General features: G+C 39.3%; 1 protein-coding gene across 6 annotated transcripts; it reads right to left on the minus strand.

The window, feature by feature from the left end:
• Positions 1 to 15486: 15486 nt before the first annotated feature.
• On the minus strand, positions 15487 to 52926 carry LOC149169766 (uncharacterized). Of its 6 annotated transcripts, none has more exons than XM_089428805.1 (2): positions 52764 to 52926; positions 15487 to 16851 (listed from the first exon to the last, which is right to left on the minus strand). In XM_089428805.1, the coding sequence occupies exon 2, from the start codon at positions 16830 to 16832 to the stop codon at positions 15579 to 15581; it is 1254 nt and encodes a 417-aa protein (XP_089284931.1). In that variant the 5' UTR covers positions 16833 to 16851; positions 52764 to 52926; the 3' UTR covers positions 15487 to 15578. The 6 variants fall into 6 exon arrangements, with proteins under 6 accessions (XP_089284931.1, XP_089284937.1, XP_089284936.1 ...); XM_089428811.1 differs by lacking the exon at positions 52764 to 52926 and adding an exon at positions 50018 to 50246; XM_089428810.1 differs by lacking the exon at positions 52764 to 52926 and adding an exon at positions 49928 to 50246.
• Positions 52927 to 72089: the final 19163 nt, after the last annotated feature.

Consider the following 72089-nt stretch of genomic DNA (forward strand, 5'->3'; position numbering starts at 1 on the left):
GGAACCATTTGTCCAAGGTATTTGTGCTCGCGAGAAACTTCTCAAATTTGAAAGAATGTGGGATGATTGTATCCAGGAGGAGACTTGGATGGCATCAAAGGCCAATAAGAAGGGTGGTGACATGACCCTGAACGTATTTAGTTAGATGAGAAAGGGCAAAGGAAAATGTTCCAATAAGGGTAAGGGAAAGAATGAGGAGTCAATCTCACTATTAGGAAAGAAAGACTTGAATAAAACTAAATGCTTTATTTGTCATAAGTTTGGACATTATACGTCACAACATTTAACAAGGAAGAAGGGGAAAGGAAGCAACAACAGAAGCGAGTAGTAGCCTTAGCAAAAACTCAAATGAATGATTTTATTGCCAAGTTTGAAGAAGAATTCTCACTGGTATCTTGCCTTTATACCAACACAATTTCGAGTAATGCGTGGTATTTGGATAGTGGGGCATCTTGTCATATGACATCAACTTGACAATTGCTTTCCTATCTAACATAGTAGGACTCAAGACTACAAGTTGTGCTTGGTGATGATGCCAAGTAGTAAGTTGCAGGAGTTGGTACTACTTCCTTCCAGTGCAAATTAGGTAACTCATTAGACTTTAATGATGTGTTATTTGTTACAGGTCTAAAGAAATAATTGTTTTCAATTTTGGTTATGGAATATAAGGGCTTTGTAGTAGAATTCAAGAAAAGACAATTCTTTATCAAGAAGCAAGAATCTAGCCTAGTAGTAGCACAAGTGATTGGGATTAGAGAAGGAAATCTATTTAGGTTACGGGTTGATCCTATTCGAGACCTAGTTCATAGCAATAATAGCCTATGAGTTATGACACAAAATGATGGGGCTCATGTATATGATAGTGTTGCCTATTCTAAGAGAGATAGTCACATGACTTCCACATTAAGCGACAAGGCGTATGCAAAGGGTGCACGCTTGGCAAGCATCCCAAGGTTGTTTCCCAAGTAGGGAGTACATGACTACAAAGATTCTAGACCTAATTCATTCGAATGTTTATGCACCTATATCAATTTTGGTAGGTATGTACTATGTTTCCTTTATTGATGATTTCTCTGACATAACATGGATTTATTTCTTAAAGACGAAGGATTAAATCTTTAGTAGGTTTTGAAGAGTTAAAAGATCTTGTTGAGAACCAGATAGGAAAGAAGATCAAGGTTTTGAGATTAGATAATGGGGGTGAGTATAACTTTAACAATTTCAAGGATGCAAGTAGGCAGGAACCAAGAGAGCATTGACATTTTTGTACAACCCACAACAGAATAGGGTTGCAGAGCGAAATAATTGATCCATCATAGACACTGTGAGGGCCATGATCCATGACCAAGACTTGCCCGTGCTCTTTGGGCAGAGGAATGCAACCAAACAGTCTACATCCTAAATAAGTGCTTGCACAGGATCTTGAAGGACAAGATACCAGAGGAGGAATTCACTAGTGTGAAGCGAAACGTGAGTCATTTTTGCATCTTTGGTTGTTTGATTTACATTCACATGCCTGTAGAGAAAAGGACCAAGTTGGATCCCTCCAACATGAAGGGTTTATTTGTGGCTTATAGTGAGATTTCAAAGGCCCATAGAATCTTTATTCTAGCATAGAGGAAAATAGTAGTAAGCAGGGATGTAAAGTTCGAAGAAGACTTTGCATCTAGGAAGTCACATGAGCCCATTCTAGTGTGAGAATATGACGAGTAGGAAGCTTTGAAGGTTGAGCTAGGGTCACCCAAGACACAAGAAGTTTCCAGTTCAAGAAGTCAAACTTCAGGTGAGGAGGAGGAGGCATTAACCCCTTCCATTTTTGTCAGGAGGCCTCAATGGTTCACACAAACATTAAGGGATGCTCAGTGTTGATTTTTAGATAGTCTTTCATTAAGGGATGCTCAGTGTTGATTTTATTTTTTCACATTCTTATTACATTTCATCATTCAATAATTACATAGAAAGACATCAACCAGATAACATTTTAGTACAACAAGATCATATAGAGACAACCACACAAGAACACAAAGCCTCTTACCCTGGGAAAACCCACCATAGGGAAAACCCAGCCAACCTTTTCCTTAGAGAATCAATGCAACAAGAGATACATCAAAGTCAACTAACCCGACCAACCACCAAAGACCAAACCAACCCTTTCATAGTTCTATATACAAGGTTCTCTGCAACAAGGTTTCTAAGAGAGCCACAACCATCCAACAATTATGCCTTTGTCTCAGCCTTAGAGTTCGCACTGTACCTTTGTCTTAGCATTAGACCTCGTACTGTGCCTCTATCTCAGCCTCAGAGCTCACACTATACCCCTGTCTTAGCCTCGGAGCTTGCATTGTTTCACAAAATTTCGTGTCCCATAGCCGTAGGAGATGATCCTCAAAACTTCACTTTATTCCTTAGAAAAACCAGTTCCTCGAAAACCTTTGTATTATCCTTAGACCTTTTCATTAACCTTAGAGATGTATGTGATCTTAGGTGTCTTTTTGGAGGGTGAATAGGCTTTATTTCTACTTGTTCGTCCATGCAAAGGGTGTGTATTTAGATTAGACTGTCACTTTGACTTAAATTCAAAAATTTTCCTTTTCCCACTCTTTGATGAGCTTTATTAAATTTCCTTTTTTAATACAAAATAAATATTTTTCTTGCAAGCATGAAGAACATGCTTCATATTTTCTTTTTGTAACTATTACAATGTACAATTGATACATTATGAAGACTAACCATAGCTACACAAATAAAACACTCATGAGTATGTTCAGGCTCCCAAGAGCACATTCAGAGAGAGCATGCCTCCAAAGATGTTTCCCAACTATATGGCATTGATGAGTAGCATCATTGATTTCAAGTCCTCCAATTTTCAAGAGGAAACAAACAAGCAAGTATGACGGGATGCCACGGTAGAAGAGTACACCTCCATCATGGAGTTTGGGAAATAATGTCAAGACCAAAAGGGAAATCAATTATGAGTTCTATGTGGCTCTACAAGATCAAGCATGCTACAAATGGCAGCATTGAGAAGTCCAAATGAGATTTGTTGTGAGAGGGTTCTCCCAGAAAGAGGGAGGGAACTATGAAGAGACTTTTACTCCAATTGCCAAGTACACTTCCATTAGAGTTGTTATGTCTATTGTCTCAGTCATGGCATGGAGAATACATCAAATGGATTTGAATACGACTTTCCTTAATGGGATCATTGAGGAAGAAGTGACATAGAGGAAACCTTAAGGCTTTTAGGTACATGGGAAAAGAGTCCCATGTTTGCGGGCTTAAGAAGGCCTTATATGGACTCAAGCAAGAAACAAGAGGATTTTATATAGGGATTGATGGATATTTGGTATGGGCTTCATCAAAAGTGAAGCAAATCCAAACTTATACTTCATATTTGTTGGCACTGATCTGCTTGTTTTGGTGTTGTATGTAGATAGCTTATTTCTTACAAGTGTTGAGAAGCTCATTACAGGGTGCAAAGCAGATATGGAAGTTGAGTTTGAGATGGACATTGGCATGATGCATTACTTCTTGAATTTGTAGGTTTGGCAGAAACCAGGGGAGATATTCTTTGGGCAAGGCAAGTACATAGTTGAAATCCTGAAGATATTTTACATGGAGTACTGCAAAGCTACGACCACACCCATGATCACCAATTTGAAGCAGGTGACAGTTTTAGATTCAGAGTTGGTGAATACCACATTGTACAAGTAGCTAATAGGTTCTTTGATATATTTGGTCAATGCTAGACTACATATATGTTTTGCAGTGAACACTTTGAGTCAATTTATGGTGGAGTTGAGATATGAGCATTATGTAGCATCAAAATATCTATTTAGGAAGTTGAGGGCATAGTGGAGTATGGTTTGAGATATCTTAGAGATAGTGAGGTGAAGTTACAGGGGTATATTTTAGACTCAGATTGGGTAAACAGTGCAGTAGACAGAAAGAGCACCTCAAGGTATTGTTACGGTTTAGGATCAATGATAGTGTCCTAGTTCAGCAAGAAGCACACTTTCGTGGCACTTAGCTTAGCAGAGGCAGAGTATATGGCAACTAGTACAACAAGTTGTGAGGCCATTTGGCTTTGCAAGTTACTTGTAAGTTTATTTATAAGGAGTTGGACCTGTTAGCCCCTGAGGTGCAGCGCTGCTATTTTTAGCGAAAATGTCCCCTATTTTAGCTTCGACGGCCACGTCTCCCCTTGCTCCGCTTTGGCCATAAGCCAAACTTCAAAAATATCATTCTCGCATCTATAATTGCACCAGGTCCTGATCCAAATGGATCCAAATATGCTCTCTAAGCCTTTAAAAATCTCTTTAAAATCATGCCAAAGATCAAAACAAACGCATGAGAAAGGCCCTTAGAATGGCGGAGAAACACTATCGGGAGGCCAAAAACATGTAAAAATAATGAAAAATAGAGCAGCGGAGGCTTGAGGAATGAATGCACAACAGTTGTCAGATCTGGTCGATCAGCAGTCCAAATCACAATCGGCAACACAACAGAGCGCTCACCAAATGGCCCGGGGTTATCACGATATGCAATTGCGATTAATTGCATCGGAGCAACACCATGGAGCGGGGCCTATACACATGTATATGTGCGACCCGATGAACCGGACCCGATGTATTCTAAATATTATTTCATAAGATTTGAGATCCGCAGAAAAGCCATTTTCAATGCATTTTCGCAGTTTTAACGTATTTCTAAAATACAAAGGGGAACCTTGGAGCAGGACCGGAGCGACTTGCGATATGCGATAAGACCCGAACCCGAAAGGGTTCGGGAAGGGAAATATATAATATTTGAAGTCCATCATGAGCCATTTTTAATGTATTTCCAATGTTTTGATGTATTTCTAAAAAACAAAGGGAACAGGCCATTTGCGACTTGCGATAGCGATAAGGATGGACCCGATAGAGGAATAGACAGTGTTTAAGGACTTTTGAAGTCCGAAATAAACAGAGCTTGGCGGGATTTCACAGTGTTGCATCGTTTTTCTGTATAAAACAAAAAACAGTCATTGTTAGTATTTGAAAGGATTTCAAAGGCCCGAAGACCCATTCCATCACTGAATAGAGGCCGGCAGACAGATGGCCGGAAGGGGAAAAACAACAATGCAACACAGCCGAACCAACAAGAATGATCATGGAGCATCACTGGCATGAGCGAGCTACCTGACAGCAAGGAAAAATTACCAGAAATTGGTTACTGCTGTTAGAAAAAGAAACCTTCGAGCTCATGGGTGTCTAGTCATGGCATCAAACAGTTAAAAAGATAGAGGGGATAGATTAAGACAAATCGAGCCTTTGAGAGCTCAGAAGCATTGTAAAAAGCCTATAAATGGCTAAAAGTTAGAAGGATGAAGGGTTCAACTTTTGGAGACTGTGGATACTCTGCTACTCTAGCTTCTCATTTTCATTCCAGCAATACAAGATTCTTTTGTTGTTACATGTTCAATTCCCATTTTCTCTTCTGTTCTAAGCTTGCACTTGAATCCGTTATTCATGTTTTCTTTTGTGTCGAATGCCAGATAACTGTCATCTTATCTCTGCATTGATAAATTAGATTTGTAAGCCTCATTTGCTTTCTGTAGCTAGCCATTCATATGTGTTTATGTATGCATCTGCTAGTACAGTCAGTGTTCTCTATTTATCCATTGAATCTATAATCTATTGAGCATCAGTGGTTGAAAGCCTTGTCTAGTTGAGGGTGTTCATGCATGTTTTGAGTGAAATAGAGTTGAAACAGTCATTTGACTTGATCCAAACCATCATCCATTCCAATATTTCCGAGAACAATATTGAAGATATATGTTTCTAGGCATCTCCGAGCTACAACCTAAGAGAGCTTCCTGGAGTGATAACATAATTGGCACCGTTTCCGAGGAGAGGAGACTGAAGCTCAACTTCCCTGGGAGACGACACAGATCTAGCTTTGATGATAGATGAAGTCTGGGCACTTTTTCGGTTGTAATAATTTATCTGTTGACTCTATTGGAGGATGAACCTTTTGGCGACTCCACTTCATAGTTCTGGCTCAGTTTGTGAGGCATACTTAGAGAAACCCTCGGAAGCCACAAGCTGACCCAATATCTGACCCTAGAAAAATCATCAAAGAAATAAAGGCATTGCAGAAAGGAGCATCAGGTTCAGGTAGTTCTAAACAATATTCTATATCTCTTCAAGAAAGGCCTGTAATAGAACAAATACATGTTGAGAGTATAGCATCTAATCTTAACAGCGAAGAAAAAATCTCAGTGATCCATAGAGCTCCTTATTCTTTAGGTTCTCCTTTTGTTGCAAGCCCAAAGGAAACCTCTCCTCCTATCCCTCATACTCCTTTAGTCTTATCAGTCACTCCTCAACCGCCTATCATTTAGACTTCCAGTCCCCTCGTAGCCACCACAGCTATGGCAGGGCCACAAGCACCTACCAAAATGGAAAGAATCATAGCTGCTAGATATGGACCTCTAGTACTGCCCACTCCTTTGAATGCCATGCCTACTGGAGAATATCAAAAATATAGGCCTAAGTTCACTGGGACTGAAGGTGTTACAGCTGAGGAACATCTTGAATCATTCTATAGCTATGTTGATAACCTGGACATTAGTGAAGATGATGTATGGATGAGAGTCTTTGTCCAAAGTCTGGATGGAGAGGCTAGAAAATGGTTCAGAGAACTGACCCCAAGGTCTATAGTAGATATTGAGGCTTTAGATGATGCATTCCTAAAGCATTGGGGGGATAAGAAGGATCTACTCTACTACCACACCAAGTTTGGGAACTTAAAGAGGGAAAATGGTGAGTTGTTGTCTAATTTTAATAAGAGGTTTAACCGCATGTACAACAAGATACCAGCTGAAGTAAAGCCCACCACTACCTTTGCTAAACTCACCTATGCCAATGCCTATGACTCTGACCTCTGTCTACTGTTGAGGGAGAGACGATGTGCTACCTTGGCTAATATGTAGGACACAGCCTTGGAAATAGAATCAAACATCATCGCTACAGAGAAACTCAAGGGAAATGTTGATACAAGTAGACAAAGGGGCGAGTCTTCATCATCTTCAGATCCCAAGATAGATAAAATGATAAAGATGATAGAGTCATTAGCCTCTGAAATCTCCAAATTAAAGGTTGAGCAGCACCCTGGGAAAGGAAGAGTTCCTAATACCTTTGCTCCTAGAAATCCAAATCCATATAGAAGAGCTAATGAGCAGTTGCAAATTTTGCAAAGAAGCAAAGATGCCAATGAAGACCAAAGGGTAAAGACCCCTTTCCAGAATGTAGTCATGGAAGAAGAGCAGTTTGAAGAAGATGATGAGATCCATTTTCTTGAAGACAAAGGCAGTGCCTCCTTTTTTACCTCAGCTGCCTATGAAAAGTCATTATTCAATGACCAGACCAGCGAAGAATGGGATGGTGAAGCTGTTCTGCAAACTGAAGATCGGCACAAATATGATTTGAGGTCGAAGATGAATAATGCCAAGGAAACTCTTGTTCAAAGAGTTGTTGTCCTTGCAATACAGCAAGCTAAAAAGCAGAAACGACCGGCAGTTGATCCCATCATCCTCAAAGCTCCAGCTCACGAGGTAAGAGGCCTTGACAAGTCTCCTTCTCCTTTCAGTTTTCAATCAGAAATTCAGAAGCTAAGCATACCTATACCTCTGACTGAACTAGTGAAAAATGAGTCCTTCAAGAGATCTATCCTCGAGGCCCTTGAGCCTAAAGCCATCCAAGCCTCCACTGACTATGTAAATCTGCAAGACGACAAACCAACTATTGTTCTCAGCCCAATGATTGAAAATTGTGATGACAGCTCCCCATCATTCTATGTCTCTTTGACTATTCATGACAAAATCCTTCACAACTGCCTTCTGGACACGGAAGCCAACCATAATCTTATGCCCAAGGTTGTCATGGATGAGTTGGGTCTTGACATTACCAAGTCTTATCATGACCTGTTTTCTTTTGACTCTAGAAAAGTGAAATGTTTGGGATTAATCAAAGACCTAGCCATCACCTTGTCTCAGCTGCCCATGAAGAGCATGATGATGGATATTGTGGTAGCAGATGTACCCCCCAAGTTTGGCATGTTGTTTTCCAGAGGTTGGATCAAGAGATTAGGTGGAACATTGCAAAATGATCTGTCCTATGTTACTGTCCCAGTTTTTGGAGGTGAGAATAGGAGATTATACAGAGAAGCTCAGTTGGCTTATATCATCAGTGATGAAAGGAATCCCACTAATCATCCCATCTATGCTGTCGACACTGATTTTGGAGCCTGCATTCTTTAGATTGAAGAATCACAGTTGGCCTCCACGCAACTGAAGAAACATGTTTGCCAGACCACAGAGGAAGAAGGCCCACGAATTTGGTACATGTTCTTTGATGGAGCTTGCTCTAAGGAAGTCACAGGGGCAGGTGTAGTCCTTGTGTCCCCCACACAAGAATGCATCCATTTATCTTTCAAATTAACTTTTTAGGTCACAAATAAAATAGCAAAGTACGAAGCCTTGATATTGGGCTTAAACGTTGCTAAAGAAATGCGCATCAAAAGTCTGAAGGTGTTTGGAGATGTAGACCTTATCATTCAACAAGTCAACAAAACTTTCCAAGCAAAGCGTCCAAGGCTGAAAGCATACAGAGATGAGGTATGGAAGCTCAAAGATTCTTTTAACAGTTTCAGCATTTCTTACATCCCTAGAATGAAGAACCAGCTTGCTGATTCCCTTGTTGTGTCTGCTAGCACGTTTATTCCTCCTTTGCCTCCTAAATTGACTTATGAAGTTCAGGTGAAATATAACCCATATTTGTCTGACAATGTCAAATACTGGAAAGTTTTTGAAGATGATGATGAAATTAATAGGTTTTTACAAGTCGTTGATGAATTTTTTGAAATGCACATCGACCAAGAAAACGAAACCGTTGAAGAATGCAACCAGTCCAAGCTAAATGACGAGATTGGTCAAGACAACATTGTTCAACTGCCTAGTAACCATATACCCAAAGGATTGGTGCCCCTAGAGAAGTTGTTTGATCATAATGATGTACCTTATAAGCTTGCCAAAAAAGAAAATGAGTGTTGTTCATAAACATAATGTAGGGAGCCAGCGTATCCAAAGTACATAAATCTGTCCACTCACCTATCTTCTGCCCAAAGTTCCGAGTATTGCACCCTAATGAAACAATTTGCTGATTTTTGCTTGGGAATACAATGATCTTAAGACCTATGATACCAACATCATTCAGCATAAGATTCCGCTAGAGAAGAACACCATCCCTTTTAAGCAGAAATTAAACCTATCAGCCCTCTCTTATTGCCTTTGATTGAAAAGGAAATCAAGAAGTTGTTGGATGCCAAGATTTTAGTTCCCCTAAGGTATTCAAAGTGGATAGCTAACCTTGTGGTAGTAAGAAAGAAGAATGGAGAAATCAGGCTTTGTGTTGACTTCAGGAATCTGAACAAATGCTCTAAAAAAGACAACTAACCCTTGCCTAAGATGGAACACTTGCTGCAAAAAGTTTCAGGGGCTAAAGTCATGTCTTTCCTAGATGGATTTTCAGGTTACAATCAGATTGTTGTACATCCAGAGGATCAGGAAAAGACTGTCTTCACTACTCCTTGGGGCACTTTCATGTACTCTAAGATGCCTTTTGGACTGATGAATGTTGGGGCTACTTTTCAAAGGGCCATGGAGATAGCCTTTGTGGGAGAGAAGGACAAGTTTGTTCATATTTACCTTGATGACATAACAGTGTTTTCCAGCAGTCACAAGGACCATTTGTAGCATTTAAAAAAGGTTTTTCTAAAGTGTAGATGGTTTGGAATTTCTATAAACCCAAAGAAATCACAGTTTTCTTTAGAAGAAGGCAAACTACTAGGACATATTGTTTCCGCTGAAGGTGTGAAGATCGATCCAACAAGAGTTCAAGCCATTCAGACATTGTCCATCCCAAGGTCAAGAAGAGACATTCAATCTTTCCTGGGTAAGATTAACTTTGTCAGGAGGTTTATTCCAAACTTCACAGAGCTAGTGAAGCACATCACTTCCATGCTGAAGAAAGGATAAGAAATAAAATGGACAGATGGTGCAAAAAGCTCTTTTGAAGCCATCAAACAAGCTATCATGGAAGCTCCCACTTTAATCAACCCAGATTATAACAAGGAATTTTGTATCTTCTCTTTTACCTCTTAAGACACACTGGCAGCAGTTCTATTGCAGAAAAATGATGGTGTAGAGCACCCTGTGGCATTTTTCAGCAAAACTCTAAGGGATGTTGAACTGAGGTATGACCTGATTGAAAAACAAACTTATGCTCTCATAAAATCTCTAAAGGCATTCAGAATTTATATTCTGCATTCCAAAGTGACTGTGTGTGTACCTTCAGCCTCAGTAAAAGATGTCCTAACTCAGCCAGATATTGATAGAAAGAGAGCTAAATGGATTGCAAAATTCATAGAGTTCAACATAAAAGTGAAGCCTACCAAGCTTGTCAAAGGCTAGGGCTTGGCTGAGCTTATGGCTAAGGAAAATTGCAGTTTTCTAGACATCAATTACATAGGTTCAAATTCAGGTGGTGAGCGGACAAAGGAAGCAGCAGAAGAGCAAGAGCAAGAGCAGAATCAATCTTTGGCTGAAAATCTAGCCACTTGTGAATGGTATTCCAGCGTAGTTCATTTTTTGCAGAAGCTAGAAGTCCCTCCAGGGCAAAGCCCAAGTCAAGCCCAGACCATTAAGCTCAGATCAACCAAATTCTGCATTAATGAAAACCTGCTCTATTGGAAAGACCCATCAGGGATCCTCTTGAGATGTCTAGAAAAAGGACAATCTATGGAAATCACGCACCAGTTCCATTCTAGCATCTGCGGAGGGCATCACTATTGGAAAACCATGGCTCACAAGATCTTGAGAGCTGGGTATTATTAGCTTTCTTTGTTCTCTGATGTGTTTTCTTTTGTGAAGTCTTGTGACAAATGTCAGAGATTTGCAGGAAGACAACAGCTAAAATCTCTGCCCTTAAAGCCAATACATGTCAACGGTCCCTTCCAGCAGTGGGGCTTGGACTTCATAGGTGAGATCAATCCACACTCCAGCGGCTATCACAAATGGATCTTGGTAGCCACTGATTATTTCACCAAATGGATTGAGGCCATACCCACTAAAAATGCTAATCATCAGGGTATCATAAAGTTCTTGAATGAGAATATTTTCACTAGATTTGGTTGCCCAACCAAACTAGTCACTGATAATGCAGCAGCTTTCAAGGCAAAAGAATTGGTGGACATGTGTGAATCCATGGGCATTCAATTAGTGCATTCTACCTCATACTATCATCAAGGCAATGGCCTGGCAGAATCATCTAACAGAAGTCTTGTAAAATTAATGAAGAAACTACTGAAGGACAACAACAAGAACTGGGATTCCAAGTTGAAGCTTGCACTGTGGGCTGACAGAGTTACCAACAAGAAGTCCATAGGAAATTCTCCATTTAAATTGGTTTATGGCACTGATGTTGTTTTTCCTATCTAGTTGATTCTCCCTGTGGCCAAATTCTTGCAAAAAAAACAGGATGAAAATAATGACATAGCGAGGAAAATGAGTAACTTGGTTGAATTACAACATATCAAAGAACAACTGGTTGAGAAGTCAAGAATTCATCAGAAGAAGATCAAAGAAACCTTTTATAGAAAGGCAAAAATGGACAATTTTTAGGTTGGTGACTGGGTTCTCCAATGGGATGCATCGAAGGAAAAGAAGGGCAACCATGGTAAATTTGATGCCTTATGGATAGGACCGTTTGTCATTTCTCAAGTTCAGATGAACAATACTTTCATTTTGCACAATTTGGAGGGGGAAGGTGTTTTTGATGGCCTAATCAATGGGCGGTTTTTGAAACTTTACTTCATATGAGGTTTTAAGGCTTTAATATTGTAATAGGTTTTTTTTTAGTTTTTTTTCTATACAATTAAACTCCATGCCCAATGGAACACTAGGAAATAAGTTTGTTTTGATTGTTATTGGGAAGGCAGTGGTCTGCAGTTCTTGAAACCTCACAGGGAGGCTTTCATCCCCAAAAGGAGCCAGTGTTAGCCCCTGAGGTGCAGTGCTGCTATTTTTAGCAGAAATGTCCCCTATTTTAGCTTTGACGGCCACGTCTCCCCTTGCTCCACTTTGGCCATAAGCCGGACTTCAAAAATATCATTCTCGCATCTATAATTGCACGGGTCCTAATTCAAATGGATCCAAATATGCTCTCTAAGCCTTTAAAATCTCTTAAAAATCATGCCAAGATCAAAACAAACGCATGAGAAGGGCCCTTGGAATGGCGGAGAAACACTATCAGGAGGCCAAAAACACGTAAAAACAGTGAAAAACAGAGCAATGGAGGCTTGAGGAATGAATGCACAGCAGTCGTCAGATCTAACCGATCAACGATCCAGATCTGATCGGCAAATCGCAATCGGCAACACAACATAGCACTCACCAAACGGCCCGGGGTTATCGCGATATGCGATTGTGATTAATCGCATCACTATATCGCATCGGAGCAACACCATGGAGTGGGGCCTGTACACATGTATATGTGCGACCCGATGAACCGAACCCAACGGTATTCTAAATATTATTTTATAAAATTTGAGATCCGCAGAAAAGCCATTTTCAATGCATTTTCGCAATTTTAACATATTTCTAAAATACAAAGGGGAACCTTGGAGCAGAATCGGAGCAACTTGCGATATGCGATAAGACCCGGACTCGAAAGGGTTCGGGAAGGGAAATATATAATATTTGAAGTCTGTCATGAGCCATTTTTAATGTATTTCCAATGTTTTGATGCATCTCTAAAAAACAAAGGGAACATGCCATTTGCGACTTGCAATAGCGATAAGGACGAACCCGATAGAGAAATAGATAGTGTTTATGGACTTTTGAAGTCCAAAATAAACAGAGCTTGGCGGGATTTCACAGTGTTGCAGCATTTTTTCTGTATAAAACAGAAAACAGTCATTGTTAGTATTTGAAAGGATTTCAAAGGCTCGAAGACCCATTCCATCACTGAACAGAGGCCGGGAGACAAATGGCTGGAAGGGGAAAAGCAACAGTGCAACACAGCCGAACCAACAGCAATGATCATGGAGCATCACTGACACGAGCGAGCTACCTGACAGCAAGGCAAAATTACCAGAAATTGGTTACCGCTGTTAGAAAAAAAAACCTTCGAGCTCACGCGTGTTTAGTCATGGCATTAAACAATTAAAAAGACAGAGGGGATAGATTAAGACACCCCGAGCCTTTGAGAGCTTGGGGGCATTGTAAAAGCCTATAAATGGCTGAAAGTTAGAAGGATGAAGGGTTCAACTTTTGGAGACTGTGGATACTCTGCTACTCTAACTTCTCATTTTCATTCCAGCGAGATAAGCTTCTTTTGTTGTTACATGTTCAATTCCCATTTTCTTTTCTGTTCTAAGCTTGCACTTGAATGTGTTATTCATGTTTTCTTTTGTGTCGAATGCCAGATAACTGTCATCTTATCTCTGCATTGATAAATTAGATTTGTAAGCCTCATTTGCTTTCTGTAGCTAGCCATTCATATGTGTTTATGTATGGATCTGTTGGTACAGTCAGTATTCTCCATTTATCCATTGAATCTATAATCTATTGAGCATTAGTGGTTGAAAGCCTTGTCTAGCTGAGGGTGTTCATGCATGTTTTGAGTGAAATAGAGTTGAAATGGTCATCTGACTTGATCCAAACCATCATCCATTCCAATAGTTCCGAGAACAATATTGAAGATATATGTTTCCAGGCATCTCCGAGCTACAACCTAGGAGAGCTTCCTGGAGTGATAACAAGACCCCGCGATGCTCTACTATGATTATCAAAGTTGTATCAAACTCTCTCTGAATCTAGTGTCCCATTACAAGTCCAAGCACATAAAAATTAGAGACCACTTCATTCGAGGAAAGATTCAAAACGGCGCAGTGAAGCTTCAGTATGTACCCACAAATCAGAAAGTTGATATTCCGACCAAGCCCTTAGCAAAAGGAAAGTTTGAAGCATTCAGAGACAAATTTGGGTTGCTGAAGAATTTCTTCTTCACTAAGAGAGATTGTTGAGAACTATAGCTTGGATAGGAACTTCCACACATATTCAATGTGAACATGTGAGAAGTAATTTGAGATATTTTACAAGAAGATAATTTTGAAAAATAATTATACTTTTGGAAAAGTAATTTTATTTTGTAATTCACTTTACTTAATAGTGAAAATATCATTTTTAATAGTTGAGTCTAAAATTGTACTTCAACCAGAAGTAATCTTAAAAATAGGTTCTCCACTAAACTATAAAGACAAGGCAAGATAGAGGCTACTACACACACCTTAGCAATTGAGCGAGAGATAGAGAGAGCAGGCAGTCACGGAAAAGGTATTCTCAAACAACATGTAGTATGGGACAATGATTTGTACAATTCTATATATTCTTAAAAATAAGTCCATATGTGTCCATATAGACGTACGAACAGACCATACAAGCTGTCATGCAAGTTGTACAATAGTGTTCCTATTATTTATGGGTGTCTTAGCAGACTGTACAAGCTCAGTGGTGTGTTTTTTTGTATCCGAGCATACTGCTTTTCCTGGGCAGCGTGTGGAGGTTTCCTGGTAAGATTTTCTGACAGAATGAAAATCAGATTTGAAAGAGTAATTATCTGTGTGAGAAGTTTATTTTTTATGCTTCTGCTACATTTTCCAGCCATCTTTGTGATTGATGCATACTCAGATTTTTATTTCTGTAATCGAGTAAATTCAAGATTTGATTTATTTAATAAAGAAGCATATGACAATAGTCACATAGGGGTTGGAATTTACAAGCAATTGTCATCCTCTAAAACACTGCATTAAAATAATTGATCATGAAAACTCTTACAAGGCAACATGTTCCTCCAACATAATGCATTAGATGTTTTTCTACATTGATAACCACTTTCAAAAATTGCATTTACAGATTTTAAACTAGCGTAGATTCATTTTAACTGCAGATCTACTAAGCGGCAAGAGGGATCAAATCCCTTTTCACTCTAAAAGTGATTTGCATATCAAAAGATTTGATCCCTCTTGTTGTTTGGTAGATCCAGAGTTCCTATGGATCTAGGCTGGTTTAATTTCCCCTTTTAAATAGGCTATATTCCACACAAATAACATGGGTCAATATCAAGGTTCTCAATACCATGGGCCATTTTTATTTCTATTATTATTTTATTTTTATAGGGTTATTTTATTTTTACCAAGTTAAAACATTTACGTGACATTACATGAATCTTTTTATTTAATTTAATTTTTATTTTTATGTAATTTGACTTGGTCAAAATGTTAAACATCACATTACAACACAACATCTCTATCATACCGGGCTGGAGAGAGGACTGGAGAGCACCTCTCAGTAATTATAACTCAAACTGCATTTTTTTATGGACAATCTTTCCTCAACACCAACTTTCATTAGATTGAGAGCAAAAGGAATGCATGTTTCTCAAACCTTACAAATGGCTGCATTCATCCATTTGCAAACATCAATTACTTACAGTTGTAGACTCCCGGCAAATATCTTTTACAAGTCTGAATGAATCATCAAGGCAAATCTTCTTGATGATTCTTCCCAGAAGACTGTTCCATGTACCCATGCGAGGAACAAATCCCTGCTTCAGCATTTGTTCAAGAATTTGAACAGCATCATCCACTAGGCCTTCATTACAAAGACCAGCAATTAATGTTTTGTAAGAGGAGAAACTCGGAAAACAACGATTCAAAAGCATCCGATGCATAATGGCCTTTGCCTCAGTAAACATTTGATTATGCAAGATGCCATAAAGGACAGCATGGTAGGATCCTGAAGTTGGATTATGTCCCTTAGACTCCATACTGTCCAAGAGTTCGACAGCCTCCTTAATTTTTCCTTGCTTGCTAAGACAAGAAATCACGATGTTGAAAGTCACAGTATCTGGATGGCAACCATCTTTGGTCATGTTTTCAAAAAGATCTAAGGCCTCCTGCGCTTTTCCAGCTTTGCAAAGATGATCCATCAGCGTTCCATATGTGATTTCATTAGCAGAACATCCTTGTTTGTTCATTTCAAATAGCAGGGAATATGCAGCATCCACCTTGCCCAACCGACAAAGAGCTTTAATAAGAATGTTGAAAGAGCAGGCATCCGGAGATACAGCCATCTCAGGAGCCCTTAAGTACAACTTATGAACCATTTCAAATTGTTTAGCACAAACAAGAATGTTAAGGACGAAATTAAAAGTCCTCACTGTAGGCCAGCATTCGAAATCACGCATTCCAAAGAGTATTCTAAGCCCTTTATTATGATTGCCAGCTTTATGTGCAAATATTTTGATCAAGTTAAAGAAGAAATCATCAGTGCATTTGCAATGTTCCCTCTTCATTCGTTCAAGCAGCAATTCAATACTATCAAACTGACCTACATAAGCAAGCTTGTTAATGACTGCACTGTAGACAGCCTCACTAGGGACATAGTCTGACCGTTGTGCAGCTCTGTTGAAGATGCGAAGTGCCAATTGAGGATCCTTGATAGGTTGTAATAGCTTCACAATCTCAGTTGATGTAAGCCAGTCTCTGTGTTTTAGTTTCTTTGCATAAATGCCCAAATCTTCATCATCTTTGTCCACTGCTCTATTTGAAATTGTGGCAGTAGTGGTCAGATTGCAAGCAGACTTCAAGGATGCCCAAATATGGAATTCTGACCATTGAAGGGACTTCCTACACATCCATTCAACCGAAATAACAACTCTTCTTCCTTCCATCGTATTGTTTTACTCCTTCCTGTGTTCACATTGTTAGCACTGCCGCTACTCAGATACTCAAATATCACGGATACTCCTTTTCTCCCAAAATGACATTAAACAAAATAATGGGATCATAGAAACAAAAAGTCAAAAAAATCAGGAATGCGTTATTTAACAGGGAACACACTACCAGGAAGTTAGGCAGACAAACATATAGAGCAATCTACACATCACGAGTATCATGAATGCCAACTAGGTTAGTGCACCAACTATTACAAATAGAGATCACAGCAAAAATGGCCACATTCATAGCACACCTACCATATATGGCAGAAACATTGTGCATTAAGTGCAGGAACTTGCAAAAGAGGACTAAGTGAAGTTACATCCAATCTCTACAACAGTCACATGCATAGAGATAGGAAAATCAATTGTAGTAGATTTTGTGGAGAAGATCTATGTGCAAGTAAAGCCACAACCTTGGCAATTGATAAAGCCAAGGATGATCAGGCTATTCAGGTCATTATGATCATTAATGGTTGCAAAACCTCTTAGAGGAGTGGACCTGAATGAGACGTTCAACATTATGGCCCCCCATGTTTCAATTGAGAATGGTCAATCAAAGTACAGTGAACCCTAAGAACTAGCCAAGGAAGTTCACATAGCAAGGAAAATATATCTTTGTTGATTTTGTAGTAATTCCCATCTACCCAGGAGCTTCAGCTCATACAGCTTTAACAGGACATCCATGGTTAAGACAAGTTTGAGCTACACAAAATCAAGGGAAAAAAACTGCCTGAAAAACAAAATGGTATTATTAACTGACTAAAAAAAGCATGCAATGAGCAAGAAGTTGGCACAATCACGTTTGAACGTAGTTAATTCAGAAAGTCAGAAATAGAATCAACCAGTTCAGATGGTTGTCCGAAGATGATAGATGGAGTTCAACACTTGGAAGAATCTTTAAAAAATGAGGTGAAGCCGAATAGTTGGCTTCTACAGTGGCAGATGGTAGAATACAAATAGTTTGCTCCGTCATGTTTTACTGTAACTTTGTGAGAATGAATATACAAAGAGCAGGGAAAAGGATACTGAGGTGAAAACTAGCAAAAGTTTGATGCAAAAATGAAGGGAACATTGGCAGGAGAACATCTGGCCCAATGCAGGGCACTCTATGGAGTACACTTTTAAAGAGTTTGGGACTGAAAAGCAAAAGGTAGAACATGATTCCCCTTCCCCCTTTTCACAAATTGATGAAAGAGTGGAAAGAGAAATGGGTCTAGAAAAAGTGTTCGCACATAAACTTCCAAATATAAAGGAATTCTGAATTTCTTATCCAAAACTATTGTAGACTAAGGTAAACTTGGCAATAAAAGAGGAGCCACAAAAGATCCTTGTGAAGGCAGAAGTAGTTGGACTTCAGAAATGAAGGCAGTGATGAAGATCTTCATGAATTTGGACTTCAGAAATGAAGGCAGTGATGAAGATCTTCATAAATACAAGGATCCAAGGATGAATTTTCTTAGGCTTTTCAAGATTTGTAGAGTGGCATACAAGATTTGTGTGAATAAGATTGACCTTGACCCAGGGCACAAGCAGAAAAATTGCAACAATACAATTACAGAACTAATCCCATATTTGTTTATCAAGTAGAAAAGTAAACTTATAGGATGTTGGACATCGGCATCATTTGGTTGCTAAGAATAAAAACGGAAAATAAGAACTTGTGTAGAGTTTAGAAAGTTGAATGTAGTCAACAAAAACAGATCTTTTTTCCAAATCCTTTAACCGATACAATTTTTGAATTAGCAAGCCATGATATATACGAGTATTCAAGATACAACTAAATTAATTGCAAAAGATATTTGACATGAGAGAAACTTTTGTTATGGAATAAAACCTCAATAAATACCACTTGGACTTTGTAAGATACTGACAAGATTCTAGAGAGTCATCATACATGTATTTGGAAAGGTTGCCACCAGCAATCTGTGGATATATTTAGATGGTTGGTCAACCATTGGGTCCATGGAAGCATGCGTAGAGTGTTTGGATCTAAATCCAGAAAATGCATTTTCCTCACAACTAGTGTAAAACTACTAGGATATGTTGTGAGCTATAGGGGCTAACCACTGATCTTGACAAAAAAAGGTTATTGCAAATCCAAAACTACCTTGGGATGTAGATGGATTTGAAACCTTTCTCGGTAATGTTGGTTATCGTAGAATTCATTAAGAACTTTGTGAAAATCAATAATCCATTAGATAAACGAGTTACATTTTACTGGTGGGAGCTCAATAGAGACCCTTTGGAAACCTCAAATATAGATCAATAAATGCTTTGACATTAGCTTTTGAAATTGAGAATTCCACATTGATGTAGAGATGCATTTTAATCTTCCAAAGCTTATAGGATGCACTTTGGGACAGAAGAAGCTATGTAAGTTGGATTATCTAATATATCTTGTAAGCAGAAGGTTATGTTAAAATTGGCAACTAGGGCCAAATTCCACCTTGGGACAGCTCATTTGATGGAGATGATGATTGCATTAGATTACTCTTTTCGAGAGGTCCAAGATTGATATAAAGATCATCTCATTCGGTCAAGCAGAAGAGTGATTTTGAATTTATGCCCACACGTGCAAATTGTTCAGGTCGGCCACATCATCATGTAGGCTCAAGAAGCCCAATGGATGTGTCTCTTGACCCACAACAAATTGTATAAATATAAGAGACCTCACACCTCATTTGGCATCATCATCACTCACACAATCTTCTTTCTCTTCATCTGATTGGTTCATACAACATTAGGCAGCCTCTCTCTCTCACATGTGTGGCAAGGAGGGCGCGTTTTCTGGGTCAGATTGCAGACCAAAATTTCAGAGTTCTGTGACAAGTTTGACCAGTGTTGACCGAGGGCTTGTTGACCAAGTTTGACTGTGTTTTTGGGGTCAAAAGTTTGATCTTTTTAGGCCGCATTTTTGGGCACAGAAATCGAGGAATTCTGGACAGTTTGACCAGCGTTGACTTCAGGGTTGACAGCAGTTTGACCACAGAAAAATTACAGCAGTTTTCTTCTCTTTTGACCAAGTTTGACCGAGCTGTTTAGGGTTGACTTTGACCTCCTGATCAAGCCGAGTTTGACTGACGAAGACCAAGCTGCTTTGAGGATGATTTGTTGCTGTTTTGACCAGCATTGACTTTTTGGTTAGGGCTGAAGTTTGACTGCAGAAATTTACAGGGTTGTTTTGACTTTGAATTGGGCAAGTCAATTTGACTTTTGTACTCTCTCTCTGTTGAACTTTTGATATAATAATAAGAAGAATTGATCAAAGGGTTTTCCCCACATTGGGGTTTTTCCCTGGCATCCGCCAAATCTGGTGTCCTCTTGTCTTGGCTTATCTTCTGCATTTTGTTTCATGTTCTATCTGCTTTTACTGTCAATGTGATTATTGTGATTGCTATTGGAAATTGTTATTAGGCTACTAAGGAACATTGAAGTAAATTGTGCTAAGCATAGAACATACCATTGTTAACTAAAATTAACATGGTATCAGAGCCCAGGTGAAGACAAAGCCCAAGCAAGAGTGAGAAAAGCAATCACTAAGGAAAGTTGTTGGACAAGAATATTGGTCTATCTTCAATGACGACTACATCATACTTCAAATCCGAGGACAAGCTTAGGGACAAATCCGACTATCATGCATGGAAGATGACTTTGGATTTGACTTTGGAAGAAAATGATGCTATGAACTAAGTAAAGGGAAGAGTGGTGGAGCCTCCTTCAAATGCACCTGCTACTACAAAAACAAAGTACAAGAAAGGTGAGGTCAAAGCCAAGAAAATTATTGTAGACTCCATTCAAAAGCATTTGGTTGCCTATATTTCCAATTCGGAAACATCTAAGGAGATGTATGATAAGTTGGTTGGGATGTTCAAAGTAAACAAAGAAAATCAAATCCTCTTTCTTAAGAACAAGTTGAAAGACATCAAGATGGATAGAGGAGAGTCTATTCAATCCTACTTCATGAGGATTACCGAAATCAAGAATGACCTTCTATCTATTGGAGAAGTTGTTGGTGACAAGGATCTCACTCTCATTGCACTTGGAGGTCTTACAAGAGCATGGGATGTGTTTAACACGACCATCCTCAACAATGACAGGATTCTGGGTTTTGATGAATTATTGGCTAGATGCACTCAAGAAGAAATAAAGATAATGGAAAGAGATAAGCCTTAAAATGGAAATGATCCTACTGCTTTCTCCACTCATGCTAAGAGGAAGAACAATGCTGGTCCAAGGAAACAAGGTCAAGGATTTAAGTTGGGATTCAAAGAAGGAAGAAAAGGAAGATGTTACAATTGCAACAGGTTTGGCAAATATGCTAGAGAGTGTCCTCACAAGAAGGATACTCCAAGGGATTACGACAACAATAACCACAACAACTACAAAGAAAATGGCAATCAAAGGAACAACAAGTTCAACAATAAAGGAAAGAGGAATGCTCCCACTACTCAATATGGAAATGGTCGACCTCCCAAAAGATCAACAAATTCCAGGTATGAGGAAAGAAATGTTGTAGAAAAACAAAAGGAATTTTATCTTATTTTCGCTTTATCTACTGCCTCTCCTTTGGATACATTGGATCATTGGTTGATTGATAGTGGAGCCTCAAGGCACTTCACTGGGTACAAAGAGGCCCTCTCAAATTTGGTTGAAAAGAAGACTAACTTGGAAATCATACTTGGAGATAATGCCACGTATCCCATGAAAGGAATAGGTATTGTCACTCTTCACTTGAATCAAGGTCAAACCATTCATCTACAAGAAGTATTGTATGTGCCCGATTTGAAGAAGAACCTGGTATCTATTTCTGCGATGGAAGATAAAGGCTTCAAGGTAGCATTCATTGATGGAAAGGTACGTCTTTGGCAAAGAAACCCTAAAGATGCATTTACACTTGGATTTAGGGTTGATGGTCTTTATCAAGTTGGAGGAAGTCCTTTGGGAGCCATGTCTTGTGACACTTCTCTTCAATCCGAATTATGGCACCGAAGATTTTCCCACCTTCATTACAAAGCCTTACCTAGGGTAAGGAAGATGGTCACAGGTATGCCCGATTTCAACATGAATCATGAAGGTGTTTGTCAGGGTTGTGCAGCTGGGAAACTTACAAGGGGACCATTCCCTTCAAGTGAAAGTCAAACTTTTGATATTCTTCAACTGGTCCATTTTGACCTATCTAGTATGTTGCCCGTAACATCATTAGGAGGATACTTATATTATGCTATCTTTGTGGATGACTTCTCTCGCAAAACATGGATCTATTTCTTGAAGAAGAAGGATGAAGTGTTCAAATGGTTCCGTTCTTTCAAAGCCTTGGTGGAGAATCAAACAGGGAAGAAGATCAAAATATTGAGGACCGACAATGGAACCGAATATGAATAAAATGAATTCAATGAATTTTGCAGAGAGGTTGGCATTAAGAGGGAGACAACCGTTGCATACACTCTTGAGCAAAATGGAGTTGCTGAAAGAAAGAATCGAATGATCATGGAAGCCACCCATGCCATGCTTCATGATCTAGGTCTACCGAAGTTCTTATGGGGAGAAGCTACAAATACTGTCGTATATGTTCAAAATAGGTGTCCACATCAAGCATTGAATTTCAAGACACCCGAAGAAGTTTTCACTAGTAAGAAACCTGATGTTTCTCATTTTAGAATATTTGGTTGTCCTGTGTATTTTCATGTGCCTAAAGAAGAAAGAAACAAGTTGGGAGCATGCGGGAAGAAAGGAACATTTGTGGGCTACAATGAAAATTCAAAGGCATATAGAATCTATGTGCCTGGTCAACGAGATGTGGAAGTAAGTCATGATGTTACATTCGATGAAGACACTGCTCTTGGGAAAGCCAGAGACCTCCCCATTCTAGGAAAAGAGAATGATGATGCTACAAGAAAGCAAGATGAACCTCCGTCTGATGGATCCCACTGATCCACCTCTTGGTGATCCCTCTTCCTCAAGAAAAAGACCTTTGTGGCTCAAAGACACTCTCGAAGATGTTCAAAAGCATATTGCTCCAAGAGACACATTTCATGAAAGTAAGAAGCCCAACAGGTATCAAGGGTACCTTGTTGCTATGAGTACTATTGTTCAATCTGAGCCTTGTATGTTTGAAGAAGTCGTGAAACACCAAGTATGGAAGGATGCGATGAATGAGGAGTACGAATCCATCATGAAGAATGATGTCTGGGATGTGGTTCCTAGACCCAAGGACAAGTTTGTGGTCACTTCTAAATGGCTTTACAAAATCAAACATGGAGCTGATGGGAGTGCTGAAAAATACAAGGCCAAATTCGTTGCTCAAGGCTTCTCTCAAAAGGAAGGAGTGGACTATGATGAGATATTTGCACTAGTTGCCCGATATACCACTATCCATTCGATTATTGCTCTTGCTGCCTCTCAAGGATGGAGCCTACACCAAATGGATGTGAAGACTACTTTCTTGCATGGCTCGCTTAAGGAGGAAGTCTACTTGGAACAAACTGAGGGGTTCAAAGTACAGGATCGAACGTGTATGCAAATTGAAGAAATCCCTCTACGAATTGAAGCAAGTCCCCAGGGCTTGGTATGAGAGGATTGATAGCTATCTTATGAAGCTAGGATTTACAAGGAGCGACGTTGACCCTAACCTATATTTCAAAGTTAAAAATGGCATGCCTCTCATTCAGGTCCTTTATGTGAATGATCTCTTTCTGACAGGTGTAGACCCTCTCATTTATCAATGCCAGAGGAAGTTGGCTTCCGAGTTCAAGATGAAGGACCTAGCACTGATGCACTACTTCCTAGGCCTGGAGGTATGGCAAAAGCCAGGTGAGATTTTCTTTTCTCAAGGAAAATACATTGTGACGCTGCGCGAAAGATGTGGGATGGTGGATTGCAAGTTTGTGTCTAATCCGATGGAACTCAACTTCAAGAAGCTATGTGCCCAAATTGACAAATCCTTCCGAATATAGACAACTTGTGAGAGCCCGGATGTTCTTGGTGTACTCTCATCCTGACATATGCTTCGTTGTGAATACGTTGAGTCAATTTATGGTCGAGCCTCATCACATACACTGGATTGCTGCTAAGAATCTCTTGAGATATCTCAGGGCACAATCTATTATGGACTGAGATACACTGTCGGGAATTCGAGGGTGCATGGATATACAGATGCTGACTGGGCTAGCAGTGTGGTGGACTATAAGAGCACATCTGGATGTTGCTTCTCATTAGGGTTTGCTTCAATTTCTTGGATGAGCAGGAAGCAGAAATCAGTTGCACTAAGCACCACCGAGGTTGAATTCATTGCAGTTAGTAGGACTTGTTGTGAAGTTGTTTGGTTGAGGAAGCTCTTCAGTGAGCGATTTGAGCACATGTTGAATACCATTGTAATCTTCTGCGACAACCAGAGTGGGATTCGCCTTTCAAAGAATCCCATGTTCCACGACCGCTCCAAGCACATTGATATCAAGTACCACTTTATCCGGGATATGGTACAACGAGGAGCAATAAGGCTCCAACACATTAGCACTGATGAGCAGGTCACAAATGTCCTCACGAAGCCTTTGGGGAAGGTCAAATTCTTAGCCTTCCGAGAGAGACTTGGAGTCACAAAAAGACACTCCCGTGAGGGTCTCGCTTGAGTTGAACACTGAGCTCTGAGAGCTCCTAGGGGCTTGCGGTACTTCTTGGAGCTATGAGTGATCATAGGGTGAGTGGTTCACCTTCCCCTATGTGGTGCACTGTGTACAGGGTGAATGGTTCACCATCCCCTATGATACTCCATGGTGACATGTGTGTAGGGTGAGTGGTTCACCTTCCCCTACGAGCCACGTGTGTAGGGTGAGTGGTTCACCTTCCCCTATGATTGACATATGCATAGGATGAGTGGTTCACCTTCTCCTGCTGATGCCCCAGCATACATCCTAACCATGTAGTTCAGGACTCATGGGAAGTACCTCTAATCTGGCCAATGTGTTGGGAAACATGGATAGGGACCATAGCACTACCCAATGGATGCATCGTGTATTGTTGTACTCCCTATTTCTAGGATGCATGGTGTTCAACAACTTGATCTGGGATCATTTGAGGTTCTACCTCTGGACCGACTTTTGTCAGTGGAGAGTGGTGAGGTCTTGTGACTCACTCTCGATCAATTCTTCTTCATTATTACTTCATAGTTCAGCAAAGCAGAGATCAGATGACAGAGATGACGACAGGATGGCATGATGATCAATGACGACAAATGGATTAGCAAGTGGAATTCTCCCTGGTTGAGAGGGAGTGTTAAAATTGGCAACTAGGGCCAAATTCCACCTTGGGACAACTCATTTGATGGAGATGATGATTGCATTAGATTCTTCTTTTCGAGAGGACCAAGATTGATGTAAAGATCATCTCATTCAGTCAAACAGAAGTGAGATTTTGAATTTATGCCCACATATGTGCAAATTGTTCAGGTCAAGCTCAAGAAGCCCAATGGATGTGTCTCTTCACCCACAATGAATTGTATAAATAAAAGAGACTTCACACCTCATTTGGCATCATCATCACTCACACATTCTTCTCTCTCTTCATCGAATTGGTTCGTACAACATTGGGTAGCCTCTCTCTCTCACACACGTGTGGCAAGGAGGACGAGTTTTCTGGGTTAAATTGCAAACCGAAATTTCAGAGTTTTGTGACAGTTTTGACCAGTGTTGACCGAGGGCTTGTTGACCAAGTTTGATTGCATTTTGGGGTCAAAAGTTTGATCTTTTTAGGCCGCATTTCTAGGCATAGAAATCGAGGAATTCTGGACAGTTTGACCAACGTTGACTTCAGGGTTAACAGTAGTTTGACCGCAAAAAAATTACATCAATTTTCTCTCTCCTTTGACCAAGTTGTTTTGGGTTGACTTTGACTTCCTGATCAAGCCGAGTTTGACTAAGGAAGACCAAGTTGCTTTGAGGATGATTTGTTGTTGTTTTGACCAGCGTTGACTTTCTAGTTAGGGCTGAAGTTTGACTACAGTTGATTGCAGAAATTTATAGGGTTGTTTTGACTTTGAATTGGGCAAGTCAATTTGACTTTTGTACTCTCTCTTTGTTGAACTTTTGATATAATAATAAGAAGAATTGATCAAACGGTTTTCCCCACATTGGGGTTTTTCCCTGGCATTCACCAAATCTGGTGTCCTCTTGTCTTCTGCATTTTGTTTCATGTTCTATCTGCTTTTACTGTCAATGTGATTATTGTGATTGCTATTGGAAATTAGAAATTGTTATTGGGCTACTAAGGAACATTGAAGTAAATTGTGCTAAGTATAGAACATGCAATTGTTAACTAAAATTAACAGCTTAACAAAGAATAATGTAACTATAATCCAACAGAACAAGAAGGCTTGTGCATGATTTATGCAATTCAAAAGTTTTGGCATTATTTGTTGGCAAATTTATTTATGTTTCATGTGGATCATTATTAGATAATAAAACATTAGGATCTGAATATTATGAACTCCACACTATCCATTAAGGATAAACAAATACACTCTCAAAAGAAAAAATACATCAAGCACAATGTCATTGTGTACAAAGGGTTAAAGACCCTTATATAGAGATATATAGTGTTGTGATATATATATATATAAGCCTTAAGTCAAGATTACATCACATCAGCCCTTAAGTTTGACCTAGGGGCAAGGAACAGACATTATGATAACCCCTAACACCAACACCCCCACTTTCTTAGTGGAGACCCCTTTGGAGGGGCTTGTGCACCTTTTCCATGGAGGATGTTGCCCTTGGAGCCATGACGTTAGCCTTCCAGACCTTGGATGTGCGACGTATGCCCCCTTCCTGCGTGACATCATGAGATGATGGCCCACTTCATGCAATATATTTTTCTTCTTGATGATGGAGCACCTTCCTTGGACCATGGAGATGGCTTGATGATGATTTTCACCTTTTGAGGTGCCATTGCACTTATACTTGAGAGAGGGGCTCAAATAGAGCATGATGCCACCTTCATTAGCCTTACTATTCTCATATGTGGGCTAATTAGAGGCATTTTATTATGTTTTTAAATTGAGATGGCTATTGTGTGGGTCAACATGTGATCCGATCACCTTTATTTGTGGATTACTTGTATTGTGGTGCATTTTGATGCCTTTTTGAGAAAATTTGGAGGCTGAATTCCTCCATTTGGACCTCAATCATTCATTTCTCTTATAACAAGTCAACTTCTTTGACTATTGCGCAATGGAGGCTTAGTCGAGCTTACTAGGCCTAGGGGTCCTCTTCTTGTGTGGATTGAGCTCTTCTCAAAGGATATTCATGGTGAATCTTAGATCTTGCATGCATTGTAAGTTGGTTTATTTGTTATGTTTGAATATATTCATGGGAATTATTGCTACTCTTGTTGAGTAGGTTAATTTAACATTTGTGTGCATGTCCATTATTAAATTTGACCTCAATTTCTAAAGATTTGAGGAAAATCCCTTGGATAGGGTGATAGGGAGGGGACAGTTGGGGGGGCACGTGGCCACTGCCCAACCAAGCATTACAGTTGGTAGGCATGGCACAGTGCCCCCTGCCCCCACTTAAATATGCTTAATAAGGTCATCATGGGGGCACTCAACTCAAGGCACAGGGAGTTCTATGAATTGATCTAGTCTTTAATTTGCAGTCACTCAACCATCAACTCAAAGTTGAACAACAACGGGAAGAGTTGGGAGGCACCATGCTACAAGACCAGTAGCATTTATTGCACTACAAGGCAACTGCACCATGCATGTAAAGAAATGAAGACCCTGTGCACAAACAACTCATTGCCTGAGTTGGGAAGCATTTTGTAGTGACCTAGGGTAATTTTTTATTTTCCCTTAGGGTCTCCAATTTAGGTTAGAGCTTCCAATAGAAAAGAAATAGATATTCATGCACTTGTATGACAGCAGATATTCCTTCACACCATAAACAGATTATTTAACAACTATACTAGACATGTAGGAATAACAACAATATGATATTTTCAATTCCACCACAAACAAGATTGATTGTCCAATTAATTAGAGCTATATACAACCAATACAATATTGTAGCAACTTACCAAGTGTAGATAAATCAATCAATAATTTGACAAAATTCAACTAGCAAGTTATTTACCCTATTATTCTACAAAACCTGACAAGTATGTTGACTGAGAGGACCATAAGTTTGGGTGTTTGCAACTCAGGACTCTCTGTAATAGTGTGTAACCTAGGAGGGTCGAATGTCAACTCTAAATAGATAGAGCTTCTTACTATTATCTTCGTTAGCTCATAATTGTGTATCCCTGTGAAGGGTTGAATCTCCTAAATAGAGCGGATCTTAGAACCCACAAAACTGACTTAAATGGCCATCAACCCTACCGCAGAATGCCAAAATTGTAGATGCAGCCCTCGGCCCTGCAGTCTTTTGGTCCAGATTACTTGAACACTATCATCTACCCAAAAAAACACTGAAATTGTCCTTAGAGATGTTCAAATTTTTCCTCAGGAAACCACCGAATCTCTTCCTCAAAGATGTCTGAATTTCTTCCTCATAAATGCCACAAATTCGGTTGCTTTTCCAGATAGATGAATCCCACGATTTCCAGATCAAAACAGAAAGGTAAAGAGAATTTTACTAACTAGGGTGGAATCTTTCACCACCAAAATTAGTAGAGGAAAAGGGGTCTTAAAACCCTCAAAGCCACAGCTCAAGAAAACAAATGTATTTGATCCAATTCGATGATGATCATTTGATTCCAACTCTCCTCTATTTATAGATTTCTTCATGGGCTTCCAAATGTGAGGGGTTGTGGATGCAACCCCCAATTTTGGGTTTTTTTGCCCCAGCCGACCCAACATTTACACAATGTTGCCCCAACATTGGAAAAATTGGGTTTTATCCCTTTATCAAGACTATAGCCTACAGGGTTGGATAGGCTATTTTATCCCCCTTTAATCAATCAATTGGAAGAGGACATTACAGTCCCCCCTTCACGAAATTACTTGCCCTCGAGCAATTGCAAGTTCAGAAGCTGCAAATTTGTCCTCCTAATTTCGAGAATAAGGACCTCTCAAATGATTCATATCTCTTCTTTTGATCACTTCCAATCCATCCATCTTCATTCAAACAAGTGATGTAATAGTCCCTGGCTCTTCTCCATATTCACTGCCACCATGAGTATTTGCAACTGCAAAAATCACCCTTAAATGTCTTGAAATGACTGTGCGACCCACACTAAAGTTTGGGGTGATGTTGATATTAAGGCCCAGATTAAGAGTGCCACCCTTTCCAAAATAGGGTAGGTCATATTGTGATTGCTATTGAGCAAATAATGCCCCAAAATACTCTTTTTGAAGTTCCAGCATATCAAACATAAGGTCCTCCAATATAATTACTTACCATGTAAGGATCACTCAAGCCTGCAGTCATTTGTGTAGGATATTCAGTTGCTGTCCTCTGTAAATACTGAAGATACAATGGTTCAGCTGACATTTTTAGTCCAGTTCTCATTTCCTTTATTTTTACATTTTGAATGTCGGCTGTCAGCATTGATTCTGAAAGAGCTGATAAATTTGAATTTGTCGTGGATTTCAAAGATTTGGAAAATCCACCAACTGCCCGTATGTTGCTCATATTTTCTCTAGTTGCTTTACCCTGAAAACCTGCTTTGGTGAAGTCATTTATAATCTTGGGGCTTGCAGATAATTTCTCAAAATTGTTCAATCTTGTGAGTGGGAAAGTTCTATCTGTTGATGATTTACCATTAAGTGCAACAAGGCCAGTAGATGAAACACTGTTACCAGTCTTGCTTGTCCCTGTGAATGCTGAAGGGTCAGTGGCCAAACCATTAGAAGAGACAAATTTTCCCTTTGAAGATTGCATATTTGTAGATGGGCTTGGGGAAGAAGCTCTTAATAAAGTTGAAGAATTATCATTGTCATGAAGATTACTGCTACTGCTCAATGGATTTGGAGATACAGTAGTCGATGTTTTTGCTTTCGTGATATTTAATGCTTTGAAGGAGTTCTCCTGAGAAAAGATGGGCTTTGCATTTGAAATTAAAGAGCCTGAATGTCCACTGGAAGCTTGAAAGGCCAACTTTTTCATTGGAGGTCCCACTTCAAAGCCCTCTGCCTGGCTTTTTGTAGACACTTGAGAGCTCCCTCTGCCTGGCTTTTTGTAGACACTTGAGAGCTCAAAGTATCTTTAATGGCTCTCTGTTTATCAGGTCCTAACTTCATTTTGTCCAATTTAGCTGAAAGCCTAGAGTGTGATGTACCATAGTTATGTTTCTTGTTGGTCAAGCATGCCGACTTCAACACTATTCTTGAGTTCGGATGTGTCTTAACTGTCTTGGTACTCGCATTCTGCTGCAACTTGCATCCTTCACACAACCAATCACCTTTAGGAACCTCATATAACATACTTGGAATGCAATAAATGTGTTCAACATCTTCATTACACAAGTTGCAGACCATGAGCATCTCTTCATAACCTATACCCCCACAAATATCACATACTTAAACATCGTCCCCCGCTGAAAGAGGTCCACAAGATGTTTCAAGGAGTGACTAGCATAAGAGTGATTCTTTTGAACAGTTGGCCATTTCAAAGGGATCAACATTTATGTTCACTTTATCATATGAAAATCTTCTTCCAATTTGATTTCTGCATCATGAAAAGTGTCTTACTTAGCAACTATTTTTACTAGCTCCCTGGGTTTTAGTTGAAGATCTGGGCCCACTTCAACAGGGGCATGGTTTATGTCATCTCCTGATTCAAAACATATACCTAGCACCCCTGATATGGCTTGAAACCCAGAAGAAAAAAAACTTCTAACACATTCAGCTCTATGATAATCTGGACCCTTTGGAAGAACTTCTGGCGGAACAGGTGCAACATCTTTAGCCTACTCCAGAGTACTAATGGGGTTTTTGTTGAAGAGATTTCTGTAGGCTTTGATCAACATGTCATGTTAATTTTTTTGAAACTCTGCAACTACTTAGATGAATCTACTGAAAAACAAGGCAACTAATTTCTGCAAACAAGTTTAACTTTCACCAAGATACAAAGTTCCTTAACATTCAACATGCAATGGAAAATAATCGAGATAAAAACACATGCACACAAAATTGACACACTTGTTTTACCCAGTAAACCCAAAAGGGAAAACCTGCTTTCTTTGTTGTGGTCTTTTATTGATTGTTCTTTGAGCAAATCGATTTATTACAATTCATGTTGCTAATGCAGCCAACAATTTGTCTCTCGGAAAGCGCTAGGCTTTTCCTCACTACTCTCACCTCTACAATTGTTCTCAGCCTGCCTTGATCGCTACTCTCGACCCCTAAGAAGAAGCTCTTGGCCTTGCTCTTGATCTCGGCCCAGCACAATTGATCTCTGCTGAAGATAGTCTCGACTTGCTCTATGAATCATGATCTCGTGCTCCACAATCCTTGCGCACTTTGGCTCCTAAATCCTTGCACACTTTTAGATCCTAAATACTTGCACACTTCAGGCTCCTAAATCCTTGCGCACAATTGATCCTCAACTGATGCAGAATCCACACAAAGAATGGTCTATTTTAATGTTTCTTCATCCTTCTCTTTCACAATAGAAATTGATGCATGGAAGGAGGCCTAGTTCAATTAGTAGTTCGAGTTTCCTTTAGTTGTGATTGCGAGTTAAATAAGAACTCAACTCGTTCTCTCTCCAATCAACACAAAAGTCTTAACTCGTTCTAACTCCAATCAACACTGAAGTCTTAATTCGCTCTAATTGATCTTGTCACTGCCACCTCATCCTATAGTCTAATTGAAGGAGACTCCAATGAACAAAAGCTCCAACATTACGCATGCAAACATGATGACCATTCCAGTAAACTAGAAATCAACTCCCTATAACTAAACTTTATCTCATGAATTTGCACTCGTGAGAGAGAGACTAATTTGTGGTCTTCACTAGCTAAGGCAAAAGTCAGAAGACCTTCTCTCGCTGCATTTTCAACACTCCCTCTCACCAAGGAAAGGATTCTATACAACTCCCAACTTATCTCTGAAAAACACGAACCTGACTTTGACTAAGGCCTTCATTAAAACCTACTCATCTGTTGGAATGTACGATAGCTTTACTATCCCTTTCTACACATAGTCCATGAGATGATGTTACCCGATCTCGATGTGCTTGGAGCAGTGTTGCGGGGGAGCGCCACCCACCCCCCCGATCCTGCTCCCAATCCGAGCTTCGAGCGGGAATGGATCGAGAGTGCACTCCTTAAAAAAAAATTGCTCCTTGCCTTTTGCCAATTCGAATTAGGGAGCGTCGCTCCAGGAGTGATTTTTCCAACACGAGAGTGGTCAAGAAGCGACCGCTCCTGGGTTGGAAAACTCGCTCCCGACCAACAGCGAGCGACGCCCGCACGAAAAAAAAAAAAAAACAAAACAAAACAAAACAAAACAAAACAAAACAAAACAAAAACAAAAACAAAAACAAAAACAAAACAAAACAAAACAAAACAAAACAAAACAAAAACAAAAACAAAAACAAAAACAAAAACAAAAAAACAAAACAAAACAAAACAAAACAAAACAAAAAACAAAAAACAAAAAACAAAAAACAAAAAACAAAAAAACAAAACAAAACAAAAAACAAAAAAACAAAACAAAACAAAACAAACAAACAAAATAAAACAAACAAACAAACAAAAACAAAAACAAACAAACAAACAAACAAAACAAAACAAAACAACAAAAAAAACAAAACAAAAAACAAAAAACAAAAAAAACAAAACAAAAAACAAAAGACAAAACAAAACAAAAAAAAAAAAAAGCAAAAAACAAAACAGAACGGTGACGCGGAAAAAAAGGAGGGAGGAAGGGAAGGGAGGGGTAATATAAATAAACCCTCTCCCTCATTATTCATTTCATTCTACATTTGAGAGAGTGAGAGAGTGAGAGAGAGCACGGAGCAAGGAGAGGCATCCAAGGGGAGATTGAAGAGTTTGCAAGAGCTTGCAAGGGGAGATTGGAGGCCAAAGAGCCAATCTACACTCTATTCTAGCAAATTTTTTTATGTTCATTCCTAAATAAATAAATAATTTTTTCCCTATTTCCCATTCCCATTCCCATTCCATTTTTTTGCAAATTCAAAACTTCAAATTTCAAACATCATGGTTATATTCCTTGGCATTTTCTTCTTCTTGGTTCCTTTTTTGGTTATTATGGTGTTGGAGAGTAGAAAAAGGAGGGTTGAAAATGAAGAAGGGGATGAAGAAGTGGGTTATAGTGGATTTGATGAAAACTCGGGAGAGGAGTACCTTGGTGAGGAGGAGTTGGAGGAGAGTGAACATGAGTCAGCTCAAAAAACTAAACAAGACCAAATCCCATTGTGGACATATGTTAATAAGCCTGAAGCAGGGAAAGGGGGTGGAACCAATAAATTTCATTGCCCCCATTGCAACAATAATTACACAGGTTCATAACCTGTGCCAAAAAACACCTCTATGGGAAAAGGCCATGGGATGGAGATAAACAAATAGGAATCAAAACTTGTACAGGTGTGTCAGCAGCAGATAGAGCCAAATACATAAGGGAAGAGGAGGAAGCCCAATACAAATCTAAAAAATCAAAGGGTTTCTTTGAACCAAGTTCACAATCACATGCACAAAGAACTCCTTCAGCATCCTCCCATGGCAGTGGATATGGAGGCACAAGGTCACCAAGTTTAAGGCATAGAACCATATCAAATTTCCTTGATGAAGGGTGTAGGAATGATGTGGATTCAAAAGTTTACAGGTTTCTCTATGCATGTGGGATACCATTCAATGTTCTTCGCTCACCTTATTGGCATGAAATGGTTTTTGCCATAAATGATGCCCCTAAAGGATACAAGAACCCTGGGTATGACAAGGCTAGAACCGTTGGACTTGATCATGAAAAAGCAAAAATACCACATTCTTTGAGTAGAACGACAAATTCTTGGACAGACCATATTGTATCTGATGGATGGACAAATGTAAAAGGCAAGCCACTAATAAATGTTCTTGTTGTGCCTGTTAGTGGTGTCATCTTTCTTTCAGCATATGATTACTCAGACAAGTTCAAGACCGGCATCAACATTGCAAAACCATTACTTGAAACAATTGATCGTATTGGGCCATACAATGTCATCCAAGTCATCACTGATAATGCTCCTAATTGTAAGGAAGCGGGAACAATTATTGAGGATAAATACCCCAACATATTTTGGTCTGGGTGTTTAGTTCACACAATGAACCTTTTGATGCATGATATTGTTAAGAACAAAAACCAACAATACAAATGGATTGGTGATTTGTACAAGAGAAGCTAAGAAATGATAAAATTTATTACAAATCATAGCAATACCCATGGCCTTTTCCGCAGTCACTCAAGATTGTAGTTGTTGAAGACTGCAAAGACTAGATTTGGTAGTTATTACCTCACCTTCACACCTTCAGGCGCCTTTTGAAGGTAAGAGAGTCATTGGCTAGCATGGTATCAAGTCCACACTGGCAGGTATTAAAGGAAAGAGCAAGGTTTTGAACAGGTAGAGGAGACCGCTCTTGATGGTATGTTTTGGGCACATGTGAGGCAAGTATTGGAATTCACCAAGCCCATTTATCACATGATTCAGTTTGCAGATACAGATAAACCAGTGATTGGGGAGGTGTATGAGCAGATGGATACCATGTTGGGGCAAATAAAAGATATTGTTCAGAAAGATGATCCCAACTTGTATACACTGATTAACAATTGTGTGTGTACACGATGGGATAAACTTAATGTTCCACTACATGCCTTGGCGTATATCCTTACGCCAAATTACTACTTTACATCTTGGTTGGGCCAACCTACACCACGGGGTGGGGTTAGGGTCAAACCCCATATAGATGAAGAGGTATCTACAGGATATTTGCAAGCATTAGACAAGTTGATACCTGACAGGGAGGAATGTGCTAGTTTGCGTCTTAAATTAGGCAGATACTTCAGTTGCACTGGTTTGTTTGGTTCCTTCCATGCAATGGAAGATAGAGACAGATTTGATGCTCTCACATGGTGGGAAGCATATGGCGGCTAGGGACTTTTGCCAAAATTGGCAAAAAAAGTTCTCTCACAGGTTGTAAATATTTCTTCTGCAAAGAGGTGTTGGAGCACCTACAGCTTCATACATAATGTGAGAAGAAACAGACTCATTGAAAACTAGGTAGAAAGCTTGGTTTATGTGCACTACATCTTGAGGTTGTTGAGTCATTACTGTGATCAGGCTTATGAGGATCCAACATATAAAATTTGGGACAACCACCCAGAGGATGATAATTTGGAGGATGGCACTATACATCTTGAAGAACTGGAAGCGGAACTTATGAGAGAGGAAGATGAAGCAACAACCATGCCACCTCCACCATACAGTAGCAGTGCTCGAGTTTCGAGTCTTGTTCCTTTGTTGTCGCCGCCTCCATGTACATCCTCACATGGAGGGCATGTGCTTTCTGGTTCTGGTCATGGGTCTATGCGGGAGGAGACTCCTAGAAGACCACCACGACCTGCTCAGAAATTAGACATTACTCGTGGTGGCAAGACGAAGATGTAGATGATAGATTTACTTGTCTTTTCTAGTTTCTAGTAGTTTTTATAACTATTGGCTCTTTCATATTTATTATGATAATTTTGTAAACAATATATGACAATTTAAGTTTGAAGTTTGAAGTTGGTAATTATAACTCATTAGTAATGAATTATGAATATGATGCTTCGTGAAAGTTGTTTCATTTCATTTCATTTTATAACATTCATTTCATGTTAGATATTATTTGTTGTAATGGTTAAACTTAGCTTACAAGTACAACTTTGGTGATCAATGATGATAAATGTTATATATTGAATTTTCAATTTTGAAAGCTTGAAGTTGAAACTTTAAGATTGATGAATCATGATTCATGAGACTCAATATGTTGTATGTTACTAATTTGTGGACGTGGTTGATGAAGATTTTAACTTCTAGATGATTGTTGTTATATGGTTCAATGATCAATCTATGTTTTTTTATGTTTTTTATATCTAATTCATCATTCTACATGTTTTTGTTGACATATATGTATCAAAATATAAAAAATATATATATTATATAAAAAACGCTCTGGGATTCGCTCCCAAACAGGGAGCTTCTGAAAATGTCGCTCCCGCACCCGTTTTCGCTCCCGCTCCCAAGTAACGCTATTTCATTTTCTACACTTATTACTGCCATATTACATATGACCAGGCTCCTTTCATTTGAGGATGTCTCAACACTATCAGAATCTCTAGAGTCCACATTATTTACATCATTTGGTTCGACTAAAGGTAACTCCCATTCAGCCCCTACCTACTCCTTCATATTCTCCTCATGGCAACATAGATCAATATCTCCATGATGGGGCTTACCCACTGATGTTAAAACATTGAAAACTTTGTCAGTGGAGCATTTCTCATGACTTTCTTCTAATTGCTTTCCAAAGTAAGGGATCCCTTCCTTAAAACTTGATTGAGATATTTTTGTACCCTCTATGAGATTTTCATTGCTTGTTGACTTTCTTTTTTCAAAATTATAGTTACTTTGGGTCGCAGATGACTTTGCCAAATTCCTAGTCCCATATATTGATGCTCTAACATGATTTATAACAGCTTCTCCCCAACCACTAGTAGGAGCACTAGAGCTTTATAATGATGATCCAATAGGGGTTAGATTACTAGTGCCAAAAGTTGAGGGGTACTTCTCATGATGTTTTCTCTCATCATTTCTTTGAGCTGCAATGGAAGGTGCTGATGTGAAATCACCAGTAGCAAGTCCAATAAGGACCTTATTATCAACACTAAAAGTTGATGTATGGGGATCATGACCAATAATCCCAGACTTATTTTGAACCTCATCAATATTGTGACGTGAAGATTTTGAGTTGCCCATACCACCAGGTTCAAAGATTGATGTCCTTTATTCTTTGCCTCTTCAAGTTGCATTCCTTCCAAAGAACTTTGGAGCTCCCTAATTTCCCGCATTAGATTCTCCTTATAAGGGATTTCAGGAATTGTAACCCTTAAAACTTCATTCAGACAACGTGCAACAACAAGCCTTACCTTTCCATCTTTATGCCTCCACAACTTGTATTCACCCAAGTTAGTCACAGCTGGAACCATGGCTGCTAGAGTCAATGGAGAAGGTGGTTGTCCCACCATTTGTAGTTGCCTTGTCACCTCTTCCAACAAATGAAGAAGGACATCTTTGGATGGAGAGAAGAGTTGATCTCCTACTCTAAAAAGCTCTTCTTCCATCATTCTTCCCATCATATTGTTGTTTTGATTTGTAAGAGTGTTGGTCCCTCACCCAAACAGTTTGGATTCCATTGTTAACCCTCAAGCTGGCAGGATGCACAGCTCTGATACTGCTGTAGTGACCTAGGGCAATTTTTGCCCTTAGGTTTTCCTATTAAGGTTAAAGCTTCCAATAGAAAAGCAATAGATATTCATGCACTTATATGATAGCAGATATTCCTTCACATCATAAACAAATTATTTAACAGCTACACTAGACATGTAGGAATAATAGCAGTATGATATTTTCAATTCCACCACAAACAAGACTGATTGTCCAATTAATTAGAGCTTTATACAGCAAATACAATATTGTAGCAACTTAGCAAGTGTAGCTAAACCAATCAATAATTTGACAGAATTCAACTAGGAACTTATTTGCCTTATTATTCTACAGAAACTGAAAGTTTGCTAACAGAGAGGACCATAAGCTCCGCTGTCTGCAGCTCAAGACTTCCTGTAATAGTGTATAACCTAGGAGGACCGAATGTCAACTCTAAACAAACATATCTTCTTACTGTTATCTTCGCTATCTCAGAATTGTGTCTCCCTGTGGAGGGTCAAACCTCCTGAATAGAGCAAATCTCAGAACCCACGAAACTGACTTAAACTGGCCACTGAACTTGCCTTAGAATGCCAAGACTATAGATGCAACCCTGCAATCTAGATTACTTAAACACTATTGTCTGCCCAAAAAACCACTGAAATTGTCCTCAGAGACGTCCAAATTTTGCCTCAGGAAACCACCGAATTTATTCCTTAGAAATGCCACGAATTCTGTTGTTTTTTCAAATAATTGAATCCAACGATTCCCAGACCATAACATAAAAGGTAAGAGAATTTTACTAACTAGGGTGGAATCTTTCACCACCAGAATTACTAGAGGAAAAGGGGTCTTAAAACCCTAAAAGCCACAGCTCTCCAACTCTCCTCTATTTACAAATTTCTTCATGGGCTTCCAAATGTGAGGGGTTGTGGATGCAACCAACAATTTTGGGTTTTTTGCCCCAACCAACCCAACATTTACACAATGTTGCCCAACATTGGAAAAATTAGGTTTTACCCCTTTATCAAGACTATAGCCTACGAGGTTGGATAAGCTATTTTGTCCCCCTTTAATCAATCAATTGGAAGAAGACATTACACATTTGCATGACTAGACCTCACATCAAACGTGGCAGATGGGCACTCATGGTTGCTGGTTTCCACTTGCAACTCTCATGGTTTGGGGGAGCTTTGTTATAAAATCTCAGACCCCTTTGCAGGTGCACACTAGGTCTAGCTGTTTTGTATTATGAGTATCTCAAGTCATCAATTCTCTTATGGCTTTTCTTGCAGTTAATTGTTATCCCTTCCATATTGACTTCCTCATTGTTTCCCTCTTGTTCTCGCTCTGTTATCCCCTTCCCTCACCTCCACATTTCAGGTAGTGTCCCCCATGGCCTCAAACATCCCCTTTTCATGCAGGTTTTGGAGAATTTTAGTTTCATGGTTTAAACCAGAAAAAAGGCACAAACCTTTCTCCTCAATCCCCTCTTTCCTTTCGACCACCCTCGCTTCACCAACCACCTTAGTCGCAGGTTATAATTTGAGCAGCAACATGCCCAGACAGCAAGCCAGGGTGAGACATGGGGCAGCGTACTGCAACAAAATGGGGCGCACTTGGGCCCAACAAAGAGCTGAAACCTCGACAAGAAGATACAAGGAAAACACACTAACACCAATTCAGAAGGAAATTGCACGGGCTGCCAGAAATATCAGTGGCGAAAGAGGCTGTCTATTGGACATAGAGGTCACTGGAGAATTTGTCGATTGGATTCTAGATGTTGGACATACTCGAGGAAGGTTCAATAACTACATGCATGCCATTGACATCTACTTGCATCTCAAGATGCCCATGGGATGAGTTCTTGTGGACCGGAACGTAGCAAGGGAGGAAATTCTACTCATACTAGATGAAATTTAACGCATTTCCTTAGGACTAGATCGACAGATGGAGCATATCAAGGCCCACCTGAGCATTCCTCCATATCTAAGTTGCTCACCAGAAAACAATGAAGAAATGATTGCATTTGAATAGTCAGACTCTCCCAAATCTGGATGATACATTCGGTACTCTCTTTTACTGTTACTTTTCTATATGGTTTACTAGTTTTAAGCCTACTGTTGTTTTGGCTAGCCTGAGGCCACAAGATAGTAGTTTTTTACTTTCAACCCTCTATGAACTTAAAGTATTTTGGATGATTAAGAAACTATGGCACATCCACTAGTCTAGTTTCGCCAGTGGGCTGCAATTTATAATTTTGTCTGGATCTAATGAAATGATAAATCTTTGTTACCAAAAAAAGAATTGAGGGGAAGAGTAGGTTAACTTCTCCCTTGATTTTCCTGAGAATTGAGAATCCTAATTTAAGCCCTATGGCAAGTAGGCTAATTCGCCTTGGTAAGTTGGAATTAGGTTTTCCCCTTTTAGATGGTCCAAAGTTTAGTTTGAATCCTAGACTCCATTGCCCTATGTGGATAAGGCACTAGTATCTCTTCATCTAGTGGATAGGTGTTCATTTTATGCTCAACTCAATGAACCCTAGTTTTTTAAAATGCATCTTTTTATTTTGTTGCCTTGATATTGGGGATAATTTTCATCTTGAATATGTTCTATTAGCTAAATAAGGCTCTTTAATGATTTCGTATTGTGTATAATGATTAATCGATTTCATGTGCACTAGAGAAGCAAAATCATTGTTTTTCATGCCTTTTTTCTGCAATTTATTAAGGATGGCGTCAATATTTTGTGTAACTATTGGCTAATTGAACTGTGCAAAGTTGTTGAATTTTATTTCCTAAGTTGCTAATTTTCTAATCGTTCATTTCATGTACTTTTCATGCAATTTGAATGGCTAGATTTGCTATTATAATTAATTTTTATTTACTGTCATAAATTGCAGATTTTGCCCTAATTTATAGCAGCCTTGTGTTTTGTATGCATTGGGTGTGTTCTGGGACTCTAATTAAGACTCCCAAGGTCGAGGAAACATTAGGATTGAGCCATAGACACTATGAACCAAATTGTTTGCGTTACACTCAATCTCCACCTAACCCTACCCTTTACAAGCATAGGAATTGGTGAGTTAGTTTGTAGGATCCTTGGGGGCACTTAGCTTTAGCCTTTCTAGCATTATTTGATCCCTGAGTTGTTAATTTTAGGTATGTTCTATGCTAGAGCAATTTATTTCAATTTTCACAGTTAGCTCAATATCTTTTCCAGATTAGCAATCACATCAGCATTAAAGTAAACTGCAGATAGAACATAAATATAAATCATAGAAGACAAGCCAAGACAAGAGGACACAAGATGTGGCGCTAGCCAGGGACAAACCCCAATGTGGAGAAACCCTTGATTAATTCTTCTTATATGTTCTTCAATAGTTCAGCGGAGAGAGAGGGAGTACATTTACAACTGAAGTCAACACTTTGACTTATCTAGATGAGAGTATAGATCATCTCTAAGAAGATGATACATGAGATCAGTTGAAGACATGTTGCTTCAACTGATTCTCCAAGGTGACTCCTTCACCTATCATCATGCCGCATTTCGTCATCATGCTGCACCTCACCGTGCTACACCATGCTGCACCCATCATCACAATGCTGGACCTCATGACTGTTGCGCCTAATGTTGTACTGTTATCCCACGTGTCATGGTTGAACCAAGTTGTCCATGTCTGTTGTCCCATTGCTTGCTTATTGTCCCTTGCATGCTTGGTGTACTTGCTGCTAAGTACCATACAACTGTCCCAATGTTAGTTTGTTGTCCCTTGCATGTTGTTGTACCATTGCATGCTTGGTGTACTTGCTGCTAAGTACCATACAACTGTCCCAATGTTAGTTTGTTGTCCCTTGCATGCTGTTGTACCGTACCATTGCATGCTATACTTGCAGCACCATGAACTTGCTATATCATACTGCTGCACCTCACCATTGTGTTGCCCCTCATTATGCTATGATACATTTCATCACTATACCCATCATGCTGCAGCATTCATCAACATGCTGCTGCAATATATCATCATCATTGCTGCTTCCATCAACATGCTGCTTCAATGTGTCATCATCATTGTTTTGGGGCTTCTCTATTTGCTGCATTGCATCACTAGTTAGGGCATTCTAACAGCAGTCCTAACAGCCTTCAAAATGTGGCCAGAATAGCCCTCCACAACTACAGCTGCCTTTCTAAGAGGGGAGGAAAGCCTTGGCTGCAATGCTCGGCTGTTCCAACCCCTATTCCACCCTTCGGCCTCCTCTTATCTACTGCGGCTTGCTACAGCAAGCTATCCCTTAGATGTGGGAGCCCTTCTAAGGGATATTCCTTCACCTAACCACCCCAAAACATTCCCCCTGCCTCTCAACCTCAAGATATGGGCTGCGGCCCTCTTCAACAACTCCTCGGCCTCCTGGAATAGCCTCCTAACTCCTCGTTGTTCTCTTGTAGCCTGTTGCGGCTAAGGTATATCCATACCACCCTTAGGACAGCGTATAGGCTTTCTCCATTGGGCAGCATAGGGCTTCTCCATAGGGCAGTGTAGGGCCTCTCCATAGGGCTGCGTGAGGGCAGCGTAGGGCCTCTCCATAGGGCAGCGTAGGGTCTCTCAATAGGGCTGCGTTAGGGCAACGTAGGGCCTCTCCATAGGACTGTGTTAGGGCAGTGTAGAGCAGGGTTGCAGAAATCGCCCCCCCCCCCCCCCCCCCCCCGCCGGATCCAAACCCGGAACCGCGGATCGGAGCGAACCGTCCCGGAATCCACCCTGGAAGCGCGGATCGGATTTGGCGGTTGCGCGGATCCGTTAAAAAAAAACGATTCCTGCCTTTTTGGGTTGCGGCCGCCCGGAACCGCGGATCGGAGGGCGGTTCGGGCACGGGGTGGCGCCACGCTTCCGGCCCGGAACCGCACGCCACCCAGGCGCTTCCGGAAGCAACCCCGCGGCCAGCGGATTTTTAATTTATTTTTTTTAGATTTGTTTTAACATGTGACTTAACTAGCATGAGGGGGTGGGTTAGGTTAGTTTAGGGTGAGTCTAGGGTGACTTTAGAAAAGAATAAAGCCCCCATTCTCTTCTCATTTTCTCACTTTGAGTTTATGAGAGTTGGAGAAGAGAAGAGAGGAGAGGAGAAGAGAAGAGAGGAAAGGAGAGGAGAAGAGAGGAGAGCTTGGAGGAGTGAAGAAGGAGGAGCTAGGAGGAGGAGGAGGAGCTTGGAGCAAGAGCTTGGAGGACTTCATCTACAAGAGCTAAAGAAGTAAGTTCAAACCCCAAACTCCCTTGTTTTTTTGAAAAAAAAATTGTATTTTTCTCCTCCCTCTCCTACTCTTTCCCATTGTTTCTACTTGCTCCTTTATTTACAGGTTGTCCACCACCTATATCCATATTCCAAGATGGTGTTCTTTTGGCTTCTATGTATCATTCCACTCTTGGTTTTAATGATGGCAAGGGTGAGGAATAGAGGGGAAGAGGAAGGGGATGAACTTGGTCCTAATAGTAGTGACCCAATGTATGATGAGGAGGAAGGGTTTGAAGAGGAAGGGGATGAACTTGAAGAGGACACTGAAGCACAAGATGGGAAAGGTACATCAAATCCCTTGTGGAACTATGTGACCAAACTTGAAGGGGGAAAGGGTGGTGGATCTTACAAATGGATGTGCCCTCATGATTGTCATGGAGGAAAACCATATACGGGTTCATATACCCGTCTGAGGAGGCATCTTTGTGGGGTGCTAGAGAGTGATGAAAAAAAGGGTTCTGTGGGGGTAGCCATTTGCCCAAAAATTTCAAGTGAACAAAGACAAAAATACATCAAAATAGAGATGGCTGCACAACAAAAAAACAAGAAACAAAAAACTCATTCAGAATCAAGTGCAAACTCTAAATTTGGTAGTTGCCCATCTCCTCATGGTACTTCTGCAACCTCTGGAGGTAGAAAAACAATAGGGGATTTCCTTAATGTTTCTGGGAGGGATGATGTGGATGGAAAGGTAGTCCGTTTTCTTTGTGCTTGCGGTGTACCATTCAATGTGCTTCGCTCTCCCTATTGGCATGACATGGTAAAGGCCATCAATGAAGCCCCAAAAGGATACAAGGCCCCCAACTATGAGAAAGCTAGAACAGTGTTATTAGAAAGAGAAAAAGCTAAGGTTCAAAGAGCTTTGACACGTTTTACACATGAGTGGGTGGATTATGGGGTATCCATTGTATCAGATGGGTGGACAAATATTAGAAACCAATATTTGATAAATGTTCTTGGTGTTTCTTCTAAGGGTGCAGTATTTATTGCATGTCATGACTCCTCCTCCATCAGTGCAACTGCACAAAACATTGCAGATCTCCTATTGAAATCAATCAAAGATGTTGGTCCGAATAATGTGGTTCAAGTGATCACAGATAATGCAGCAAATTGTAAGGCAGCAGGAAAAATTATTGAGCGTACTCATCCACACATCTTTTGGTCTGGGTGCCTGGTTCACACATTGAACCTTTTGATGCATGATATTGTGAAACACAAAGAATGTGGGTGGATTGCTGAGGTTTACAGGAAAGGGAAGCAGCTCATTAAATTCATCACAGGGCATACAAGGGTAAACTACTTCTATGGCACTTACTCCAAGTTGCAATTGCTTAAAATTGCAAAGACAAGATTTGCTAGTTATTACCTCACCTTTAGGCGGCTAGTGAAGGTGAGACAAGCTTTAACTAATCTGGTGTGTGCTGAAACATGGGATGAAATTAACCAGTGTACAGATGGTGCTACTGCTAATGTAGTCAAGGACACTGTTCTTGACACTTACTTTTGGTCACAGGTTAAATATGTTTTGCAATTCACCAAACCAATTTATTACATGATCAAGTTTGCAGATTCAGATCGACCAGTAATTGGGGAGGTGTATGAGCAAATGGATAGCATGTTGGGGCAGATTAAAGACATTGTTGAGCCTAGAGATACCACCTTGTACAATTATATTCGTGAAGAGGTGGAAAAGCGATGGGATATGCTAAATGTTCCATTGCATGCATTAGCATATGTTTTGACACCTAGGTACTATCATCCATCATGGCTTTCAAAACCAGCACCTGGGGGGGAAGCAGGAAAAAACCACACCAAGATAAAGAGGTTCACGAAAAATATATGGCTGCATTGAGTAGATTAATCCCTGATAATGAGGAGGCTGCATTGGTACGGAGACAGGTGAGCAACTATACGCTCAACACTGGTCCATTTGGGAGCATGCATTCAATTGAAGATCGAGAGCATTTTTCTGCTCTTGAGTGGTGGAACATGCATGGAGGGCCTACTCCACTTCTACAGAGTTTGGCATTGCGGGTGCTATCACAGGTGGTAAACACTTCTTCTGCAGAGAGGTGTTGGAGCTCTTATTCTTTCATCCACAGTGTTAAAAGGAACAAGTTGAGTTTAGACCGGGCAGAGAGCTTGGTTTATGTTCATTACAACTTGCGATTATTGTCCCATTACTGTGAAGATGCAAAGTCTAATAAAGACTTGTTGACTTGGGACAAGCATCCAGAGGAGCCCAATTTGGAGGATGGAGTGTTGCAACTAGAGCAATTAGAGGATGCTCTTATCCAGGTATGTCCATTGTGGTATGAATTTTCCAATTTTCCCTTATAAAGCATTTCTCTAATTCATGTTTTTAATTTTTTTGTTAACTAGTGTTTTTTTTTTTTTGCATGAATTTTTTGAGCGATTCTAGGATGATGATGACCGTGTTGATATGCCACCACCCCCACCCCCATCTGGTCCTAGGTTCCATGGTTCAACACCAACAGCAGGGGGTTCTTCTTCATCAGTTTCAGTGCCACGACTTCCAGAGGCACCATCTTCTTCATTGCCACCACGTGGAGGCCCGCCACCACGTTCTATTCGTGGTGGAAGGAGGAGAGATTAGTAGATATATTCACAATCTACTACTTTTTGTCATAGATTACTCATTAGACTTGTAGACTTGTGAATTTGAATTTTGAAACTTTTTGGCTTGGCGGTGACCAAGTGACATATTTTGTAAACATTATTATTTGAATTTTGGACATGACAAATGTTGACAGTTGCTCACTTGCTAGATAAATCATAATATGCTCTATGTTTTATGTTTTATAATATGCTTAAATGTTTTATGTTTTATAATATGCTTAAAAATTTGATGTATGTTTGTAATAGCTAGAATATAGATGATTGTTGTACATACTAGTAACTACAATGGAATCATGGATGCCATATCTATCTTGATTTATGCAAAAATATGCATGTTTTCATGTCTTCTACAATTAATTTGGTATTTGGGATGTTTGTTTTGAGTATAAATGCAAAAAAATATATAAAAATATATATATATAGCAGACGCTTCCGCGGACGCTTCGCTCCCTAGATTTTTGGAAAATGACGCTTCCGCTTCGCTCCCGCTTCGTGCAACATTGGTGTAGAGCCTAGGGCACTCCCTCTAGATTAGGGCAGTGTTATCCCTTAGGATCTCTCCTCCTACTAAAACCCAAAGACAAGTAGAGAGGAAGAGATCCCAAGTGTGTATTTAAATGACTTGAAGGCCACCTCTATTTATACTAAAACTTTGAGCACAAGTGGGGTTTATTTGGTTGTTGGCCGACCTTGACGAATTGTCCCATAACACTAATAAATTCATATCTCCATGAATACTTATCGGAATCGGATGATCTTTAGATCAATCCTACACCTCTCGATGAGAGGGATCTAAGAAAAATATCAGCTGCCATTTATAAGATGACCCACATGGAGTTTGGCCCTAGTTGCAAATTTTAACATGAGTCCTACCGGGAAGCCTCCCTTGTGGAGGCTGGTTGTCACCAATATAATAGAAGAGGGGTAGTTGCTGAGGTGACAGTGGTGACACGCTTGTCTTTTGCGCGTGTTCCTATATTGGTAAAGGCTTTGCACCAAGGTGCAAGATTTTGCAGCAACATGACCATTGGAGGTATGTGATGTCATCCTTGGAAGACCCTACATCTATGATCGACATGGAAAGTATGAACCTAGATGTCATGACTCATAAGTGGCATGTACAAGTTGCAGGTTGTGCATACACTGCCATGGAATCATTGCATTCCAAAGGATGCAACTCATGTAGGTGAAGAAGATAATGGCACATTTGCAGAAGTTTGATCTCCTAATAGTGAAACTAGCAAGGAAATTGGTGTCCACTAGAGATGTCTCTTTTCAACAAAAATGAGAAAGAGATGTTCAGCATCAACTACAGCTTGACACAACAGTGAAAAAATGCAATGACCTATTTAAGAATATGGAAGTAATACTAATCCATTGTCCAATATAACATAGGATCAATCTCATTTTGGGATCATCAGCTCTGAATGATCAAATCATCCACTAATAGTTCAATTATTCTCAGCGAGAAGAAATTCCTTTGCTCATAATTGTTCAAGCCCAACAATACCTGCATCAAACTAAGTGGTACACCCTTGAGCAATTGAGAATCTAGTTTCCTCACCTATGCCCTGAAGCAATGGGATCCGTTGATTTCCAAGGGGGTAAATAATGAGCACACTACCCACTACACAGTCAGCCCAAAGAACAACCCAAGCCAGACATGATTCACCAAATCCATGCAACCTATCAATGCAACAACAACTGACATAAATCATTTCATTTTCTGTGAACCAAATCGTTTTCTTGTAGAAATGAATTGACATAGTTTCCATACTATAAATGGACCATTTATTATAAGAAGGATAACATAGAGATTTATTGGGATGGTTGGGAAATTTGAAGTCTTATAGTTTTACCATGCTCCTATTCAGAAGCATCTGCCTTTACAGAGATCTGTTGGCAAACTTTCATTGCAGTTGATAGAAATAGGGATTGTTCATGTTTTTTTAATTGCCTCCTTGTGCATCTGTTTCCTGAATTTGTCCAGACCATTACAGGCTCTTAGATCTTTGACAATCTGCCCCCTTGTCTCTCCTAGGGATTAATCAAGTTTTAAGCAAGGAGACATCCGTTTTATGAATTGAATAAGGTCTATGGAAGAGAAAAAGGGACCAAAATCAAGGCCATATCTAGAACATTGCCCCCGACATGTTGAGCAACTTCTATGCTTTAGATAAAGAGTGAATCATAACTCCATAGGAAAAACTCTGACGTAACGAAATAATAGCTCAAGGCTTTCAAGTTTCAAGTAATGCTTATAGGGATGGCATAAAGAGAGCTTTCAAGTAATGCTTATAGGGATAGCATAAAGAGAACTTCTCCTTGGAATGTAAGTGTCTCGCCCTCTAGCTTAATACATTGTGGTTCCTTTGCTTTCAAGTAATGCTTATAGGGATGACATAAAGAGAGCTTTCAAGTAATGCTTATACGGATGACATAAAAAGAGCTTTCAAGTAATGCTTATACGGATAGCATAAAGAGAAGTTCTCCTTGAAATGGAAGTGTCTCTCCCCCTTTTCCTTTTCGAGCACAACTTAGGGGTACAGGCATGAACAACCACCCACATTGAAACATGAGGCCTAAAAGTAACCCGTTATGGAGAAGCACCTAAAGAGAGCATAAAAGAAGTCAAGTTAAAAGAGATCAAGATATATTGATTTCATTCTTCCAAATATAATCAAGTAATAGTTTTCAATTTAAATCCAATGGCCTTGACTTCTTGGAGCAAAAGAAGATCCAAGTCTAGCACATAAAAATTTTACCATTATCTTTCTAGTCTGGCACATCAAAATTTTACCATTATCTTTCTATCAAGTGTTCTAAGCCCCTGATATTACAATTTGTTATTTCCATTATATACTCAAAGAATCTTTCGAACCATTAACAAAACACAGCCCCATAGGCTTTGACAATAAATGTCTGAGCTTTCAATCTAGTAAGCCTATCACAAACAAACTGACATATACTGAATTTTCCTTTTTATTCTTAGATCCAATGGAGGATTGCCAAAGGTGTTCATAAGAGTGCCTTTCTCTTTGATTGAAATCAATTCCCCTTCTGAACCATGAATTTTTAAATCCTTAAGCTTGAAAATAGGTTTTAGGGGAGGAACCTTGTAATGTTCCCAAAAAGTTAATTGCTCAGGAGATGAAGTAGCCTATCGATCCCCAGAGGCTATAGTCCTTGATAAAGGGGAAAACCCCAAAATACCAATGTTTGGGCAAGTTTTAGGACAGCTGGGCAAAGAAATCCAAAATTGGGGTTTGATGTGAATTTCACTCAGTTAACGAAGGAGAAAATCCCTTCAAAGAAATCTATAAATACAAAAGGGTTGAATTCATTTGGATCATCAATAGATCGGATTATTTTCTCTCTGTTTTTCTTTGAGCCTGAGGCTCTGAGGGTTTTAAGAACCTTTTTCTCCTATCAATTTCAGTGGTGAAAAATTCCACCCTAGTTGATAAACTTATTTTTCTCTTTTATCTTTCTGTCTTCTGTTCTGGCAAGCAAGGGATACTTCTGTCTCAGATTATCAAAGGTTTGAAGGTTTAAGCAAGGGAGCCACATTCACTTCCGAGGTGAGATCATTCGTTTAAGACAACAGGAGGTTACCTTCTGATGCAGGCCGAAGTTTTCTGGGCAAGAACGAAATTCTGGTCAGGCAAAAATTCCTGAAAGACAGACGACAGTCAAATCTCCTGAGGCCACAAAAAATCTTCCTGAAGCAGCCCGCAAATATCTGAAGTTGTCTTGTGGCAAAAAAAGCCGAGTTCTGTAGTAGACGGATTTCTGAAGTCGCAGAGGCTGCAGAGACTGCAAGGGCCACAGTGCTGAAAATTTCAGGTTGGTACAGCTGCCCTATATTTGCTGGACAACGAGAATCCTTCAGCATTAATCCGAGGGTTTCCTGAGCCTGGACGAGGATCAATTTTCTGAGGTCAGTGAAGAGACAGATGAAGCCTGTAATAGATTGATATTGCGTGAAGCAATCACATTAGCACTGTGGCTAAATCAGAGGAGTTACTGGGCTAATTCAGAGGAGTTACTGAGTTAATTCAGAGGTCGATTGAGGGGCAGAGTTTGATTGCCAGCCCTCTGTAACCAGAGTTAGAGCTTCATCCTGCAGCCACTCGGATATCTCTTCTATAAGGAATCACAGGTTATGGATTAGGATGATAGGGTTCGGGTCACTTGAATCTTGCCTACTAGTCAAATTCTGTTGAAGTGTTAGAACTGTTGCTGACTACAATACTGTGCTTGGGATTTCCGGTTGTTGATTGGATAATATTATTTACTGTGGATTTTAGAACTGTAATTACCCATTCATGTATTAGTCTGTCATTGTTGAAATGTTGGATAAATAAAGGGATTCGTACTGGACTGTTGGAACTGGGTTGTATCGAGTTGATTGGTTGAATGACAAATTTACAGCTTGCACTGAATAGTTTATTGAATAGCACTGTTTATTGGGAATTTTATCTACATTAGCCTACAATACTGCTGACATGAAAGAATGATGGAAACCCTAGAAAATTGCCCTAGTTCACTACAAACCAAAAATCCTTCGTGAATGAATTATTTTCCCTACCTGGAAACTTGAAGTAGAAGACTTAGAGTGGACAAGAGATTCCCCATTAGATCAAAAAACTGAAGCATGATACCTTGCTTGAACTAGAAGTTTCTAACCCGGGTTTCAATATATTTTTAGGAGCAAGAATACCATGAATAAAGCAAAAGCCCCTGATCACTTTCGTTCTTTCCTCCTGAAAAATGTATAAAGGATCATCTGAAATAATCAAAGGAGGCTAACCAAGATTCTCACTGGCATCATTCCCCTCATGCAGACCCTTCAATGCTTGATCACCTTACACAAACTTGCAGTTTCTCCCAACGCCACCCATTTCATGTAAGGGTTTTTTACTTATGTTCCATTCAAAGTTGAAATGTGGTTGAAATTACCCTAACCGTTATCACTCGTTTCCTAATTCGATGAGAACTCATCATCACAGGAACCCACATTAACTTCCCTCACATCCTATTTGAAAAAGGCAGCAACCATTGTCCAGATCACTTCGAATTTAAAAAGAAACAAAATGCCATTTTAACAATGGCCAATTCCAATTGAGGACAGGTAAATACGAGTATTCAATATTCAATACGAAACACAGTGACCTGGAAACACGACACAGGGGACACGTTTTATATATATTTAAAAATATATATATATATATACTGAAATATAGTTTTTTATCCATATTAAATGGCAGGTTGCAGCGTATCTAATCAAATTAAAATATAATTACTTCTCAAAGTTCATAGTTCACTTTAAAAAAATAAATAGAATCAAAATTTACAACTTACAAGCACATAAGAAACTAAGTAGTAAGTACTTACTACTAATTAATCTTAATGGTTAGCAATGCATAAATTCTCAGTTCTCACTGATTTAATGGGATCAAGGTTCAACAGCTGATACAGTGATATGTTATAGCCTTTAAGGAATATAATACCCTGTCAGATATAAAGCAGCCACAACGAAATGTGAGTTTTGAAGTATGGGCACAGTGAATTTCAAATTGACATATTTAGCCAGTTAATAAAAAAACTGATGTGATACAAATTTTGAATCTCCAATGATTGGCAGAAAAGTGTGCTACATAGAGATTTCACTGTTCAGGGAGTGCCTATTAAGACTTTTACATGATATTTGAATACCAACTGAAGCTATCGATTCCACAGATTAGGCTTGTCAATTTAGATATTTACAATGTGCATAAGAGGTTTGGATAAGCTACAAGAATGTATAATTCAGTATACAGAAAAGTTTCAAACTTCAATTTTTTACCTGATGTTTAAATACCAACTGAAGTTACCAATTCGAAATTATTAAGATTCAAATTCCAAATAAAGCATGAAAAATAGATAGACAGTCTAGTCTAGGCAGTATTTCATTTAAAACATAATTGTTTGTCTAAATTTCTTGAAATCCTTCCTAATACTCTCCTTAAAGTGTGAATTCTTTGGTTAGCACTGGAAATTTGATGGAGCCCCCTCCCTCTTTTAAGTTACGTGTCAACCCTTGGCTATTCAATGCACAATTTGCAAAGGGTATTCCAGTTACGAAATTTTAGGTTTATCAGTAAGTGGCTTTCATGGATTGCAAACACACCCAATATGAATAGTTGTTGCCCCCTTAGGAGTCAGGACCTTTACCCCATAGGGCACTTCAGTATAACTATTTCTATCACACCTTCACTTGATTTTTTTCAATGGATTTCATCACTGTTTGTTGAGACAATTTGAAGGCCCAATTACAATTTAGGTTCATGCAAGGATTACTAGAGTCTCAAGATCATTCTTTTTTATTTTCATCTTTTTAGTATTAACTTGTGAGTTTTCAACTGATGTAACATATCACTTTCGGATTTCCATTTTAGAAGAGAGGCTAATCTGCTGGAGTTTCAAATTTAGAGATTTAGTCAGGTAAATCTAGTGACTGCAATCTTGATGAAATCAGACGTGCATACAGCTTGCTTGAATTGCAATTAATTAACATTCAATTCTATATGTGAAACTAGGTAGAAGCACAAGCACGCCGCACAACTGTCAATAGTTAATCAAGATTAGTTAGGATTATATTAGATAAGGTCAAAATTAAATAAGATTAGACCAACACGTGGGCTTTAAATTATGTTTTTTTCGCAATACGTATTCAACATGTCGAAATACGTTAGGGCAACGTATTCTACAAACCAAATACGCGTATTCGAAATTTAGGACACGACGGAAAACGTAGAATACGTATTCAAGTTTTCATGACACGTTGAAAATCGTATTCGACACGTATTAGGGCCGTTTTCGTGTCCAATACGTAAAATACGGGACACGGGACCCTGGGGGACGTGTCCTGTGACTTAGGTATGGTTCTATTCTCGTTGTGCTTTACCCCGCCTTAATGGAAGGAGTTTCAAGAAGAAGAGAAATGTTTTTAACTGGTTTTTTTTTTCAGATCACTATGGTAGGCATGTCTTTCCTCAGGACTCAGGAGTATTACAATGCAATGAACAATTTCCAACGTTCTAGAAAGATCTCTTCTGCTATGACCCTGGGGTATCTATTCTGCCAAAGTCTCCGGGACTTTACCCTGACCCCGACCACTTAAAACTCCCTGCTCACCCAGGTAAGACAGGCCACAAGGTGTAAAACAAGAGGCTTGAACCTTGATGATTTTGAAATACTCTTTTCCAGTTAACCAAGCAACCTTATTAACTTTCTTATTATTAGTAAGAAAGAATGCAAAGAGCCCTATTGATCATGCTAATATCTTATACATCCAGAATGTTGGGGCTATCACACCCAAAAATCTCCTTCATCAGTGTAATCTTCCATTTCACACTGCCAACTCTACCTTCTATATCACATGAAATTTGGAGAAAGAATCCATGCCTTTGTTATAGATAGATTTACGAAACTGATCAGTACAGTACAACCCAATAGGATCAATTAATAATTTGGTATGTTCATTATTTATTGCAATAATGGAGTTGAAAAATTACCTTTGCCTGACCGCCCGATTGGCACCATTGGTTAGCACATGGCAAAGCAGGATGAAGCAACCGTCGTCCCCTTCGCCATCTCCAAGCCTGTTACATTTATGCGTGTAGGCACAGTGTATATTGTCTCCGCAATCGCTACTCCAACCTTGCAACATATTTACAAGTTTTTTAAAACATCTTTCAGGGTTATATTCCTACATAATATCAATCTCCAAGATTGTCGTCCCTCAAAAAGTTGTTATAATGCACATAAAGTTTTAAAAGGACAAGTGGCATTGCTACAAGAAGCTTTCCTCATAATGGCATGAAGTTGGATGTGCAAAACATAAAGAAATCTGTAGTGGAAAGTATAAAGGTGGTGAATGTAAAATCATCTCAGAATAAAAGGAAAATGATTGCCCAAATAGACAACCGTGAAGAGAAAGCAAGAGAAGAAAGGAAAGGAAATTCCACCAAAGTTTCTAAAACTTAGGCTCAAGGTATTAGCAATTCTGCTAATAAGGAAGGAGAAACAAACATTCAGGTTGACAACATGCAAGATAGAAAAGGCAAGGAAAGACAAAATAGGACAACAAACATAATTATTAAAGGGGTGAAAAACTATGGGAAAAATGAATGTACTTTTGACCTTGCAAGAGACTTCTTGAAAGACAAGTTGCTATGGCAAAGACAAATATGCCAAGCATGGAGGGTGGGTAAGTTTAACGGGGAGAGAGTCAGTTCCATAAAATTCATCATACCTAGCTTGCATGATAAATATATCATTCTAAGCAAGAAACATCTCTTGAGGGGTTCTCATTTTTTCCTAGAAAAAGATTTACTGTAAAACAATAGGACGAAAGAAGGGAGGAAATATTAAAGGTTAGGACAGCAAGAGATGAAGGCAAGAAAGCATGGATTTATAAAGGCAAAGTTGTGATAACGCGATTTGGACCTCCTTCCAAAACAGAGCAGCAAGATAGTAATAAAGAAGATGCAACAAACTCTTCAACAGGAAATCATGAAGCAAGGTCAGTATGGGAAAGCAGGGACAAAGACTCAAATGTGAGTCTTGCATGTCAAAATAAATAGCAATCAAGTCATACCCAAGTTTCCTTAAGATTAGTTTGTTGAAACTGCAGATGTTACCCATGGAGACGAGGACCTAGGTTAGGGCCTATTGCAGAAGATTGAAACATAACTTCCTCATAGAAACACATGAGCATGAAGGGTGCAAGACACCTCTGTTTCAAGGATACTGGAAGATGGTAGTGTGGAACAAGGCAGCAGGGAATGGCAAAGGGTACGGGGGTATTATGTTTTTAGTAAGGCAGAAAGAAGGTCGTCTCATTCAGTTAGAAAACGAAGACTCAAATAAGCAATTCATTTGGTTTAAAATATCAGAAAATGGAAACCACATCAGAATCGCAACATGTTATTTTGTGCCGCAAGTTTCAAAAATCTACAAAAGTAGAGGGCTTGATCACAAAGATCCATTTGCAGCCTTAAAATCGGATATTGCAACTTATTTGTAGCTAATTGAAGTCCTTATAGTGGGTGATTTCAATGCTAGGACTGCAAGTGAGCAAGCTAGCATTCTTTGTTGTAAAGATGATTGCGACCCTATTTGGCTTATAGAAGAGAGTAATCATTAGTGGGAAAGAATTTCAGAGGACAAGGGCTGCAATCTCTTTGGTGAACAATCGCTTACTCTATGTGGAGCCTTTGATTTAGTCATTTGTAATGGCTTGACTAGATGGGCAAAGTCCGGTAATTTTACTTGCAATACTTACAATGGAGCAAGTGTAGTAGATTGTGTAATTTGCTTGCATGATTTGTGTGAGAAAATGGAGGAAGTCTTGATTGGAGATCAGCGGTGGGACTTAAAATCATATCACAAGCCAATTTATTTATGTTTCTCTTGGACTAGAAAGAAACAATTAGAGTAAAAAATTCAGCATGTCTAGCAAAACCTCCCGCAGGGTATAATTCTTTTGACTCCAGAAATTGTAATACCTTCAAAATGACGCTAGAGAGGCTCTTCGAGAAGGAGAAAATCACAATTCACAACCTTCATAGTCATGAATTAACACATTTAATTCAATGCGCACTTGCAAAGTGAAAAAGAGCAAAAATTAAGAAGTCTGAAACAAATCGCTTTCCGGTTAATGAATGGTTTGACAAGGAATGCAAAAAGGCAAGGAGAATGTGGAAAGAGTCAAACAAGGATAACATAAAGCTCAAAGCTTACAAGCAGTTATTAAGCAAGAAAAAGACCGATTTCATGGTTTCAAGGAGGGAAGAACTAATCTTCCTTGGGAAAAATAATCCCAAATTATTTTGGAAGGAGCTCCAATCGAAAAAGATACAAATTGGAAATAGTATTACAACTTCTAAATGGTTTGACTATGCAAGACAACTCTATGAGCAAGTTCCCAAGGGTGACCCTCCCCCCTTGGTCAATACTGATACTGAACTCTTCACGGTGCAAGAGGTAGAGATGGGTATCAAGAAGTTGGGTGTTGGAAAAGCAAAAGACTTAGTTGAACTCCAAGCAAAATATCTAAAGTGGGGCTCAAAAATTCTTGCACCTCACATTACAAAAGTTTTCAACAACATACAATAGGGGCTCCCCACAGATTGGACAACTAATTTGGAAATACCTATTTTCAAGAGCGGTGACGTCAATAATCCCTCGAATTATAGGACCATCATGATAAACCCTTTGTTTGCAAAGCTATTTGGAAGCATGCTATAAAACAAAATTAGCAACTAGGCAGAAGAAAGAGATAAGCGTGCTAAAAGGCAAGCAGGTTTTAGACCTAAACATTCCACAGTTGATCATTGTATAACTTTAAGGCGCATCATTGAAAAAGTTTGGGAGAAAAGGAAAAATTCTTTCGTTGCTTTGTTGATTTCAGAAAAGCGTTTGACTCAGTTCCTAGGGATAAGCTTTGGCACATAATGGAGGCAGCTGTGCATAGGCTGTATGAAGAGGTGAAAGTCAAAATTAGAACTTTAGTAGGCATTTCTGAAAGTTTCAAAAGCGATATCGGGGTCAAGCAAGGTTGCCCACTATCTCCTACCCTTTTTGGTTTATATATCTACAAGCTTGAGGAGTGGTTAAATTCACAAGGGGGTGACGGTATCTATTTGAGCAAGTTTGTTATAAGGCTTCTTTTGTATGCAGATGACATTATTTTGCTTGCTAAATCGACTATTGTTTTGCAAGAGCACTTACTATTCCTTGAGCATTTTTGTAGAAGTCTGGGGATGCAAGTCAGTATCAGCGAAACGAAAATAGTGGTTTTCTCTTAAAAAAGAAAACATAACCAACATAAGTTCTACTTTGAAGGCAACATTCTAGAAGAAGTTGCAGATTAAAAATTTCTCAGAATTGACTTTAATAAAAATTTAAGCAGGAATGGTTGTAGAAAGAAAAGAACTTTGGGGGGTTGGAAATCATTTTATGCTTTTCAAAATAGGTGTAGAGAGACAGATTTATGGGACTGGAAAACCACTCAAACTCTTTTTGGACTTCTAGTGATTCCGGTGATTCTCTATGGTTGTGAACTATGGGCCAGCAGTACATCTGACATGCAGTGGAGACAAATTAAGAAAATTCAGAAGTGTTTGATTACAAACAAATTCAAGATTAAAAGTGCAGTTCCTTATGCTATATTGTTAAGTGAAAGAGGAACTGCTCCTATTGAAGCAATTGCTATGGTGCGAGTCATGAGGTATTTAAAAAAAATTGAGCAAATGGAAGACGGTAGATGGCCTAAGGTTGTCTTTAGTGACAGATTGTGCAAGAGAAAAAAATACTTGGGTGCAGCAAAATAACAAATGGTTTATTAAATGGGGTATTTGCTTGAATGTGTGTCCTACAAACAACAAAGAGATAAAAACTTTTGTTATGGAAAAGTTCCACAAGCTTACTTGGGATAAGGAGCTATGAAGTAAGAAAAAGTACTATACTGAAGTGTTTAATCCCACTCATAGTCATCAAGCAAAAGCATACATAGAGGCCAATATCTCTTGGAGAGCCAAAATTCTTATTGCCCAATTAAGGACTAATTCTCATCAACTCCGTTGTGAAACAGGGCACTGGAAAATGCCAAAAGAAGTGTGGGGGCAAAGAGTATGCATTTTTTGTTCTTCCGGAAAAGTGGAAATAGAAAAACATTTCATTTTAGAATGTGAGGCCTTCAAAGACAACAGAGAAAATTATGCAGATATGTTGGTAGCTAGCTCTTGGGATAATCTATTTAGCGAGGGGTTTGTGGAGAAGCTGGGAGCATTTATTTTGAAGCTTCACAGAAAAAGGGTCGAATACATCAAACAAATGAAGAAGCAATCTGTCCCATAGGCTATCTTTAGCCTCGTGGACGTTAAAATAATTTCTTCTTCTTCTAGCACTGGGATTGAAGATTCGGTTTTATTATAATTACCTAAGCATACTCCTGGATCCCACTTCAATTGTTTTTTATTTTAATTAGTTTATAGGTTAATTTTTTTAATAGAATTTATATAATTTTATGGAAAAATTAAATATTAAACCACTGTTACATAGTAGTTAGTATATAGGTAATATATTTAAAATAATGGGAAACTTTGTATTATAAGTTTGATTTAATAATGTCTCAAATGCATGCATATCTTTGTGTTTACATGGATTTAACTAAGCCTCTATCAACAAGCATCTTACTGAGTTATGAAGACATCATCTGGGAACAGGCCATTGATTACGAACAAATACATTTCTAATGCAGATAATGCCATGAATATAGCCACCTTTATAGAGACTCCCTGATCATCTTGGAACAACAGAAGAAACAAGCAAAATTGCACCCAGATCAAGCAGCAACCTCATAATGGTTTACTCCAGTTAATAACAGGAAAAGAGCAGTACGCAGAAGGGGAGGCAATAACAAGGAAAAAGAACAACAAGAGAAGAACCAATTTGGCATCTCCAGAATCTCCGAGAGGACAACCCTCAAGCCCCAGCAAAGGAGGAGAATCAATCTAAACACGATGCAGCCAAGGGGGAAACTACTAATGAGAAAGGCAAAACAATCACAGAACACCAACACAAGGTTGGGGAGGATACCTCAATGAAAGATGCATAAGCCCCAACCCCAATGGAGGAAGAGGACATCTTGGATCTGGAGCTGCTTGAAGTAAACTTTCAGTAGATAGTAGAGGATTGGAAATCTAAGGACCCAAACTCTCTCCCAGAGGATCAAGTGCAACTGGTCGCAAGGGCATACATGAGACATCAAGATCTCCTGCTAAACTGAGTCAAAAATCAAGGTAATGATTCCTCTCTCAATATAATGAGTTCCTCGCAAGGAATAAAACGAAATGCTCCTCAGGATCAAGTAGTAGTTCCGAAAGATTTAAACAAAAAAGGCAGAAAATCAAATGGGCAACATCTTCAAGACCTAGGGGAATATCTTGTTAATACATGGAGGGTAGCTCCCATTGATACACATTTTCACCCCACCCCCAAATGATGAAGATCATTTCTTGGAATATTCAGGGCCTCAATGGAAAAATCAAAAGCAAGCTCCTCATAAATAAACTCCAACAAGAAAAGCCAGATATCATATTACTGCAGGAAACTAAATGCAACTTTGAAACACCTTGTTTTGGAAGAATTGTGAACTCTTAAGTCATTGTGTAGTGGGAGCATCGGGTGGGTTGGTCATCCTTTGGAATCCATCCACGGTGGTTTTGAAGGACTCATTTTCATTCCCCCGCATTCTTACTGCTCTTTTTAAGCATGTGGGCTCCTCCCAAGCAGTTTACATCTCAAAACTATATGGCCCTAATTCGCCTCAAGATAAGAGGCATCTGTTGGCCAACTTGTAATCTTTGGCCTGACTAACAGGAGAAGCAAAGTGGATCTTAGGAGGTGACTTCAACATGAGCAGGTTTCTGACTCGGAAAAAAAGGGGGGGTGTCAGAAGACTCCATGAAGAAGCCACTCAATTCAACTCCTTTATAGAGGATCACAAGTTGGTGGATATCCCTACTCCAAATGGCTCCCATACCTGGAACAATCGAAGGGGAGGGAAAAATCAAGCGGCCAGTAGATTGGACCACTTCTTGGCATCATAATCCCTATATTTGACAAACTTGGGTGTAGAAGCAATCATTCTGCCTAGCCACAACTCTAACCACTAGCCCATTAGACTTATGCTAAAATGGTCCAGCACTCCCCCCAACAAACCTTTCAGGTTTGAAGCGTTCTGGCTTTGGCATCCAGAATTTACTTCAAACATGGAAAAATGGTGGTTAGACTCTATTAGGTCCCTATACTACTAATGTAACCCCTTATAGTTATTAGTGTAACCCCCTTATTGTATTATTGTGCCCATATAGTCCTCATGTTGTCATTATTATGCCCCATAGAAGCTCACTATTGTTATTGTTGTGCTCCTACAATATTATTGTTATGTAGGCTCTCATTGTATTGGGACCCCTTAGACTCTTATATATAGAAAGGATGTCTTTTCATTTGTATCATCCAAGAATTGTTAATTTGTGTAATGTAAAAGAGGTTGTCCCCTCGAAGAGGCTTATTTGAAGTCATTGATCTATCTTTTCTATCTTTTTGCGAGCTGGTTCCATAACATTTAGTATCAGAGTTTTGGATTCTAGGGTTTCACTACTCCAAACAGACCATCGTGGATTTTTCGATACAACTTTTTCTATATGAAGTTTCAAAAGCTAAAAAAAAACCATTTGAGATGACATCGTTCTAAACCTCGGGTCTGATTTTCAAATCTTGTCTTGCTATATTTTCGGAGATATGATCTGAGGAATTTAGGGTTTTTGCAAGCTCCAGAATTCCATCGCAAACAGGTCATCGTGGAATTTTCGCTATAATTTTTTTCTACGAAGGTTCGGACTCTGAAATTAAAACCCATTTGAGCCGAAATATTGATGAAGCTCAGGCCTGATGTTCAGATCTTGTTTCGCTATATTTTAAAATATATGGTCCAAGACATTTAGGGTTTTTGCAAGCTCCCAAATTACATCCCAAATAGGTGACCTGGGAAAAATCATCATAAATTTCTCTCTATGCATCAGATTGAAATTTCATAAAAAGTTATAGAAAGAGGACAGTCTGTAGTTTTTTGTGTATCAGTTTCAGGTCCTAAGGTCGAAACAGTGACACGTGGAACTTCATACAAGTTCGCTCTACTGAACCAGTCTATAATCAAGTCATCATGGGAGATTTAGCATAACTCTTCCTTGGAGAATCTAATCTTGATCAGACTTGCAGGGTTGGAAAGAGGACTCAAAGGGCTACCACAGGACGCAATTTCAGACCTTGGAGATCCGAAATTACAAAGATACAATAGATTCAATATTGAGCTCCTACAAAGTGAAAAAAGGTGTGTAGTTTTTTTAAAGTTTTGCATAAGTTTGGTTGAAAAATTAGTTTGAAGGAATTCAAAGGGCGTGGAAGCTAAGATGGATGGTATAGAAGAAAAAATTAAAGGAAACATGGAATATTTGAAGACAAATTTGACAAAGTTGCTACAAGAAATGCTTACTAATGGCGAAAGGGTAGTAAAGGAAACTCATGATGAGAACAAAAGAAATGTTAATCATGATTTCGTAGACTCTAGCATTGGATTGAAGACCCACCATGTTTCAAAGATCGATATGAGGAAGTTTGATGGCAAGGATCCCGTAACATGGATACTACAAATGGAGCAATATTTCTATCTCCATAATGTGCAAAAAACACAAAAAGTACGCATTGCAACTTTATAATTGGAACCAAATCAGTTTGTATGGTATCGATGGCTTTGCTCTCATAAACAATTTGTCACTTGGGCAATTTTTATGGAAGAAACACGAGAACATTATGAGGATACAAAAAACAACACTTTTTTTAGCCAATTGATAAATCTCAAACAAAAGGGTTCAATGATGGAGCACATTGAGGACTTCCAAAAATTGAATATAAGGGTAAAAGATATTCTAGAGGAGCATAGGATTGATGTGTTCATAGGGACTTTGAAGGATAACATCCAACATGAGGTTCACCTTTGGGAACCCGATTCATTGGAGAAGGCATTTAGGTTGGCAAGAAAAATGGAAAGCAAAATTATGGCAACAAGGAAGCCTACCACTCACAACTATAAAGATGGAAGTGTTGTTTCTCCTAGCCTTTCACCACCTACAAGTTTGACACCACAACAATTGGAATAAAAAAGAGCAAAAGGGCTTTGTTACAATTGTGATAGAAAATACACTAAAGGTCATAAGTGTGCTGAGAAGAAATTAATTTACATAGATGGGGAAGAGGAGCAAGAAAAGGAACAAGAAATGTCAAAAGAAGAAGATATACACCAGGAACCAATCCTAGAGAAATAAAAAATGAATCTGACCATATCTTGTAATGCATTGACAGAAATTACCACTCCTCAAACTCTCAAGTTCTCAAGATAGAAGGGCATATCAAGAAGACAAAATTGATAGTGTTGATTGATTCGTGTAGTACCCATAATTTTATTCATTGTAAGATAGCCAAGGAATTGAATTACTTCCTATATCTAGCACTAGAGTTTCAAGTAATGGTTTAAAATGGAGGAACCATAAATTGCTCTGGAAAGTGCCATAATATCAAGTTATCCATGGGAGAATATGTCTTGAATAGTCCAATGCTTTCCATTCCTACGGGTAGTGCAGATGTTGTACTAGGATTCCAATGCCTACAATCTTTGGGTACGATAGCTTTTAATTTTCAAGAACTTAACTTGAATTTTTTTTGGGAAGGAAAGGAAGTTGAATTAAGGGGTATTGAAGGGAAACCGAGAAATATAATCAGCTCTAACAGCATGACAAATCTTCTAAAGAAAGAACAACAGGGCGTAATTGCACAATTATGTTCACTAGAGGTTCCCACATCGAAATCATCTATTTCTCCAGATCTCCAAAACATTTTGGACAATCATTCCAAGGTATTTGAAACTCCCAAAGGCCTCCCACCTATTCATCATCATGATCATGCTATTCATTTGATTCCAGGAAATGTTTCCCCAAACATCAGGCCTTACAAATATCCATATGCCCAAAAGAGTGAAATTGAACATATGGTTGCAGAAATGCTAGAGGTTGGTATAATTCAACCTAGTCAAAGTTCTTTCTCTGCTCCAGTGGTATTGGTACACAAGAAGGATGGATCATGGTGCATGTATCCGGATTATAGGGAGCTCAACAAGCTTACTATTAAAGATAAATTTCCCATTCCTGTCTTTGATGAGATATTGGATGAATTACATGGAGCAATTGACTTCACCAAGTTGGATCTTTGTTCAAGATATCATCAAATCAGAATGAAGATTGAAGACATTCCAAAAACAACATTTAGAACTCATGAGGGTCATTCTGAATTTTTGGTCATGCCTTTTGGCCTTGCCAATGCACTTCTACATTTCAAGGTTTGTTGAATTCCATTTTCAAACCCACCCTTAGAAAAATTGTGTTAGTATTTTTTGATGATATACTAATCTACAACAAGTCTTGGAAGGATCATGTTCAACATGTTGACAGGGTGATCAAACTATTGGAGGAGAAACAATTATATGCAAAAAGCTCCAAATGTTTCTTTGGAGTACAAGAGGTGGAATATTTGGGTACTCAGTTAGGTCATAGTTCATCTTATCATCCTCAATCTAATGGGAAAACTAAGATAGTGAGCAAATGTTTGGAAGGATATCTTCATTGCTTTGTATCTGATAAATAGACACAATGGGTCAAGTGGTTGCCTTTGGGTGAATGGTGGAATAATACTTCCTTCCATACTGCAGCAAAAATGACCCCATTTATGACACTTTATGGATATCATCCACCGTCCATCACATCATCTTAAAAAGAAAATTCTAAGGTTCAAGCAGTGTAAGATCACATCGAGTATCAACAAGAAGTTCTCAAACTCTTAAAGGATAACCTCACTTTGGCACAAAATAGAATGAAACAACAAGCAGATCAACATCACAGCAAAAGAAGTTTTGATGTAGGTGACTGGGTATTTCTATGACTACAACCATACAAACAAATGTCCCTCAAGCAAGCTAAGAAGGATAATAAATTATCACCAAAGTATTATGATCCGTACAAGGTGTTACAAAAGATTGGTACTATGGCATACAAATTGGAGCTTCCTACATCTTCCCGAGTGCACCTAGTTTTCCATGTTAAAGAAGGTTATAGGTGAGAAGATCCCAGTTCAAACAATATTGCCAGAACTTGATAAGGAAGGAAAAATCATATTGGAACGAGAAGCAGCCACAAAAACAAGAAATCGACAGCTACGAAATCGACCAATTTTAGAGTATCTCATCAAGTGGAAGAACTTACCCGCTGAAGATTCCACGTGGGAGGATGATAATTTTATACAGAAGCATCCATAACTACTCAAGTGTTGAGGACAACACTTTTTGAAGGAGAGAGGCATGTTAGGTCCCTATACTACTAGTGTAACCCCTTATTGTTATTAGTGCAACCCCCTTATTGTATTATTGTGCCCATATAGTCCCCGTGTTTTTATTATTATTCCCCATAGAAGCCCACTATTGTTATTGTTGTGCCGCTACAATATTATTTTTATGTAGTTTTTGATTGTATTGGAACCCCTTAGACTCCTATATATATAAAGGAGGTCTTTTCATTTGTATGATCCAAGAATTGTTCATTTGTGTAATGTAAAGGAGGTCGCCCCCTCGAAGAGGCTGATTTTGAAGTCGTTGATCTATCTTTTCTATATTTTTGTGAGCTAGTTTCATAACAGACTCTTTAGCCTTGTAGGGAGGAATAATGTTTCACTTTCAACAAAGGCTAAAATTCATCAAGCAAAAATTGAAAGCTTGGAACATTGCGGACTTTGGGAACATCCAAGAAGCAAAAAGGAATATTGAGAATGACATGGAATAGGTGCAACAAGAATGATAGTATAGGGAGGTACAGAAGAGCTTAAAGAAAAGGAAAAGGAATTAGCACAACAACATGGGGAAAGGCTACAACAGGAGGAAATTATGTATAAGCAAAAATCTAGAATAAAATGGCTGCAAGAAGGTGAAAAAAATACAAAATTCTTCCATAGATCTATGATACAATATAGGCAGCAAAATAAGATCCATTTCATTCAAGATGAGTCTCAGCAAATATTGGAAGAGCAGGATGAAATCTCAGCAACGATGCACAATCACTTCCAAACTCTTCTTACAGAACCGGTTAATGACAAAAGGGTTGCAATTAATCAAATTCTTTAGCATATCCCCAAATTGGTGTCGGAAGAGAAGAACACACTCTTATCTCACAAAGTGTCCTTTAGGGAAGTAGAAGATATTGTTATGAGCATGCCAAAAAACAAGGCACCTGACCCTGATGGCTTAACAATTGAATTCTATCAGGCTTGTTGGCACATTTTGGGGTATGATGTATGGCAAGTTGTGGAAAACTCGTTGTACCTCTTCTCTCCTCTCGGCATTCGATGCCACCTTCATCTCTCTGATGCCTAAATCTCATAAAGTAACCTCTCTAATAGATTATAGACCAGTTTCTATGTGTAATGTAATCTATAAAATCATTTCTAAAACTATTGCAAATAGGTTGAAGTTGGTCGTGCCTACCATAATTTCCCCAGAGAATATTGGATATGTGGAGGGGCGTCAGATCTTAGACAACTTAATTTTGGTTCAAGAGCATCTCCATACTCTAAAGGCCACGAAAACACTAGGTATGTTAATTAAACTTGACATGTCGAAAGCATTCGACAAAATCAGTTGGAAATTTATCTATCATATTCTCTCTTCTTTTGGATTTAATGAGTTTTGGATCCACTGGGTCATGTCTCTAATAACCAAGGTCTTCTTCTCTATCCTTATAAATGGTGCTCCCTCCCCCACCTTCTCGCCCACTAGAGGGATCCGGCAAGGGGATCCTATCTCTCCTTATATCTTCCTTTTAGTTGCAGAAGGGCTAGGTCGGTCTCTCAACCAAACCTTAGTCTCTGGGAAGCTTCGAGGTCTCCTTATGGGTGCTGATGCGGTGTGTTCTACCCATCAACAATTTGTAGATGACACAATGCTAATGGGAAAACCCTCCCTTAAAGAAGCACTAGAATTCAAAAATCTTTTGGATCTCTTCTCTTTAGCCTCTGGCACCTCTATCAATGGAACCAAATCCCAAATTTTCTTTTTCAATACCCCAGTGGCTGTGCGGACCCATATTTCTTGCCTTATGGGCTTCAAAATAGGTGCCCTACCTTCTACTTATCTGGGGGCTCCCTTAACTTCCAACCCCCTGAAACTTTCGATATGGGAAAACCTTATCCTGAAATTTGAATCGAAACTCTCATCTTGGACCTTCAGGGCTCTCAATTTGGCAGGCAAGCTAATGCTTGTGAAGTCATTTTTGCAATCCATGCCCACTTATTTGCTCTTCGCCTTGGCTGCTCCAAAGGTAGTTCTCAGCAAACTCCGAAGCATCCAACGTTCATTCCTTTGGGGAGGGCCCAGCAAGGGAAAAAAATGGGCCTTAGTGGCCTGGGATAAGTTATGTTTGCCCAAACACTATGGAGGCTTGGGCCTTAGAGATACACAAATTATGAGTCAGATGCTCTCTGTCAAAATTTGGTGGTGATGGATAAAAGGCCCAACTTCTCAATGGGGGAAGTATTGGTCTAACAAGTATGCTCCTGGAATCACTTCTAATCAATTAGTTAGATTCTCCAATATAATTCTAGGATCGCACATCTGGAACTTAGCATGTCACAACAGAACTCTAGTACAAGAACACAACTTCTAGGAGGCACACAATGGAAAATCAACTATATTTTGGGAGGATTCTTGGAACCAATGGCCAAAACTCTCTTCTCTTGCCCAACTAAACTCTCTAAAAGATAATCTCACCAATAGGGGAGCTCTAGCATTGTGTGATTATTACACTGAGCAGGACCCTCCCACTAGGTGGAGAAAATGGAGTGATTTCACCCCCCTCCTATCACCGGAGAAAATGGAGTGATTTCACCCCCCTCCTATCATCGGACCTCGTAGAGGCTTATAAATTGATCTCAAAACATTTAACCAATCGCAACATTGAGTTGCATGAGGGAAATGATGTGCTCAGGTGGGGATATCGACCTTCAGGAAACTTCAGCATTAAGGAAGCAAGCCAACTGTTAATCAAAAATATTCTCCCAGAGGCTAGCGATTAGTGGAAGCACTTGTGGAAACTCAAACATTGGCCAAAAATTTCTCTATTCCTTTGGTTGTTGCTCAAATACAAATCGTCCACCTGGGATAGGTTGCAGAAGCGAGGATTCATAGGACCCTTGATTTTCCATCTCTACTTCTTGAAAGAGGAGAATTATGATAATCTATTTCTTGACTATGATTATGAAAAATAAATTTGGATGCTTTTGCACTGTGTATTTGGTATTCCTCCTCAAGGTTGGGTGGGAATTAAGGAGCTTCTTGTCAATTGGCTAGCGCCTTCTTTCTCCACTCCTATTTTAAACAGGGCCTAGGCTCTGATGCCAGGTTTTATCCTTTGGTCCCTTTGGAAGGAAAGGAACTACATGATCTTCAAGGACTCCTCCAGAGGGCCAGGAGTAGTTTGGGATCAAAATCTACAGATGTTGAATGAAACAATTGATCTTACCCTTTGGGATTCCAAGGATTGGGAGTGTGCTGAGTCTGAAAAATGCATCTTATCCAACCTTGGGTTGAAGGCTTCAGAGACAAGGAAAACTAACAAGCAAGCTCAGGTAAGGAAGACAAGTCATGTTGATTGGTCCCCATCGCCATTTGGTTTTGTTAAACTGAATTTTGATGGAGCTTCTAAGGGCAACCCGGGCCCGACTAGCTATGGAGGTGCCTTTAGGAACGAGCAAGGAGCCATTTCGCATATTTATATGGACAAATTAGGAGTTACTACAAACAACGCAGCGAAGCTCTGGGGATTAGAACAAGGTTTAAAATTAGCCAATCAACTTCACTTCAACCAGCTTGTAATCTAGGGGGACTTAGAGCTCATCATCACAATCCAAAAAAAAAATCAATCTAGCACTCCTCTTCAAAAAATTGTCAATAGTTGGAGGCTTGAATGCAAGATGGAGCGAGTGGTCAAGGCACTAATGCAAATAGAGGGAACTCTTCTGTTGCATATTAAGCATGAAGGGAAAAAGTTGGTAGATTCCCTAGCAAACAGAGGATTGGCCTTGAATACACTTTTTTGGGGAACTCAATGGTCAAGGAGCATCCCGAATCTGCTAAGGGGAACTAATGATTGTCTGCTAATGTCGAGGGAAAGATCAAACTTCCTTGAGAGGCCTAATGCATAAATCAAACCTAACCAATTGTTGGAGGATTTGAGAGCTCTCATGTTCTCTTCCAATTGTTGAGTTGTTAATGCTTCAAGAGTGGGAAACCCTGGACTGACAGTTTATCATTAGTACCAATATGGAATCTGGAATGTGCTACATCAAAGATCAGAGACTGGAAGGAGAGACTGGAATTTTCTTCATGTTGGATGGACTTCTTAGGCTGATTGTGTATAATTTAAAGAAAATATGGATGTACGCCTGGTCGGGTTTCCCTCTGGGCAGACCAGCCATATCATCCCAAAGAATGTATCCTATCACTCTGCAGTAATATCAAGACAAACTTTACACACACAAAAGACAACACATACACACCTCCTCCAAAATGTACTTTGTTTTTACATGTATTTAAGAATTTAGAAGTTAAAAAGCGCAGTCTCTCTTAGCTACAGTATACTAGATGATTTTAAAAAATGGGCATCACAAATGTATCACAAATTTTAATTTCCAATGTTAATAATGTTAAAACTAAATTAATATGGTATGACCAAAATCCCAATGCAATATCTACTGCCTGCGATAGAGATAATATATATATATATATATATATGTGTGTGTGTGTGTGTATTTATATTTATATATGTATTTAATTTTTGGTCAGTCAAAGAACTTTTATTAATTCATCGAAAAAGTAGTACATCCTATAGTGTAGATTGTCCCCACTCTCATGGCTTCACTCCTACTGGATTTATTAGATAGGAGAGCGGTATAAAATGTAACAGCCCTGGTAAAAATTCCATGTAATAAAAGTTAATAAAGACAAAATAATAATCACGGTTGATGGGACACTTATTCCAAGTTGAATGTTGGGCAAGACATCCTAGTGTGGGTGTTCATTTGGTTATTAATGGCTAAGGAAATTGGCAAAGGCAATGGCTAAGGCCTTGGAAAGGCAAAATGGCATTTTTGGCACATTTATTCAATGAAAAATAAAGAAAAATAGGAGAAAAGGGAGGTGAAAGGTCATAGGTTGCATGTGAGGAGGAAAATGAAGGGAACTAATGGAAAATGAAGAAAATAGAGGCCTCATTCATAAAAAGGCTTATGAGGATTAGTTGGTAACCTTTTGTTAGTTCAGTTTTGGAGCTCTCTCATTATTCTCTCTCTCTCCTACTCTTGGATAATTAGAGTTTTCTTGGAGAACTCTTGGAGGGTGTGGCATACTTGGATTTTTGGAGCAAGAAGGCAAAAAAAGAGGAAGAAATCACAAGGGGACATTGGGATCAACAACTACATTGGATTTTTCTTGCAGGTACCGAGTTGCATGCATGTTTTCCTCACTAGTTTTGGCATGCATGACATATGCATGTGGTTTATTGGTTGTGATATGTCATTGGAATGGAGGATGGTTAGGATTGACAGTGGATTTCCTAGCCTTGCCATTTCCTAGATAGCCATGGAGATTGTGGGTTTATTTTCATTGTTTCGTTTTGGTGGATTCTCATGTTTTCCTTAGCTTGGGTTGAGTTATTAGTCCTGGATCATTGGTTGGACAAATACTCTGGAGCCCTGTAATAGCTTGGGTTGAGTTACTAGTCTCATAGCCTTGGTTGGACAAACGCTCTAGAGCCCTGTAACAGCTTGGGTTGATTCACTAGTCCTGTAGCCTTGGTTGGACGAACACTTTGGAGCCCTGTAAAAGTTGTGGTTTGAGTTACTAGTCCCGGAACCTTAGCTGGAAAAATGCTCTAGAGCCCTGGAAGGCTTGGATACAGACCGATCTTATGATGGTTTTGTGATGTCTGACCGTGAGGTGGAATCGCTGTTTGATGGGTTGAGGTGGATGACTCGTGGAAGCCCTGGATCATTTTGGATTGATGTGTTTTATAAGATCCCACATTCATGCTTGGAATATGACACGGGGGTGAGTGGCTGAAGAGAGATTTGGCTCAGCCATTCTACGGTCAGGTGGAACCTAGACGTTCCATCCCAGGTTTGGATTTTGCATCATCATTATGAGGTTATTTCTCCTTGTATTTCTATGAGTATTATAATGGTTTATATGGTTGTGATTTCATTGGTATTTCTACTGCTATTATGTTGGTTATATATGTGTTTTATGATAGTAGTTATCTATGGCAATCATCATGTTTTTACTGGTAAATGAATGAATAATGTTATCTATGACCTAATGGATGAAATGACAGTTAATATGTTGAGGCATCAATGTCTCTTAGTGATTCTCAGCTAAGTATGAGACCCCTATGCTCAGATATATTATTTACACCTATAGATTACATATTCATGATATGTTTGACGAAATGTCTGTCATGGTTAGTAGGGGTCTAGTCAAGGTCTCATTCAATTGATTACATTTATACTGTCATTTTATTGTTCTGAAGATGTCATTCAATTCTGGGCAGTGACCTAAGCTCTAGGCCTGAAAAAGTGGCTCAAATCCTAGGGACGTTGGCATATCACTGTGAAAAAGAGTCCCTAGACGCTAGCTTGCAAGCCTATGAAAGCGTCCATAGGTCCCTAGACGCTGGCATGCCCATAACATGAGAGCATCTAGAGGTCAAGTGGTCTAAATTCTCAGTGGGGCCTAGGGGTTGGTTGGCAGAAAGGTTGGATTTGTTACCGAGGGTCCTAATCCTGATGTTGAATGTATGTATGGTGTGTTTTAGTTGGTTCCACTTCCTTAACATGACTTAGGAGGTCAATCCATATCATTGTGGCCTCTAGTCGCATGTTTACCCTGACTGGTCGATTGCTTGGGTAGATGTGGGAGGAGGGTGTTACAGAGTGGTACCAGAGTGTGGTTCACCCCTTCGACTGGATGGGTTTTGTATCGGTCATGCATGCATGCATGTCAGTTGCATGTGTGTCTCTTACGCTTGCATTCCATGTACATGTTGCATTTGCATGATGTTGATCATGGTTGTAGTGATGTCGTCATGTGGAGGTTGATGTTGTCATTCTGGAGTGTATCATCGTGAGTGTATGACTGGTTACATGTTGTGATATGTCACTTACATGTATCATTATTGTATGCTTGGTTACATCCTTGTATGCTTGGTTGTATTCTTGTATACTTAGTTGCATGTATCATTCTTGTAGGTTCGGTTACAAGTGTTGTTCGTTTATGCTTGATTACATGTGTTTATGCATGTGTGTGGTTGGTTACGCATTTCTTATGCATATTAATGTGTGCATGTGGTCAAGTGTGCAGTGATGTAATGATTTTTGTCATGCATGAGGTCGTGGTGTGCATTGTTGATAAGGTCGTGCATTGATGATGGGACCCTAGCTAAAATGATGGTTGCATGGTTATATTCTTATGTGTTATGTTTCTATATGTTGTCATGATTATGTTATACATGTATCACGTTGATTTGTTGATCTTGCAAACAAGGTATCCTCCCCGAGCTATACTAAGGTACATTTGTTTATTTTGATTTGGTTTAGCTGACATGATATACCTTGCAGGAAGAAATATCAAATGGCTAGCAAGATGGTAGATTACAAAGACTCTCCCTATGAATCAGAAGAGCAATATGGTGTTGGGAACTCTTCCGATTTGGTAGATACACTAAGAAGATTAAAGGAAGAAATAAGGAGTTGTAAGGCAGATAATGACATAATCATGCAAGAATAAGAGAAGCTAGCAGAGGTAAATGCAGTGATACTTCAGAGCTTGTCAGATTTGCAGTGACAGGGACCACTTTGAATCAGCCATGACCAGGAGGGAAAAACTAATGGGGCATATGGTAGTAGGTTGCATGGTGGTCATAGGTTAGATAGCAATGACACGGTCAAAGATGGCAGATTGTTGGACACTCCGGATAGGAGAAGGGATAGACACAAATACCATTCTAGTTCTGGTTCTGATAGGCATGATGATCGATATCATTATCATCTATACAGGAGAAGTGATAGGGGATACTTTCCAAGTGAGTTTAAGAAAGCAAAGCCACCTACATTTGATGGGGAGATGAAGAAATCGCAGGATGCAAAGGCATGGTTGCTTGGTATGAAGAATTTCTTTAGGTTGCATGATTATTCAGAGAACATGAAAGCTAGAGTAGCAACATTCAGTCTCAAAGGTAAAGTGAAAATTTGGTGGGAAGATGTGAAGAATGTCAAAGGTATATATGAGGAAGACTTGACTTAGAGTGATTTTGAGTGGCTATTCAAAAGGAAGTACCTATCAGAGAGATACTTTGATGACAGGGAAAAGGAATTCTATGAACTAAATATGGGATCTATGACAGATGATGAGTATACTAGCAAGTTCTTGGAGCTACTAAGGTATGTGCCTTACCTCAAGGAGGAGAAAACCAACATTCAGAGATTCACTAGTGGGTTACCAATGGCATTCAAAGACAGTATTGAGTTCGACGAGCCTAGATAATTGGAGGAGGCCATCCAGAAGCTAAAGCATTGATATGAACAATCGAAGCGCAGATCTGAGACTAAGCCAGACTAAAAGGGAAATGCAAAGAATAAATAAAAATGGGACAATAAGCGAGAAAGACCATAGGATTCAAGTAATAAGGAGAATGTTGCACCACGTAAGAGGTCCAATGCATCTGACAGAGGACATGGACATCGATCTCAGGAGTAGAACAAGGATGCAAGCTCAAATCCTATCGAGTGATAGACTTGTGGCAAAGATCATTGCAGGAGAGATTGTCTACAGAATTAGGGTGGTAGGCCTTAGATATATAGTGCACAGAATGCACAGACTGTTGGGGATGTTGGTCAGAGTGTTCCTTGTATCTATGTAGCATTGGATAACAAATAGGCAGACCATCAGGCATATATCATTGAGATGGATGGTAAGCTTTGTGATCAAGTTATTTCTATTTTGATTGACCATGGATCTAATTATAGATATATTATTCCTGACTTGGTGGATAAGTGTGGTTTGAGTAAAGAATTACATGCAAAATCTTGGTTAGTGCAGTTGGTTACAAGTACGAAGAAGCGAGTTCATC

Source organism: Pinus tabuliformis, chromosome 4_2 (genome assembly GCF_031772625.1).
Source record: "Pinus tabuliformis cultivar Carrire ecotype Pingquan chromosome 4_2, CPIR1, whole genome shotgun sequence".
NCBI classification, from domain to species: domain Eukaryota; kingdom Viridiplantae; phylum Streptophyta; class Pinopsida; order Pinales; family Pinaceae; genus Pinus; species Pinus tabuliformis.

Excerpts from the sequence above, each read along its gene's own strand:
- LOC149169766 (XM_089428805.1), bottom strand. The coding sequence starts at position 16,832 with ATGGAAGGAAGAAGAGTTGTTATTTCGGTTGAATGGATGTGTAGGAAG.